The sequence below is a fragment of the Cetorhinus maximus genome, chromosome 8, assembly GCF_964194155.1.
Source record: "Cetorhinus maximus chromosome 8, sCetMax3.hap1.1, whole genome shotgun sequence".
NCBI classification, from domain to species: domain Eukaryota; kingdom Metazoa; phylum Chordata; class Chondrichthyes; order Lamniformes; family Cetorhinidae; genus Cetorhinus; species Cetorhinus maximus.
The window spans coordinates 130,499,939-130,566,985 of NC_135886.1; the positions used below are offsets into that span (position 1 = coordinate 130,499,939).

The 67,047-nt window shown below is 42.2% G+C and overlaps 2 protein-coding genes and 1 long non-coding RNA gene across 5 annotated transcripts; 2 read left to right on the top strand and 1 right to left on the bottom strand.

Annotated features, from left to right (window-relative positions):
• The first annotated feature begins 5,238 nt into the window (after positions 1 to 5,238).
• On the top strand, positions 5,239 to 17,884 carry nkrf (NFKB repressing factor). The gene is made up of 3 exons (XM_078547610.1): positions 5,239 to 5,670; positions 12,510 to 12,631; positions 15,641 to 17,884. The coding sequence occupies exons 1-3, from the start codon at positions 5,462 to 5,464 to the stop codon at positions 17,590 to 17,592; spliced, it is 2,283 nt and encodes a 760-aa protein (XP_078403736.1). The 5' UTR covers positions 5,239 to 5,461; the 3' UTR covers positions 17,593 to 17,884.
• Positions 17,885 to 20,687: 2,803 nt separating this feature from the next.
• On the top strand, positions 20,688 to 33,752 carry LOC144683971 (uncharacterized). 2 transcript variants are annotated; one of them, XR_013577375.1, is made up of 4 exons: positions 20,688 to 20,776; positions 27,471 to 27,610; positions 32,215 to 32,393; positions 32,782 to 33,752. It is a non-coding gene; the product is annotated as an uncharacterized LOC144683971 (long non-coding RNA). The 2 variants fall into 2 exon arrangements; XR_013577374.1 differs by lacking the exon at positions 20,688 to 20,776 and having other exon boundaries at positions 26,145 to 27,610.
• Positions 33,753 to 47,583: 13,831 nt separating this feature from the next.
• ube2a (ubiquitin-conjugating enzyme E2A (RAD6 homolog)) lies at positions 47,584 to 63,746 on the bottom strand. Of its 2 annotated transcripts, none has more exons than XM_078547637.1 (6): positions 63,405 to 63,746; positions 63,119 to 63,199; positions 62,713 to 62,738; positions 58,081 to 58,170; positions 55,726 to 55,814; positions 47,584 to 48,695 (listed from the first exon to the last, which is right to left on the bottom strand). In XM_078547637.1, the coding sequence occupies exons 1-6, from the start codon at positions 63,446 to 63,448 to the stop codon at positions 48,567 to 48,569; spliced, it is 459 nt and encodes a 152-aa protein (XP_078403763.1). In that variant the 5' UTR covers positions 63,449 to 63,746; the 3' UTR covers positions 47,584 to 48,566. The 2 variants fall into 2 exon arrangements, with proteins under 2 accessions (XP_078403763.1, XP_078403764.1); XM_078547638.1 differs by lacking the exon at positions 47,584 to 48,695 and adding an exon at positions 50,378 to 50,465 and having other exon boundaries at positions 63,405 to 63,588.
• Positions 63,747 to 67,047: the final 3,301 nt, after the last annotated feature.

Below are 67,047 nucleotides of genomic sequence, written 5' to 3' on the forward strand. Positions count from 1 at the left end.
AGGCTTGGAGGGCCGAAGGGCCTGTTCCTGTGCTGTACTTTTCTTTGTTCTTTGTTCATGTATTCAATTTTCCCTTAAGGATTATAATTGTTTCTGTCTCTAACTCATTGTGGAATGGTTCTCCATGATCCATCAATCCTCTGGATAAACAAATTGCTCCTATCCTTTCTCCTTACTTTCTTACAACAACAGCTTGCATTTATATAACGCCTTTAAGGTGGTAAAATATCCCAAGGCACTTCACAGGTGCATTATCAAACAAAATTTGACATGAGTTACAGGAAGGGCCGTAGCAATCACTAGACAAACTAGGCAGTCGCCTAGAGTGGAAAAATTTAGGGGGTGGCAAAAAACTGAATGAAGTATTCATGAAACAACATAAATAAACAGGCAGTGGGATTGAAAGGTCCAGATCTGCTGATCTACAGTCACATATACTGACATATTTACATTGCAGTCTTTTCCAAAACTTCATATAATATTCCTTAATCTATTTCTGCAACAGTTTTACAAATTTGTACATCTACATGACTATTCCAAAACTACAAATCAGTAAATAATATCAAAGAATGTAATTTAATCTAGCCACTCTATCGTAACGATTATTGATTGTGTACATAGCACATAAAAACATCTAGTAACTGTTGCGGGAACATATGATATTACATCATGTGAGCCATATTACCAATTATAATGTGCATTTCTTCTAGCATATATCCTGTGAAAAGTGTAGAACAATGAGAATATACAATCAGTGTCATAATATTTTCCTTTCTCATGTAAAATAAATCTGTAATTATAAATGCAAAATTTTTATTCATACTAATGCACAATATTCATTTACAAAAGTTAGTTGTTTGTGGGGGGCGGGCGGAGGGGGTGGTGTTGGTGGCGCAAGGCTAAAGGCTCACCTAAGGCGCCAAATATTCTTGCAACGGCCCTGGTCACATAAGAAAATATTAAGGTAGGCGACCAAAAACTTTGCCAAAGAGATAGGTTTAAAGGAATGTCTAAAAGGAGAAGAGAGATGTAGAGGCATTTAGGGAGGAAATTTCAGAGGTTATGGCCTAGACAGCTGAAGGCATGGCCACCAATGGTGGAGCGATTAAAGTTGAGGATATGCAAGAGGTCAGATTGGGAGGAGTGCAGAGATATCAGAGAATTGTAGGATTGGAGGAGATTATTTAAGTAGGGAGTGGCAAGATAATTGAGGGATTTGAACACAAGGATAAGAATTTTTAAATCAAGGTGCTAGCAATGTGGTCAGCGAGCACAGGGGTGATGCGTGAACAGATCTTGGTGTGAGTTAGGATATAAGCAGCTAAGTTTTGGATGAATTCAAGTTTGTAGACAATTTTAAATTGAGGACCCTCCTTTATCCTACTGTCTCCATTCAGAAACAATTATCTTTCCTCTATCAAAACCCTTCATAATTTAAAAAAAACCATTCAAAGCCTTCTTAGTTCCAGTGGAAATAGTCACGCTATTTCAAGTCTCTCCTCTTAACCATAGTTTCCCATCCTTGGCATAATCCTAGTAAATCGATGTTGTAGTCCTTTCTATGGTTTTAGTGCCACTTCTATAATGGGGATTCTAAAAGTTCACACAATACACTTAATTGTAGCCTGACAATTTTATTAGTCTGGGGCCCTTTTCATAGAACTAAAACATGCTGCAGACCTTTTTATGACTTTATCTATCACTTGCGCTTTCAGAGAATTGGGTATTTTAACCCCTAGCTTTCTGTATTGATCCAAAACATTCAGCATCTTTTCTATTGAGTATATCCTCCTATTTCTTGTTTTTCCCATCAAAATGTATTACTGCATACTAAATTGCATCTTCCAAATGTTTGCCTATTCTGTTAACCGGTCTATGTCTTCCTGAAGTATTTTACAGCCCTCTTGAGGGCTGTTGGTTAAATTACCTACTTGTGGGTTATCAACACATTTTCAGATTGTATTCCATACATCTAAGTGCAAATTGTCCATATTTACCATGAACGGTGGACCCACTACTTACCACTTCCAGTCTGAGGAACACTCATTTCAGAACTCCCTAAAGGTCTCCCCCTGAAACATTACCTCTGATACTCTCTCCACAGATGCTTCCTGACCTACTGAATATTTCCAGCATGTTCTGTTACTTGTTACCGTAACAATTTTTTTCCTGTTTACTGACCAACTTTCTAACCATGCTGCTACATTTTCTCTTTGAAAGGATATATGATTTTTCAAACAGGCCTCTTGTGGGATGCTATATCAAACACCTTCTGATAAAATATACATAACAATAAAGCATTTATATAGCATTTTAAAATACAACAACAAAACCCCAAGGCACTTTACGGAGATATAGTTAGAAAGAAACAGATGCCAAAAAAAAAAACATTAGGAGCGATGACCAAAAGCCTGGTAAAAGAAATGGGTTTTAAGGAGGGATATAAAGGAAAAGAGGAAGGTGAACGTGAAAGGAGTTAGGGAAGGAATTCTAGAATGTGGGGCCTCATGACTGAAGGGACAACTGCCAATTGTGGGGAAGAGCACAAAAGGCCAGAATCAGAAGAATGGAAAATTCAGGGCAGCTGCAGTTTTGTAGTAAATAACAACAGAACATGCTGGATCTACTCAGCAGGTCAGGCAGCATCCATGGACACAGAAACAGTGTTCACGATTCAGGTGGCAGACCTGTCAGCAGAACCTGGTTTTGACAGTAAGGGAAGATTACAAAGGTAGGGAGTGCTGAGGCCATGAAGGGATTTAAGCATAAGTATGAGAATTTTAAATTGGAGGTGTTGGGGGACTGGAGTAGGTTAGCAAGGATGAATGTGAAATATGAGTGGAATTGGGTGCAGGATAAGATATGGGCAGCAGAGTTTTGCACCAGTTGAGGTTTTCAGAGTGTTTAACCTGAACCATAGGCTAGGCAGGGAGATTAAATCATTGACAAGTGTATGAAGTTTGTGACAGGGATTAAAGGGGTTATCTTCAGTCTTCCCATTATTTAACAGGAGGAAATTGCAGCTCGTCCATAACATTTTACAGTGAGCAAGCAGTCTGACAATAGAAACATCAGAGAGAGGTGGGTAAGAGGTAGAGCTGAGTGTTTTCGGCATATTCTGACCTCAGTTCTCAGAAAAATGACACCAAAGGGCTGCATGGGGCTGAGGAAGATGAGCAGTCTGGGGAAGTCCAGGGTGACAGTAGGAGATGCCATTTACGGAGATGCTGTGGTGACAATTGGATATGTAAGAATGGTATCAGGTGAGGCCAATTCCACTCAGCTGGTCAAGGGAAGGCATTGGAGGAGATGATTTGATCAACTGTGTCAAAGGCTACAGTCAAGGAAGATGAGGTGGAATAATGCACCAATGCACCACAATCACAGATGAAGCGATTTGACACTTTGCTTTACATAAGGAACATCACAGTCTATCCCATCTCTTCCAAAGGTAGGAATCAGCTTGGAGAGATAGAGGACTGTTTTGGGAAGCCATGAGCATAAATTACATCGGCTGCATTTAATTTGTCTATCCAATCAATTGTTTTGTTAAAATGACACTACAAAATTTGTCAGACATGACTTGCCTTTAAACTATTCAAAGTTGGCTGCCCTTGATTCACCTATGTATCTCTCATTGCTCACTAATTATATCTCAGATTATAGACTATATGAATCTGCCCAAGGCAGGTGTAAGTACTCTCACCCCAGCTGAGGAGCTATGTTACTAAGACCCTTGCCAGCACACATACACGCTGTACCTGGGATGAACTTGACTTGTAATGGTTTTAATCCTAACACAGCCCCCACACCTACCACCAACCCCTAATTTGAAGTGGTAACCATGGCTCAGCTGGTAGCATTGCTACCTCTCAGCCAGAAAGTCCTGGGTTCAAGTCTCACCCTCAGAACCTGGGAGCAAAAATTCAAGGCTATCACTCTAGTGCAGTATTGAGGGAGTTCTACATGGCTGGAAGTGCTGTCATTTAGATGTGACATTAAACTGAGGCCCTGCCTTCCCTCTCAGATCCCATGGTACCATTTTGAAGAGCAGGGGAGTTATCTCCAGTGTCCTGGTTAAGAATTGTCCCTCAATCAACATCATAAAAGCAGATAATCTGGTCATTATCACATGCTGCTCCCAATGCGGTCTCCTCTACCTTGGAGAAACCAAACGCAGACTGGGTGACCGCTTTGCGGAACACCATCAGTCTGTCCACAAGCTTGACCCAGACCTCCCTGTCGCTTGCCATTTCAACACTCCACCCTGCTCTCATGCCCACATGTCCGTCCTTGGCCTGCTGCAATGTTCCAGTGAAGCTCAACGCAAGCTGGAGGAACAGCACCTCACCTTCCGACTAGGCACTTTACAGCCTGCCGGACTTAACAATGAATTCAACAACTTCAGATCATGAACTCTCTCCTCCATCCCCACCCCCTTTCCGATCTCCCTTTTTCCAATAATTTATATTTTTTAAAATATATTTTTCTCTTCCCACCTATTTCCATTATTTTTAAATGTATTTCCATCCATTGTTTCATCTCCACCTTTTAGCCTATTTCGATCCCTTCACCCCACCCCACCCCACCCCCACTAGGGCTATCTGTCCCTTGCTCGTCCTGCTTTCCACCCTTAATGTCCCCATTAGCACATTCCTTTAGATAATATCACCACCGTCAACACACCTTTGTCCTTTTGTCTATGACCTCTTTGGCAATCTTTTCTTTGCCTCCACCTATCACTGGCCCCCTATCCAGCTCTACCTGTCCCCCCCCACCCCCCCCACCCCTTAAACCAGCTTATATTTCACCTCATTTCTATACTTCCTCAGTTCTGTTGAAGAGTCATACGGACTCGAAACGTTAACTGCGTCCCTCTCCGCAGGTGCTGTCAGACCTGCTGAGTTTTTCCAGCTATTTTTATTTTTGGTTCATTATCACATGCTGTTGGTGAGAATTTGCTGTGTGCAAATTGGCTCTCGGGTTTCCCCAATGAGAATAGGAAGGACACTAATGTACAGGTTGAATGGTGTCCCGCAATGAGCTGTGATGTTGGCTGGCTCTCCCAGGTTTTGCTGGGTTGTCTTGATGTTGTCAGGGGAGTGTTTGTGACAGCAGAGCGGCTACATTGTGGCGGCTGGCGGTGGGGGGAGGGGCGGCGGCGGGGGGGAGAGCCGCGCACTGGCGCCTCCAGACCGCCAACGCTAGGGGCGCTGGCGGGCCGGCCTCCGGCAGTCGGAGCAGGCGGGTGGAAGGCGGCAGCAGCGGGAGGAGGAGGAGAGATCTGTGAGGCGCTGCCCTGGTTCAGAGCGGGGCCTGGTCGCTGGGTGGATTGCGGCCGGCTGGCCGGTGCCGCTCGTTTGTCGGTCTGTTTGAACTCGGGAGGCGGGTGATCCTCCCTCCCTCCATCTCCGTCTCTGTCTCTCTCTCTCTCCCTCCCCCCCCGGCCGGGGCCTCTAAGATGGCGGCCGGCGTGGAGTCACAGGCCGGCCCGAAGCGGCAGCTCGCCGAGGTGGTGGAGCAGTACCGCGGCCTTTCCGAGAGCGACAAGCACTGGCGGATCCGCAGGCAGTTCATCGTCCGCCATATCCAGGATTACCCGGACAACAGGACGGAGCAGCTGCTCGCCCTCTCCATGGTCTGGACCAACCATGTTTTCCTGGGTTGTAGGTGAGTGGAGCAGAGCAACAGGCCCCGGCCTCCAGGCCCGGGATGCAGGTTCCAGGCTCCGGCCTCCAGGCCCGGGATACAGGTTCCAGGCTCCGGCCTCCAGGCCCGGGAGGCCCGGGATGCAGGTTCCAGGCCCCCAGCTCCAGAGGCCTTTTGTTAGACAACCAGTTACCTTACCCCTCAATCACCCCCACCCCCCACCCATTACACACACACACACACACACACACAAACAAACAAACACACAAATGCCAGAGTGGGATGTTGTCTTCCCTCAATAATTGTTACCTCCCAACTCCCAGCTACAATCTCAGCATTCTGCATCCACTGGGCTCCCTCTCCATATCCCTGTCAGTTTATCTAAAGCCTGATTCCCAAGCTTACCCAACATTATTCTTCAGGGTAGAGGGACTCATTTATAGTTGCATTTATTCAGAGAGAACTCTTTGAGGGTTGGCTTTCCTTTCTGAAGTTGCTTTGGGTTTGAAGAGATGCTTTTCAGATGCCTCTAATAAGCAGAGAGGAAGAGATTTGCAGTCGGTTTTTTTTTGTTATATATGTATAATGTGCGAGGACGTAATGGCTTTGTCTTGCATCAATGAAATGGAAGTGCTGTTCCATGGTTGAGTCTAGTTGGTGTTGCCTGTAACCTGAGGGTCAGGTGTTGCTTGCTGAGTAAGTCATTTTTGGGTGGCAGTAGAGAATGATTTGTTGCGAGAGCGTGGACCTGACCTAAGACCCAGTCTGCTTTTTAGCTGCAGTTATTAGTTCCCTGATGCAGTTATTGAATGGAAATCATAAAGTTAAAGGAATAAAGAACTCTAATATGAGAAGAATATTTCCAATCGCAAAGCAGTTAAGGTGCCTCATGTAGAAGAAGACTTAATTGATTATAGGCAAAAAATTTTTGTTAGCTGGGTGTGTGACACACATTCGTGACTACATTTGAGTCCCCCAAACCAAACTACTGAGAAATCCATGGAGTTGAAGTTTTGTTGACATGCATTGCATGCACCCTACTTATCTAACCTAGAGAACTTAAGCTCAAGTTGACCACAGTTTAGTTGCCCTCAAGAGTGTGCTGAGGTACTGCTAGACTGAGCTTAACCAACTAAAATCATACAGCCTACCAGTACAGAGCATTGGGAAGTTTGTTTAGCTAAAACTACCATACTTACTACAGCCTCATTGGCTTGCTGGATTATGGGAAGAATTCCAGCACCCAGGAACTGGTCTATTCTGGATGCCATTAATCAGTCAAACTAGCTGGTCATTCATTGGCAGGGTGACCCTTTTACTGAATCTTTGTGGAATTGGATTTTACTCTTCTGGCTTGTGGGCTACATTTCCTAACTCAGTTTGAAATTGGCCCCCTGGTTTATCGTGAACTAGAAAATTAAATTTCATATTTAAACCAGTTTTGGAGGTTATATTCAATTCACTTTTGCATGATAAACGCAAATTGTTGGTCTTGTTCATCAACAGTGTCTTGAAATACTGTGGACCTACCTAAGTCAGCAATTGGATATCAAGCCTGCCACAGAGGGTTAAATTGGATTCTGATTTTCTGTCAACAATCTTGTCATTTTGGAGCCATCTCAACCCCAATGGACTCTGCTGATCTGCTCACAAGTTGTTAGGTCATTATACCAATGTAGAATTGAGCCCTCAGTAGGTGGACATCAGCTAGCAGGAGCTTCTTGGGCATAATCACCCACTGGCTCCAATGTACGTTATCTATAGATCGCATTGCAGCAGCCCGCTTAATATTCTTCAGAAGGAAAATGTCAGCTGGTGCTTTGAAACACCATCACCTCCAAGTTCCCCACCAGGTCACATACCAACCTGATTTGGACATGTACCACCATTCTGTCATTATTTCTGGCTCAAAATCCTGGAACTCCATACTAAATAGCATTGTTGGAAGTATTTTTATCAATGGATTGCAGTAGTTCAATAAGAAGGCCGACCTTTTCCTCCTGTGATCACAGAGTGGCAACTTGACTTACATAGTCCACACAAGGCTGAAATCCAGACTTGTCCTTTTTAATTACTCCAGGGACCTTCAAACCAACCACTCAGTATGTTTGCTCTGCAAACCTGAAGTGCAATTAATAATGGTGAGATTCCTCAGTAGTTTTCAGCTCACCAGGATTCCTCCTCCTGGATAAGAAATCATAACTACAGCTCTGAAGCAGCAGGGGTGCCTGCGCCTCAAACAAACTTATTCACCACCCTATGATGGACAACTTCAACATGAGTTGACAGTTCCTGACACTATTCTCCAAGGCAGTTGTTTTTCTTTCTCTTTGGCTTTTCAAGCAGCTTTTAGGAATACCACAGGCTTCCCATCTACGCCTGCAACCAAACATTAACTAGGTGATGCATTGCGAAGCCCTTTTCCTCCTACTTCACAGGTTTATTAGCTCTTCTAACTGTCCAGCATACAGCACTAGCTTTTCCAATCTCTGTACAGAAGGATCCTTACCACGGTCTTTCAAGTCAGATGCAGATTCCACAGATGATCCTGGGGTTTTTTGAGAGCATTGGAATTGTATGTCATTGGCTCTACCCCAGAGAACACTCAAACATGATTGACAACAAACTTTAGTCAATAAGAAGACACTTCTTTTGTGTAATTATAAGCTAAAAGTAATGTTCAATGCAAATTAAGTAGTATGGTTTTTATGCTTGTCAGTGGAATAAGTTGCCAGAGTAAAATACATGTTGACTTTGACCCTATTTGGAAAGAAACTGTTTAGGTTTTAGGCTTAATGATGAAACACAAGGCTTGGCATGATGTTAGGGGGAAACAAAATAAAATGGGATGGTCAGTGCTTTTGTTTTCCATGGTTTCTTCCTGTAATCTCTGAGCATTTCACAGATTTTCTGATGAAGAGTAGGCAGAACAGCATTGAAGCACAGAGTTGTAGGACCTGACGTAACTCGTGGTTTCCCCACGTGGTGAATTCCCGGTTTCATACCTATCCTGTACGGAATTGCAAAGCAGACTGTGTATCCTTACAGTGATGGGGTGGAAGTTAGAGACTCAGTTGTTATGATCTCCGTAGACACTGTAATTTTTAAAAAGAAATTTAAACTTCCAGTTAATAGCTGAAAGAATGACACTACAAAATTTCATGTTTTAAGACATTTACTGTAACAAGAGTCTAAATGCTCTATTGACTAAACACTCATAGGCAACTTCTACATTAAACCACACAACGGAATACCCCTCCTTATATTAGCGCAATCGAAAAATCCCACTATCAGGTATACCTTACACTGTCCTTTAAGTAGACATTTAGTTCTTCCAGAATCCATCTAAGATGGTTCATAGCTCCCAACGGTTTACTACTTCTTTTCCTTTCTCAGCCTACTAACTTCTAATCCCAGAGTTGTCTTTCAAGGTGTGAGTATCACTGGAGATCCTTCTAGCGCAAGCTAGGCAAACCTTCCAATTTCATTTTAACCCCACGTATTTGGTCTTTTCAATCCGAGCATGGGCTCCCACCTATGTTCTAGCACGGTGAACCATAGGGTCTTTCGGTCTCTGGCTGCACTCTCTCTCCAGGGTCGCAACAGACTAACCTGTCTGTAATGTTCAGTGATATTTTAGGAAAACTTGTAACCCAATATCATAGTGACTTCCTCTGTACCCTTCCCATCTCAAAGCCATAATTATGGCAATGTGAATCACATGGGCCTTGTATTCGGGTAGAGATTCTGATTATCTATCCTTGGTCCCGAACTTCCTTTCATCTTGGAACTATATGGACAGTTTAAAGCAAAGCTGTTTACAACCTTACATTTTCAACATTTTTTTTTGGGAGAATCTCAGCCTATCCACTGTTAGCACACAGGCTGCTGCTATTGTCTCCAAATATGAACACCTTGTACCTTCTTCCCAGTAAAATAATCTGGCTCCCCTTGAATCTCTAACAATCAAACCACCCGACCTTGCTGGCAGGCAGACTTCAGAACAGGCCACATGACCCCTTCATTTTACCTTGAATTAAAGACTGTCCCAAAACGTAACAATCTTCTAAACCTCAATTGTAACACTTGCATTGAGCTTCTCACCCATTTTTGGTATCAGTGAAGCTAATGCAGGTCGCTTGCCAATGAAGAGGGGATATTAGGGAGCATAAAGATTTGTGGGGTGAGTTTTTTTGTCTTTTTTTAAAATCACCTTTAAATCTAATCTTTGTGCATTTGAAAATTGTACCAAGTTCGCAAGATTTGTTTGATGTTGAGGCTACATATTTTTCTTTAAAGTGGAAACTACTTAGCACTGTAGGTCAAATTTTAATCAAATACGGTCTTCTACAGTACGAGACATAAACATTAATGTAACTCGATTCATGGTTTTTAAACTAAATTGCTCAATTTATTTTGATTTTTAATTATCAGCTTGGCTTATTACTATGTAAGATTGTTGGTTCAAACCACAATCTTACTAGGACACAATGCTAATACATGGGATCTAGGTGTTGTACATGAATCACAAAAAGTTAGTATACAGGTACAGCAAGTAATTAAGAAGGCTAATGGAATGCTATCTTTATTACGAGAGGGATTGAACATAAAAGGATGTCATGCTTCAGTTATACAGGGCATTGGTGAGACCATACCTCGAATACTGTGTGCAGTTTTGGCCTCCTTATTTAAGGAAGGATGTAAATGCATTGGAGGCGGTTCAAAGGAGGTTTACTGGATTGATACCTGTCTTATGGGGAAAGGTTGGACAGACTGGGCTTGTTTCCACTGGAGTTGTCAAGAGTGAAGGATGATTCGATTGAAGTATATAACATCCTGAACGGCCTTGACGAGGTAGATGTCGAAAGGATGTTTCCTTTTGTGGGTGAGCCCAGAACTAGGGGGCACTGTTTTAAAATTAGGGGTCGGCCTTTTAGATGAAGAGAAATTTTTTTCTGAGGGTTGTGTGACTTTGCAACTCTCTGCCTCAGAAGGTAGTAGAGGCAGGGTCATTGAATATTTTTAAGGCAGAGGTAGATAGATTCTTGTTAGGCAAGGGAAACAAAGGTTATCAGGATTAGATGGGAATGTGGAAATCGACACCACACGATGATCAGCCATGATCTTATTGAATGGCAGAACAGGCTCGAGGGGCCAAATGGTCTACTGCTCCTAGTCTTATGAACTTATAAGTGCAGCATTGAGGGGGATACAGCATTCAGAAACCACTTTTGGATGAGATGTTAAACCAAGCCCTTGCCAGCTTAAGTGGACATAAAAGATATTGTGGCACTGTTTACTGATGAGTGAGTGTACCTGCTATCCTGGATAGCATTCCTTTCTCTCACAGCCGAAAACAGATTATCTAGTCACTTGTTAATTTGCTTTTTGTGGATTTTTACTGTGCAGCAATTGGCAGCTACATTTGCATATGTAACAACAAAGACTACAACTCAAAAGTGATTTATTAGTTGTAAAGAGCTTTGGTATGTCCTGAGGATGAGAAAGGCATTCTATGAATGCACATTTGACCTTTACTTTCATTTATAAACTACAGATGCAATGCTCCTAAAACCTAAATTTCCAGCTTGACTTCCCCCGAATTATATCACTTTCAGTGGTTAAAAAAATTGAGGAAATTCTTGTATTTATATAATGCCACCTTTCCCTGCCTCATGGATGTCCCAAAGTGCTTTACAGTCAGTTAAGTACTTTTAAAATGCAGTCATAGGTATATGTAGAAAATGCAATAGCCAACTTAAGCACAAGTTTCTACAATATCAGCAATGATATTAGACCAGGTAACTAGTTTTAGCAGTGTTGGCAGTAGAAAAAATATTGGTCAGGGCACCCTTGAGAACACCCTGTTCCTCTTAAAATAGCGTCAAGGGATCTGTTACATCCACTTGAAGGGAAGACTCAGGATAATATCTCTTCTGAAGGAGTTTAAATGATGCCTGTTTAGAATGTCCTTCCTTACATGCAGGAACAAAAACATTTGCAGGCAAGCATTTAAAAGTGTGTGTCATATGAATCAAATACTCAGAAAAACTGGATTTAGTTTTGTTCTGACTATTTTTGTGTTTGTCCAGTAGTCACTTGATGCATTTTTACTTGGGAATTCTACTCCATTTCTTGGTGCCTTTCATTGAGAAGCATAAGCACTTTAGTTAAATAACAAGAGTTGAGCATTTGACTTGGTCTTTGCTCAGATTGATACTTCACTCAAAATTTGCCAACCCTCTCCCATAAAATCCCTATCCCAACATTTTATTCCCATTCATTCCCAGGATATGGGTATCACTGATAAGGCCGATGTTTAATGTTTAATCCGTGAGAAGGTGGTGGTGAGCTGCTACCTTGACAGTCTCTGAAGTGAACATAGCTCTGCAATGCTGTTAGATGGGGAGTTCCCAGACTTTACTGAAGGAACGGTGGTGATATATGCCCAAGTTAGGATGGTGTGTAACTTGAGCCTCAAGTCTGGTAGGGACCCACAATACTGAAACACGACAAGGTTGGACAAACTTTCCTCTCAAATGGAAGAAGGTGCCTTTCTCACAACTTGGTTATGCTTCCTGGTAGATTAAGTGTTAACTTGTATCTATGCTGGGTCTTTTTCCCTGTCAGTCAAAGACAGGGTGATGTGGGGGGTGGTGGTGGATTGGGAAGAGAGATGGGACACAGAGAATTTTGTTTTCAAGAAGAAATGCACAACTAATCATTATGTACCAGTATACCTTGTACGTAGCTTTAAGTTTATTGTATTTGACTATAATTAACAGAAGTATAATTATCAGACAGTAGTGAAAATGGTGATAGTGGAGAAGTTATGCATACAGATATGTTTTTATTAATAGATACAGCCCAGACCTTTTAGAAAAGGTCTTTCGAATGGCAGAAGGTATTGATGTTGGTGACATAGGATCATGTGAGTTAGTTCCCGGCAGCACAACGAACAAAAGATCCAATTCTGACAATGGTAAGTGAAAAATTCTGTCCTATTATGTTGGTATTTACAGCACGGAAGTAGGCAGTTTGGACCAAGCAGTTTGCGTTTATTCTGCATTCAAGCAGTATGGTCCTACCTTTTTCCAATATCTCCTCATTTTTCTTTTGTTCAATCACCCCATCTAACCAATTTGTAAATGTTGATGTGGTCTTTGCATCAGTCCTTAACACTGGTGAAGTCCAAAACCCCTCAACCCTTTGTTTTCAAAGAAAGTTTCATATGCTTTCTGTTCTAAATATCTCTCCTGTTGCTTCTGTTGGAGTTGTCAGTGCTGGGGATGAATATTCAGTGACTGCACGAAGCCTCTCAGGTTGGTTAGAACACGGAACTGCAGAGTAAAGCTCCATCTGCTCTGCATCAACAACCTCGATCTTCGATTGGTAGTACAGAACTTGAATATTGCTGGAAAAAGCAACATTTTTTGTTTAAGTCTTTTCATCTTTCACTCATCAGGACAATCCGCAAGAAAATACTAATGTCAGGGCAAATAACATATTTATATTGTATGAGAAGAGAGTGCTGATTGGTTGGCAAGTGGACTCTGATTGGTAGAGGCATTGCATGGAGAATGCACCAGTTGATGGTGACTGACAGCAGCTGTTTCACGCTGCTGCTATGCAGTAGCAACACGAGTTGTATTTATCACTAACAAGGTGCTGCTGTCAAGCCAAAAAGACATTCTGCCTATCGCACAAATGAGTAATGTGGTGTGTGAATTTCAGTGCCAGTGTGATGCTAGGTATATAGGCCGTACATCCTAAAGACTGGCGGATTGTATCGAACAGCATTGTCCCTTCTGCTGTTCGCAGTAGGCAAGGTATGAACTGTACCCAACAAGCCCATGCTTGCAAAACTCAAAACACAGTGTCCAACATTTGATGTGATTCCGCGGATAGACAATGTTTGTTAAATAATCCTCAGTGTGCTAAGAATTACACTGACATCCAATTTAATATTGCCAGTTGGGCTCGCAGTGTGGCGCATTTGTGTGTACTGGAAGCTACATATATTAATACACAGGGCCCTGTTCTTTGCAGACAGACAGAACGTGTACACACATTGTACTTGTTTCAGCTAAACAAAAGAAGTGACATCTTTTTGCTGGTTCATTTCCCTGGGCAATGTCTTGAGGAAGCCTGATTTAAATTTCAAACAGTGCTTGACAGTTAACTGTCAGTTACCACCAACTGGTGCACTCTCCATGGCAACGCCTCTACCAATAAGAGTCCACTTGCCGACCAATCAGCATTCTCTTCTCTTACAGTTTAAATATGTTGTTTCCCCTGACATTGGTATTTTCTTGCGAATTGTCCTGATGAGTGCAAGACAAAAATATCTTTTTTTTCAGCAACCTCAATCTTGGAAGAGGAAGTCCATTAAATTCCAAATGCTTTTGTTTCAAATAACAGAAATCATTGCAGTCTTTAGTGAGTTTGCAGTTTGTGCCAAATTATGGGCCGTTTTATTTCCTGGGTGCACACCCACTTACAACTACTTTGAAAATTTATTAGTTTTATAGCTGGGAGTGAGAGAGGATATCCTTCTGCTCAGCCGTTGCTGTTTTTACCCAAGCGGTGCAAACAAAACATTTTGGATTTTGCAGTAGACCCCAGTTTCCTTCCTTATCCCATTTATGAAAACTAGTTCTTTTTGCCATAATACATTTGATTTTTTAATAACTAACTGTCTTTTAAAAATATTTTCCAACCTAAATTCTCTTTCCAAAGTGTAATCTTTACAACGTTAATGACCCCATCTATATGAATTTTAAGGGGAAACTAATGCATTTATGGGAAACTTGATAAGCACATGAGGGAGAAAGGAATAGAAGGATATATTTCTGGGATGAGATGAAGTAAGGTGGGAGGAGACTGGTGTGGAACATAAATGCTGGCATCAGGTGGGCTGAATGGACTAGTTTTGTGCTGTAAATACTATGCAAAAATGTTTAGGCAGAAGCATTTATAATTCCTTCCCTTTCCTCAGTGTTCAAACTTATGTTATGGGCTAACTCTTATTCTACAGAATTGTCCCTTTTCACCTTGGTGTATGCTAATTGTAACAATTATTTGTAAAGACTTCAGCAACATATTTTGCCAGTGAAATATTGGGTATGTGTAGGATTTCCAGATAAGTTTCAGATTCTAGAACAAAGTACAATGATCCTACAACTGCTAATCCCTGCACACGATCAAAGCCAAAATAGTGACAACAATGCCTCAGTGTCTAATCTGTGATCATCAGTCAACTTCACTGCACCGACAGGTTATGCTTTTCAGAAGCTCCCAATTCTGGTGATTTTGAAATTGCTTCCAGTCTGAATTTACACTATCTGACTGACATTCATCAATTTCACCAAAAGTAAATTTCAAAGCATCAGAAGGACCCTACAATGTGCTGTAGAAGTTCAGATCTAAACTGTATGTCTGAATATTTGCAATAATGTGCTGAATGGAAGAAATGTATTTTATGCAGCAAATAACTTTGTCAGTGTTTCTTTAGGTTTAACAACTAACACCTTTAGTGAGGGAAAGGTTAACTTGAACTGTAGAATTATGGAGGTAATAGTTTATTGTAGCCATCTGAGTTAGTGCTCTTTATGGATATAGCTCATTACATCTCCATGTGGTCTAGCATATAAAATCAATTGGGAATCTTATTCTAAAGATGTTGAAACAAACACATGCAGTTTGACTGCAGAAAAAGGAATCTACAAAGACAGAGCTCAACAGCACTGACATAATAGATTCTTTCTTCACCCCAGCAATTGTGTGCTATTTAAAGTTATGGAGGTTTTACCAACTATTGTATAAATATTGGCAGACCAGCAAAGGAGCAAGGAATATTTTGGCATATATTGCAAAAGTTTTCAGATTTGATTCTTTAAAAATGAAAGGGATAACTTGTTGATGTGCAAGGTAGGCAATGTTTTTAAAATACTACCTAACACACTCACTCTATCTGTGTCCACCCTCTCAGGTGAAAATCCAACAGCAAAGCGGAAACCTCCTTTATTCCGCCCTAGATTTCGATTTGAGCCAGTTGCATTTGTTAGTAGCAGCACCAAGGAGGAGGATGAAGTGAAGAAAAAGCCAAGTCAATCAGAGAAGCCGCGAAGGTGGGCAGATTTGGATGAAGATAATTCAAGTTGTTTGATTAAAACTGAGGAGAAATCGGTGAAAGCAGAACCTCAGCCCGACTCAAATGTGAACAAATCTAACAAAACTTCAAATGGCCCACTGGTTCCTGCCTCTTCTCAGAATTCTAGCACATTTGATTATGACTCCTTGTACAAAACCATCTTCACAGATGGAGAGCAAGCCAAAAGTGGAAACTGCGTTAATGGGATAAGCTGTTTAAGCACTTACATGTCTAAAATACAGCAGAACTATTCTGCAAAGTATGAGGCTTATCATTCCAACCCGTCAGATCTTTATCCAACAATGAGGGGACCGGATTTTTCTAAGACCCCAGTTGCCAATAAACAGGGCTACAAGGGCCTGGGCTTCACACAGACCAAACGGTCGAAGAGTAGAAAATCTTCCAAGAAAAATGCCAGTAAGTCAGTACTCCCGGAACCTTTGTCAAGCAAGGCATCTCCATCTGGTGGGTTTTCTCCATCTGCAATAAAGAGCCGGCAGACTTTCTTTAATATGCTCCAGATATCTGTGTCAAGAAAGCTTAGTTCTATTGGAGGCTTCAGTAACCAGCTGAACCATAGTGATGTACTAAGTAGCTGTATTCAGACATGTAAAACAAACCCTCAGTATTTCTACGTATCGCTAAAGGAGATCCCTCCAGCTGATGTACCAAAGAACAAGAAAGTCTTGACAGATGGCTATGCCTGTGAGTTGAGGTGTCAGGGGGTTTACTTGGCTACAGGTTATGCTGGCAGCAAAATTGGAGCTCGCGATAGGGCCTCTGAGCAAGCCTTAAAGTTGTTCCTTAAAGATGTGGTGGTTGAGGTTGTGAAGCGCAAGTGTAAAAGCAATTGTATTGATGACTTAATACTGTGTGAAAAAAACACCCCTCGAAATGACATTCCACCTGCTCTCAAAAAACCAGATGAGAAAATCCCAAGCAAAGATACTAAAGATAAAGATACAGCCAATAAAGGAAATGAAACGAGACAGAGCAGTCGACATTCAAAGGAACTCAAAAAGAAGCACTGGATGGATTTTGTCATTTTGGAGACTGCAAAAAATGCTGTCTGCATTCTGAACAATTCTGCTCAATTCAACAGAATGACCGTGGATTACAAGTTTCAACTGACACCCAGTCAGGTCTGGCATTGCCGTGTTTTTGTCGAAGACCATTTTATTGCTGAGGCTTATGGAACCAAGAAGTTGGTGAAGCACACAGCAGCAGAAAAAGCTTTGAATATACTGAGGGAAACGCAGCCAGTTGTAAAATCAAGCAAGCCCGGAAATACTGATGCAGCCATCTCTCGAAGTGCAATTCTCGGACGATCGGCAGAGGAAGCTCTTAAACAAAAGATCACAGAGGACAACATTGGCAATCAGCTTTTACGGAAAATGGGTTGGAAGGGGGGTGGTTTAGGGAAAGAAGGTGAGGGTATTGCAGAGCCAATCATGGTAAAAGAACAGTTCAAGAGGGAGGGCCTGGGTTTGGAGATGAGCAAGAGTGGTTCTAAATTAAACAAGCGAGATATAGAAGATCTTATCAAAAACTATGCCCGCTCAGACAAGCAGGAAGAGCTGACCTTTTCCAAAGAGCTGACAAACGACGAGCGAATGCAAATTCATCAGATGGCTGCAAAATATGGCCTCAAGAGTAAATCGTATGGAAAAGGGAAGGAGCGCTATTTGGTTGTGAGCAGAAAAGTCCGTGTAGATGATATTATGAACCAGCTTGCACAGGAAGGACAGGTTGGCCGATTTGAATTGGTCGTGCCAGGTTCTTCGAATTGATGCAGAACTCCGCCCAATTTTCCCTTTTTATTTATGTGCAGTTTTCTTCAGAAGCGAGACTTTTTCCCCAGTAACCTGAATTCAGTTATTGTAAATGGTTTCTCAATTGCAATAGAAGTTTATTTACATCTATTATTTACAGTTTTCAAATTGTCATCAGTGAGGTAGATGTTCAAAGCAAGGCATCCAAAATGAACTGTCTCAGTATTTCTGCATCACCTTTTTCCTTGTATAAAGATAACTGTCTGTGTTATTTACAAAAAATGGTAATAAACTGCCACTGTTGAAATTACTAGTGAACTAACAAATGTTTTGATCTGATTCATCTCAATTAGGGGGCAAGGGGTAAATCCATTAAAATTATGACGGTTGATCTTGAAAGGTAGTGTATATTTTTTTAATCCTGTTATTTGTTTTAGAAAGGGATCCCTTGTTGATGTACATCTTGCACTAGATTTTTGATTCTCATCATCACCTCCCCCAATGTGTGGAAGAAAATGTAGTCGAGACCCAAGCTTGCTTAGTCCTTCATAGTCCCTAATCTCTAGAATCAATTAGGCTAATGGAACATTGTTGGCAAATGAATGACGTTTGGAACAGATTTGTATTCTTTCCATTTTGATAGTTCCAGAGTGCAATATTTAAACTCTAAATAACTTAACTGTCCTTTTACAGCAACTGTCACTTAAAAGCCTGTATATATTCTGTTCGATGTTCAGACAGCATTCTTTCTTCCCTACCCATTCCCTCGCTATAATTTAAGTGTTGGGCACTCTTGATACCTTGCTGAGCTGCTCATTCTTCATGTGAGGCCACATGCTCTTTGAATGTAGTGGGTATTGGAGCCTGCCCAATATGTCCTCAGCTGATGTACACACAAATGCACTTTGCAGCAGGATTTGGATTCTCTTTCCTCTCCTTAACCCAGGATGCTGAGGCCAATTTTAGTGCCTTATTGCAGCCCTGAATGAGGTCAACCAACATAGACCATATTTGGAACCTTAGTGGTTTGTGGTCATAATGATGTAGATAACATCCCAAGGTAGAATTATCACTTTTATTTTGAGGACTACACTGTGTTGGGATTAGTTAATGTTGAAGGATTAGGTCCTGACCTGTTAGTCATAATGAGCTTCATTTAGTTCTAGGACACTCTGCTGAGATTACCACTATGTAAGTAACATTGGTATGACCAAAAATCTCTTTCCTTTAATGTCCCATCAGCTGAGTCAAAGCAGCATTGTGCTATAAGGTGTGCAGAATGTTGGTCTGCTCGCCGGGTGACTTTGCCTTTGAGGAACAACAAGGTAGGGATTCAGGTTCTAGTTGTTGTATTTTTGGTGTATTAAAATGACAGTCCAGAATATCCTAATTTTTTTTTGAATGGAATAAAATATTTTTTAATGAAGCCTATTACTCTGAAATGGTGGATTAACTTTGCATTGCTGCTTATGTAACTGATAGTAACTGTTAGCTAATGTTCATGAGCTGTTTTCAAACTGAATTAATTCAAAGGATAAAAGATTGTGACTGGAAGGATTAATTTGTTTCTCGTTAGCTGAGCAAAATGAACACAATGTGTGTTTTGGAAATTTAAGAATATCTAGCGTTTCAACTACTTTGAAAAATAAACAGGTATCAGCAAAATGATGGAAAGTGTCAGTGACAGTGCTATCAAGCAGCCCTTGTTCACCAATAGCATGCTCACCAATGCTCAGTTTGGGTTCTGCCAGGGTCTCCTGGCTCCTGACTTCATTGCAGCCTTGGTCCAAACATGGACAAAAGACCTGAATTCCAGAGTCAAGAGGGACTGCCTTAACACCAAGGCAGCATTTGACCCAGTATGGGATAAGGAGCTGCAGCAAAATTTAAGTTATTGAAAGTCTTGAAAACACTCCATTGGCTGGAGTCTTGCCTTAAACACTAAAAAAAGGTGGTGTGGTTGTTGGAGGCCAATCATCTCATCCCCAGGATATCACTGTAGGAGTTTTGCAGAGCACTGTCCTGGGCCTAACCAACTTCTGCTTCATTGGCCTTCCTGCCATCATAATGTCAGAAGAGATGATGTTCGCTGATGATTGCAGTAATCAGTTCCATTTGCAACTCCTTGGGTACTGAAGCAGTCCATGCTCACATGCAGCAAGACCAGGGCAACATTTTGATAAGGGCAAGTAACATTTGCGCCACACAAATTCCATGCAATGATCACCTCCAACAAGGGAAAGTCTAACCAACCTCCCCATGAGATTCAATAGTATTGTCGTCATTGAATTCCCACACGATCAACATCCTGGGGGTTACCATCTACTAGAAACTTAACTGGACTGGTCATGTACACCTTTAGCTACAAGAGCAGGTCAGAGGTTGGGTGTTCTGCAGATTGTGACTCATCCCTGACTCCCCAAAGCCTGTCCACAATCTACAAGGCAGAAGTGAAGAGTGTAATGGAATACTCTCCACTAGCCTGGATGAACATAGCTCTTAACAATTTTCTAAGATCGACACCATCCAGGACAAAGCTGCTCACTTGATCAGCACGCCATCCGTCATCTTAAACATTCACCCACTCCACCGACGACCGTGTCTGCTGTGTGTATTGTACAAGATGCGCTGCAGCAATTTGCCATGGCTTCTTTAACAACACCTAAACCCACGACCTCTACCACTTAAAAGGGCAGCAGGCACATGGGAACACCAACACCTCCAAGTCTGCCTCAAATCGTACACCATCCTGATTTGGAAGTATATTGCTGCTTTTCATCAAGTCAAAATCCTGGAACTCCTTACCTAACAGTATTGTGGGAGCATCTTCATAGATACAGCAGTGATTAAAGAAGGTGGCTCACCACTACCTTCTTGAGTGCAAAAAGGGAGGGGCACTAAATGCTAGCCTTGCCAGTGATGCCTGCATCACATGAATGAATAAAAGACATTTTATAAATTATATTTCCTCTGCGATAGACCTTGGCAATGTCCTGTAAAGATGTTCTAAATTTTAGTTTCTTTTTAAAACAAATCAAACTGAATTGATGCTGTTTGAGATACTCGTGCTGAGTATGTGCTATTTTCTCTCCCCTGTTCTCCCCCTTCTTTCCAGATGGTGCTTAAGGTGTTTACTCTTGGGTTTTGGATCTATAGGTACCAGCAGCCTTTTGACACCATCTCCAGCTATTCCGTGTGACCAGTGAGTATCAGTAGCCTATTTGAAGGGCAGGACAGACAAGCCCAATCCTGTTCTTGTCCGAGGTCAGCACTCATGAGGTTTCCAGCGAGTAATATGATGGTCATCAAGTGACTTTCCCACCCCTTCTGTCCCCCATCCTCTCTTGAACCTTCTGGGTGGGCTGAGATCATTTGTAATGATCCAGCTGCTGCTTTGCTAATTTAGCACCATCAGTAATTGAAGCTTAGATTTTTTAGCTTGAAGCATGACCCACTAAACTGTTCATCTGCTAGTCCTTCAGCTTATATTTGGTTAAGCTATGACTGAGAGAGTGGTTCCAAAGATGTCAGCAGCCCTCCCTTAACAGTCTTCCTGTACAAGACTGCACCATGTGTGCGAGCAGACTCTTTGATATTGAAGGACATTTCAAATATGGGAGTTGGCAATGAGAACCATGACTCATTCCCCACCACCACACCATGCCTAGAAGTGCTGAGGTTAATTGTTGCACGATTACTGATGCTCCATTTGTGCTCAGTTACCCCTATTTATTTCAAGTGAACATATTTTTTTTTTGGTCTAGAAAGAGGAATAAAGATTATTTTTCAGACTTTGTACCTACCTAGCCCAGATAAATGAGGTGAAATATTTCTGCTGGGTATAAGTGTCTAATGAAAAATCCATTTGGGTTGGCTAAATCCAGGAATATGCATCTGGGGCCCGAATTTATCCATCATTCATCAGATTTGGTACCAAAGTACTATGCCTTTCCCTATCTCAGTAACCTTCACTCCTGGAACCCTCCAAGAACTCTGGACTGGTTTATAGTGATTCAGTTGGTCAAATTTTGATCGAGTGGATCTAAGTTTTTGCCAGCATTACAAATTCTGAAACACCATTATCCTAGTTAACTTTTTGAAAAATGTTAAACTGTATCTCTCACTCCTTGCTCAGTGGTAGGCTTGATGAAATCCCCGATTGATCCAGAGCCTCCTGTATGCATGTTTACAGTTACAGCTTTGTTTTTCACAATTCCAGTAGGACAAACGGACATTGCAAGCTCACCTGGTCAACTGCTGTGTAGAACAAAGGAAAACTTTGTTCACCATGTAATTTACAATGGAAGCACACTCCACAAATGCTTCTCACTGAACTTGTTGACCATTCTCTCGATAGAAAATATTCTCTGGATGGTTGGACTGAAACTGCACCTGATTTTGGAATTTGATCTCCTCTTGATTATTTATACATGGCCGCTGTGTTCTCAATCACAGAATTGTTTCACAGAAGGAGGCCATTCGACTCATCATGTCTGCACCAGCCCTCCAAATGAGCATCATGACTTAGTGCCATTCGTCTGCTTTTTCCCCATACCCTTGCACATTGTTTCTATTCAAATAAGCATCTATTGCCTTCTTGAATGCCTCGATTGAACCTGCCTGCACCACACTTCCAGGCAATGCATTCCAGATCGAACCACTGGCTGTGTGAAAAAGTTTTTTCTCACCTCCGATTTGCTTCTTTTGCAAATCACTTTAAATCTCTGCCATCTCGTTCTCGATCCTTTGACAAGCAGGAACGGTTTCTCCCTGTCTACTCTATCCAGCCCCCTCATGATTTTGAACACCTCTATCAAATCTCCCCTTAGCCTTCTCCTCTCCTGGAGAACAGCCCCAACCTCTCAACTGAAGTTTCTCATCCCTGGAATCATTCTTGTAAACCTCTTCTGCACTCTCTCCAATGTGATCACATCCTACCTATAGTGTGGCAACCAGAACTGTACACAATACCCCAGCTGAGGTCTAACTAGTGTCTTATATAAGCTCAGCATAACCTCCCTGCTCTTGTACTCAATGCCCCTATTAATAAAGCCCAGGCTACTGTATGCATTAACAACTGCATTCTCCACCTGTCCTGCCACCTTCAATGATCTATGGCACTTATACACACGGGTCTTTCTGTTCCTGTACATCCTTAAGAATTGTGCCCCTTATTTTATAATGCCTCTCCATGTCCTTCCTACCAAAGTGAATCACCTCACACTTCTCCGTATTGAACTTCATCTGCCACCCATCTGCCCACTCCACCAACATGTCTATGTCCTTTTGAAGTTCTATACTGCCCTTGTCACAGTTTGGATTTCTTTTCAGTTTTGTATCATCTGCAAACTTTAAAATTGTCCCCCTGCACACCAAAATCTCAATCATTAATATATATCAGGAAAAGCAACACTGACCCGTTTCCCTCCAGCCTGAAAAATATCCATTGACCATTATTACCCCGTTTCCTATTACTCAGCCAATTTTGTATCCACGTTGCTACAGTCCCTTTTATTCCACGAGCTGTAACTTTTTTCAAGTCTGTTGTGTGGCACTGTATCGAATGGTTTTTGAAAGCCCATGTATACCACATCAACAGCATTACCCTCATCAGTTCTCTCTGTTACCTCTTCAAAAAACTCCAGCGAGTTAGTTAAACATAATTTCCTCTTTATAAATCCATGCTGGCTCTTCCTAATCAACCCACGTTACTACTAATTCTATCCCGAATAATTGTCTCTAGAAGCTTCCCCACCACTGAAGTCAAACTGACTGGTCCGTAATTGCTGGGCTTATCCTTACAACCTTTTTTGAACAGGGGTGAAATGTTTGCAATTCTCCAGTCCTCTGGCACCTTTCCCTGAGTCTAGGGAAGACTTAAAGATTATGGCCAATTCTCCTGCAGTTTCCACCCTTACTTCCTTCAATATCCTTGGATGGATCTCATCCAGCCCCTGTGCCTTGTCAACCTTAAATACTGACAGTTTATCCAACACTTACTCCTTATCAATTTTGAACCCTTCTAGTGACAGAGTTTCATCTCTGTCACCATGGCCTTGGTAAGATCTGCTTCCTTGGGAAGGCCAGACGCAAAGAATTCATTTGACACCTCAGCCATGCCCGCTGCCTCTAAATGTAAATCCTTTTTTTGGACCCTAATTGGCCCTACTCCTTTTATCACCCTCTTACTATTTACGTGCCAATAAAAGACGTTGGGATTTGCCTTTATATTGGCTGCCAGTCTTTTCTCATGATCCTTCACTGCTTCTCTTATTTGCTTTTTCACCACCCCTCTGAACCTGTGAACTTGGTTCTCAGCTGTATTTTCTACCTGACACCTGCCATAAGCACACTTTTCCTTCTTTATTTTAATTTGTATCTCCTTTTTCATTCAGGGAGCTCTGGATTTGTTTGCCCTACCTTTCCCTTTTGATGGAATATACCTGGATAGTTTCCGAACCATTTCTTCTTTGAAGGTAGCCCATTGTTCAGCTACAGTTTTCCCTGCCAACTTTGGTTTCAGTCTATCCGGCCCAGCTCCATTTTTGTCCCATTGAAGTTGGCTCATTCCCAGTTAATTATTCTTACTCTGCACATTGTCCTTTTCTGCCATCATCCTAAACCTTACGATGTAATGATCACTGTCTCCTAGATGTTCCCCCACTGATACTTGGTCTATTTGGCCCACCTCATTTCGAAGAACCAGTTCCAACAGTGCATCCTTTCTTGGGTCTGACAGCATCTGTGGAGAGAAAGACAGAGTTAATGTTTCGAGTCCATATGACTCTTCTTCAGAGCTGTCTTTCTCTCCACAGATGCTGTCAGACCTGCTGAGTTTTTCCAGCATTATTTGGTTTTAGTTTCAGATTTCCAGCATCCGCAGTATTTTGCCTTTACCTTAGTGCAACCTTTCTTGTTGGATCAGACACATACTGCTGCAGAAAATTCTCCTGAACACAATCTAGGAACTCTTACCCCTCTCTGCTCTCTACACTACCATGTCCCAGTCTACATTCGGATAATTAACATCCCCTATTATAACTACTCTATATTGTTTGCACCTCTCTGTAATTTCCCTGCAGATTTGTTCCTTTACATCCTTTCCACTAGTTGGCGGTCTATAGACTACACCAAGCAATGTAATTGAACCCTCTGGGGCATCCTCTTTCTCCAGCACTTCAATGCTCTCCTTAACCAATGCCACCACCCCTCCTCCTTTTCTTCCTTTTCTATCTTTCCTGAACAACTTGTACCCAGGAATATTTAACGCCCTGCCTTTCCTTGAGCCACGGCTCTGTTATTGCCACAACATCTTACAATCTGCGCCTGTAACTCCCCAATCTTATTTACTATACTCCATGCATTCACATACATGCACAGTAACCCTGATTTTGATTTTGTTACTTTCTCCCTCACTCCAACTCCACCTATTAGCTTGCTATTCTCTATGCTAGTGCTATTTGTCTCTCCCAGTATTTTGTGCACTTTGGTATTCCCCTCTCATACTCTCTCCTGGTTCCCACACCTCTTCCAAGTTAGTTTAAAGCCCCCCCAACAGCACTAGCAAAACGCCCGGCAAGAAACTCAGTCCTGGCTCTGTTCAGGTGCAGCACCTCTGGCTTGTACAGGTGTCATCTTCCCCAGAGCCAGTCCCAGTGTCCCAGGAATCTAAAGCCTTCCTTCCTGCACCACCTTTCCAGCCACGCATTTATCTGCCTTATCCTCCTATTCCTGTACTCGCATGTGGTACTGGGAGTAATCTGGAGATTACTACATTTGAGGTCCTGCTTGCTAATTTTCAGCCTAGCTCCCTAAATTCTGACCGCAGGACCACACCACCCCCTTCCTACCTAAGTCATTGGTACCAATGTGGACCATGACCTCTGGCTGATCTCACACTCTCAGAATAATGTCCTGCTGTTGCTTGGTGACATCCTTGAAGCTGGCACAAGGAGGCAACATGCCATCCTAGAATCATGTCTATGGCAGCAGAAATGCCTGTCTGTTCCCCTAACTAATGAATCCCCCATCACTATTGCTCTTCCACTCTGCTTCCTCCCCTCCTGTACAGCTGAGTCGCTCGTGGTGCCACAAACTTGGCTATGACTGCACCCCTCTGAGGAATCAACAGCCTCACCAGTATCCAAAATGGAAAACCTATTTGCGAGCGGGACCCCAGGCGACTCCTGCTCTACCTGTCTGGCTCTCTTGGGCAGCCTGGTGGCCACCCATTCCCTTTCTGCCTGCATGCTCCTAGCCTGCGGTGCGACCACCTCTCTGAATATGCTATCCACGTAGTGCCACAGTGATTCCAGCCGCCGCTTGAGCTCCGAAACCTGGAGCTCAAGTTTCTGCAGCTGGCAGCACTTCCTGCACATGGTTGTCTAGGATGCCAGAAGTGTCCATGACTTCCCATATTACAGGATACGCATTCCACATGGCACAGCTGCCTACATTCAATGCCTTTGTCTGACCCTTTGGTGAATTTACCTTTTGTATTTCTTTGAAAATGAAAGTTAAGAGTGGACAATGCACTGGGTTAGGTATTGGCCTTTCAATAGCGGGGGAAATAGAGGTAGTAGTGTAGCCCTTATATCTAAATCACAACTTGATTTGCTCCCCTAGTCTTCTGGCAACTTAGAGCATCTTGCCTTTGTTCGCCCTTTGCATCTCTCGTTTAAAATTCCCCTTTGGGGCCACACATCTAGATATCACTCCAAATTTCTTTGTGATATCTTTTCTGCTTTCCTCCCTCTGTCTCTGCGCTGAGTGACTTCTCATCCTGTGATTCCAACCTCCATCTCAGCTCATTACTTTCTCTCTTCTGAATTTACTGCCCTCCTTCCAAAACTCTTCCTCCATATAAATTTCAAGCACACCTACCAAACCCGTGACCTCTATCACCTAGAAGGACAAGCGTAGCAGACACGTGGGCACACCGCCAACTGCAAGTTTCTGTCCAAGCTGCGTACCGTTCTGACTTGGAACTATATTGCTTTTTGTTTATTGTTGTTGGGGCAAAATTCTGGAACTCGCACCCTAACGGCACTCTGGATTGCAGTGCTTTAAGGAGATAGCTCACTACTATCTTCTGAAGGGCAGTGAGGGATGAGCAACAATTCTTGCCTTGCCAGTGATGCTTACATCCCATGGACTAACTTAAAATAACTGTCCTACCTCTGTACCTGACCACACCCATGATCTTGTCATCTCACACGGCCTTGCTACTCCTTTTGTTACTATCACTGATGAGGCAATCTCTGAACATTTAAGTCAAAGGGATTCAGACTGATCACCTTTGGTGAGCAACTGGTTTAACCATTCATGGTCAGACCTGGCTAGATCATGTAAAGCTTTTTTGGGCTATGGTCTCAATGACTAAAACTGCCCACTATTCAAAGAACATCAAGGAAGACAAAGCTAACACCCAGCTTCTAGTCACACCAAGTCTTGCTCCCATCTGTGCTCGCTAATCTACACTGTTTTCCAGTAAGCCAACTCAATTTAAAATTCTTGTCCTTGTTTTCAAATCTGTCAGTGGCCTCTCCCTCCTTCAGCCTTATTAACCCTGCTAGAACTCTTGCAACCTGCAAATTCTGGCTTTTTGAGCTTTCTCAATTTTATCACTGCACCATTGATGACCCTTCAGTTGTCTAGTTGCTAAGGTCTGGAATTGTCCCCTAAAAGTCTCTGTGCCCCTACCTCTTTCCTCCTTTAAGATGCTCCTTAAAATCTACCTCTTTGACCAAGCTTTGATCATATGACCTAATATCGCTTTATGTAGCATGGTGCCTAACTTTGTTCCATAACATTCCTGTGAATTGCCTTGGAATGTTTTATTAAGTTAAAGGTGTTATATAAATGCAGCTTGTTGTTGAAATAGTTTCCTCATACAGGTGTAATGACAATGCATGAAATGAGTTTGGGCAGTCCCACGCTGTCTTATCAGGAGGGATTCACAACATAAAACTTCCCACACTCCGTGAGGCTGCAGATGGCTGGAATAGTAAATGGAAATTCCACTGATTCAGTCGAGGTAAGTTGCAATAGTGGAGCAGAATAAAAAGAACTTTACAAATGGCTGCCTGTGATATACATGTTTGATGCTGGTGTATGGTGCTAAAAATGGGAAAATGTCCCTGAATGTCAAAGACCAACTGGCATGTCGATTTAAATTGGGATGTGCCCCCCTAATGTGAATCCTGGGGCTGTGGAAGGTCACCCATATTAGCAACTCATATTGGCAATGCAGCTGGCAAATGATTATAGCTAGACCCAAGAAGGGACAGGAAAGCCATGATAGATAGACATGATAGAGGGCCAAGGGAAATCAGAAGAAATGCAGAAAAGAAAGCACGTTGGAAATGATGGGGGAAAGTGAGGAGATTAGTTCAGAGATGCTAGTGAAACTTGGGCTTATATGAAAGACAATATCTGATGTAGGAAAATAAGATGGGTGAGATAAACTCGGGAATTCTCAGTGAAGCATGTGAAAATCCTAAAACAGGAACTTCAATTTGAGGAATGTTCAGAACTAGTTCCCTTGGGGCTATTGATAACCCTGTGAAGGCCGTGGGTGTGAATCTCATTGTGAGATTGCAAAACCTGTTGCCAAAAACACATATTTTGAAGGTTGTGTTAATGTACTCTCATTAGTAACAAGGGAAATACAAAGAAACATTGAATTAGTGGCAATTTCTCTGCTTGTCTCAAGCTCACTGTTCTACCCAGTTAGTATTTTCTTAAATATAAGGTACTGCCAAGAACAGGAGTAAGCCATTCACCCCCTTGAGCCTTTACCTCCATACAGTTTGATTGTGGCTGATCTATATATCAAATTTCATTTATGTGGCTTTGTTTCATAACCCTTAATGTCCATATCCAATGAAAAATCTATTATTCTCAGTCTTGATAATTTAAATTCACCCAGTAGCCCACAGCCAATTGGAGTTGTGGATTCCAGCCACTATCCTTTATCTGAAACATTGTTTCTTGATATCTCTTCTAAATGGCATAGATCTAATTAAGATTATTCTGATTTTCCTCGCTTGTAAGCATTAAATTTGAAAAGGATCCATTTCTGCTTCCCAAATGATTCTTAGTTCTATAAACACTCCCATTTTTTCCTGCTATTGTGTATAGCTTGCAAATCATTTTCACATTAATGTACCCACTGAGTGATGGAAACTACCTCAATCAGATAATTCCTCAACCTTCTAAATGTGGCAGAATGCAAGTCAAGTTTATGCAATCTGTCCTTATAATTCCACCCACCCCCTCCCCAACTGGTGAATTGTTACATCCCTTCCAATAGTTTCTCTATCTCTACCCTACCAAATCCTTACCTCATTGATTCCCTCAATCAGGTTTCAACGTCTGCCACACCCCTACCGAAAAGATTCTTGGCAAAATCACAAATGACATCCTATGAGACTGTGACAAAGGTAAATTACCCCTCCTTGTCCTTCTCGACCTGTAGCCTTTGACATGATTGACCACACCATCCTTCTCCAACGCCTCGCCCTGTGTCCAGCTGGGTGGGACTGCACTCACCTGGCTCTATTCTTATCTATCTAATTATAGCCAGAGTATCACTTGCAATGGCTTTTCTTCCTGCTCTCTCACCATTGCCTTTGGTGTCCCCCAAAGATCTATCCTTGGCACCCTCCTATTTCTTCTATGCATGTTGCCCCTCGGTGGTGTTATCTGAAAACAGTCTCAGATTTCACATGTACGCTGGCAACACCCAGCTCTATTTTACCATCTCTCTTCACCCTTTCACTGTCCCTGAATACTCAGATGGCTAGTCTAGCATTCAGTATTGGATGAGCAGAAATTTCCTTCCACTTAAAATATTTGGGAAATGGAAGCCATTGTCTTTGGTCCCCGCCACAAGCTTCACTCCCCAGCCATAGATTCTATCCTTTCTCTATGGCGATTGTCTGAAGCTGAACCAGACTTTTCACAATAGTTATATTGGTGTCAAATTTGACCCCAAGATGAGCTTTTGATCCCATATCCAGGCCGTCATTTGCATTGCCTATTCCCACTTCCTTAACCTGACTTTTTATTCGTTCGCAGTACATGGGTGTTTCTGGCTACGCCAACATTTATTGCCTATCTGTAATTGCCCTTTAGAAAGTGGTGATGAATCGCCGCATTGATGCGCTGCAGTCCATGTGGTGTAAGTACACCCACAGTGCTGTTAGGAAGGGAGTTCCAGGATTTTGACCCAGTGACTATGAAGGAATAGTCAAGGTGGTATGTGATTTGGAGGGGGAAATGTAGGTGGTGGTGTTCCCATGAATCTGCTGCCCTTGCCCTTCTAGGCAGTGGACATTGCTGGTTTGGAAGATGCTGTCGAATGAACGTTGGTGAGTTTTTGCAGTGCATCTTGTAAATGGTACACACCGCTGCCACTCAGTGTTGGTGGTAGGAGGAGTGAATGTTGAAGGTGGTGGATGAGGTGCCAGTCAAGCATGCTGTTTTATCCTGTATTGTGTTGAGCTCCTTGAGTGTTGTTGGAGCTGCACTCATTCAGGCAAGTGGAGAGTATTCTATCACATTCCTGATTTGAGCCTTGCAGATGGTGGACAGACTTTGAGGAGTCAGTAGGTGAGTTACTGTATCCACAATTCCCAATCTCTGACATGCTATTGTAGCTACAGTATTTATTTGGCTGGTCCAGTTCAGTTTAAGGTCAATGGTAACCCATAGTTCATAGTGGGGGATTCAGTAATGGTAATGCCACTGAATGTCAAGGGGAGATGTTTGGATACTCTCTTGTTGGAATAGTCATTGCCTGGTACTTGTGTGGCTCAAATGTTACTTGCCACTTTTCAGCCCTAGCCTGAATGTTGTCCAGGTCTTGCTGCATATGGGCACAGACTGCTTTTAGTATCTGAGTAGCTGCGAATGGTGCTGAACATTGTGCAATCATCAGCGAACACCCCCACCTCTGACCTTGTAATGGAGGGAAGGTCATTGATGAAGTGGCTGAAGATAGTTGGGCCTGGCACACTATCCTGACGAACTTCTGCAGTGATGTTCTGGGACTGAGATGATTGACCTTTAGCAACCACAACCATCTTTCTTTATGCTAGGTACAACTGCAACTCTACCAGTGGAGAATTTTCCTCCTTATTTCCATTGACTCCAGTTTTGCTAATGATCCTTGATGCAAGTCAAATGTTATCTTGATGTCAAGGGCAGTCACTCTTACTTCACCTCTGGAGTTCAGTTCTTTTGTCCATATTTGGACCAAGGCTGTAATGAGGTCAGCAGCTGAGTGGCCCTGGCAGAACTAAAACTGAGCGTCGATGACACCTTTGATTACTTTGCTGATGCTGATGCTTACAGCCACGGGATCCAATGGTTGACCCTCAAGACTTACATTTTCCTGGGTCTATGTGCTCTCTGTTCTCTGCAATTTGTTTGATTATTCACTTGCACTTGTATATAGAGCAAGGCAGTGTGCATTCCCTGGGTTTACAGTCCTTTGTCAAAGATACCAACTCCGTGGTTCAGAGTATTAGTATACAAACTTACTGTACCACTGCAAAGCTTATAAATGATGTCTGCACCTGAAATTATTATTTTTTAATACTGTTATACCAACCATTGCATATAGCTTGCAAACTGTATTCACATGAATTGATTAGATTACCCCTCGACCATCCAAATTTAAGGGGATACAAGTCAAGTTTATGCATCCTGTTCTCAGTTTAACCTTTTAAGCCCTGGCGAATCTGCTACACCATTTTTGAAGCCAGCGTATCTTTCCTGCAGTTTGGTGCCCAAAACTGAACACAGTAATCCAACTGCAGCCTGACCAAGGCTCTGTATAACTGAGGCATTACTTCACTTTTGAACTCCAACCTTCCCTTCAGACGAAGGCCAATGCTTCACTAACCTTTTTGATCACTTTTGTACCTTTTTATACATTTGTGTGTCTATATAGTCCTAAATCCTTTTGCTGCTGTACAGTTTTCTAATCTCTTACCATTGAAAAAACATTCACTTTGGATTTGAGAAATATAAATTGGAATGATCTCAGAGTTCACCACATTGAATTCCAGATGCCTTTGGTTTTTTTCCCACTCAACCTGCCTATCTCGCTTTATAATTTCCAGTTCTTGTCCACACAATTTACTGTTTTCAAACTCAGTTTTGCAACCATGCATATATTTCTGTTTTGTCATCCAAGTTATTAAAAATGTACATTGAAGAGCTGATCAGGTGGATACAAATCATCTAGCAAAGAAACTGAATTTGGCGAACTGAAGGAAATTGGGTAATATGAAAGATATACTCCAGAGCCAATTGGATCAGACAAGAAAGAAAGAAGTTGCACTAATGTAATTTATTTTCCATCCCAAAGAGCTTTACAACCATTGAACTGTTCTTGAAGTGTCATTGTTAAAATGGAATCAAACATGGAATCAAACAATTTCACCGACTGCAGCCAATTTTATGAATTAGATGGCGGGATTACTCCATATCTCCCTCTTGTGGAAGGAATGCCTGTGCTGCAAGGCCTCAACAGCAATTTATATGCAAATGAGAAAACAAACTTGCATTTAACCATCTCTAGTACATCCTAAAATGCTTTACGATCATTGGATTTCTTTTAAAACACAGTCACGGGTACATGGATAAAAGTGGCAACCATATTCTGCACACCCAAGTCCCAAAACAACAATTGAGTGGAAGTCAGATGATTTGTTTTTGGCTGAGTGAGTGGCTGGTTGAGGAAGGGATCTTGGGTGGGGCACTCAAACAAGCTCCATTCTCTTCTACGAATTTTACACCCTCTTCAGGTAATGGGAATAATTTTAATGTCTTGTCTGAATTTAATTAATTTATTTAGTAATCATTTAAGAAAGTGATTTTAAAATATATCAATGGGAAATAAGATGAATTAACCTGTGTAATTACTAGTCACTAAGTGGTAAGTTGAGGCATTTTTCCTGCAGTACCTATGCTTTTAAGTATAAGTCTAGTAATATGAAGAATAGAAGATACTGTCTAGCTGATAGATTGTTTATTTGATTTTTAAATTAAAGCACATTTACTTTTATTAACAGTGAATTCAGTAATAAAGTGTCACACTTGTAATTCAGCTATTGTCAACTGAGCATTCAGTGTTTGAGGTCCATAACTTTCTCATCAATTGTTTTTCTCTTTTGAGGGTTTGGTTTTAAGTAGACGCCAGAAAAGAATGGACATTCCTTGTCGACTCCTGATCAGGTTTTCCTTAGGATCAGTAATGGCCTGTTTCTTGGAACTCTACATTATTGGAAGTTGCAGAAGATCTTATATAACTGTTTAAGCATGCACACAAGCTGTTGATGTATATCATCTTATTTTGGTGACTGGCTTATCTTAGGCACAGGAATTGATCAGTATGTTTACATGTTTTGGGGATATAGATTAATGGTGTGAATGGTTACACAGTGGTTGGATAGATAGAGGGTGCTTGATGGTTTCTTTTGCTTCTTTTCATATTTTGGGATGTGCATTCATATGTGTTGAAACACCAGAGAGTCTTTGCAACATGAAATGCCAAAGGTATATCGGTAAACAGGACAAACTAGTGGAAATTTGCAGCCAAACCTGTTGAAATGAACGGTTGAAATAAACAAAATGAACTTTTCCACTTTCAGTTCTGTTGAGGCCCCTATGGTATTTTTTGTCTAAATTAAGTTGTTTTGTTCAGAATTTTAGGGTCGGTTATGTAATGAGTGAAGATAAAGAACTACCAATCTTTGAGAAGTATGACTTGTTCCAATCTGGTAGCTTATAAATTGCTGCAGAGATTGAGCTATATAACTGGGAACCTAAAGGAGGTAAGAAAGTCTGTAAGCTAATTGATAAACTCTGATATTTTGTACAATATTAACTATTCTGTGTAATCTGAATACATAGAAGTGATGTTTTCAGTGAATTTGTAATTATTATGTAACCAGTCATTTAAAAAGTGACTATATTGAGTTGGGTTTAACTGATAATGTTACCTATGTGTTCTATTTCGAGGATGGAATAAGAGATGGGGATGGACTTTCCATCATGCCTTAATTTTTATCCAAAACATTGTTGTGACTACGAAATGAGGTTACTCACTGTCCATGAAGTGCCTTTCTTTTGCTAGATATAGTAAATATAGGAATTGGATTTGTGCTTGTTTGTATTTTTTTTCCTGAAAACATTGAACTAATAAAAATAAAGTGCACCAGCAGTCAATTAGGACCAGAATCATTGCGGGGGGGGAGGGTGTGCGTGGTATGGGGAGGTGGTAATTGACATGTGGTTTTTCCCCTACTCAATCCCATGAAAGTCAGTCAACCTATTCAAGGCAACATGCATAGAATCATCATAAAATGGCACTAGCACAGAAAGAGGCTATATGGCCCAAGTGCCCACGCTGGCTCTCTGATGGGCAATTTAGTTATCTCCACTCACTGCCCTTTCTCCATAACTCTGCCAATATTTTTCGTCCGGTGCTTATCGAATTCCCATAACTGAACCTCCCTCCACCATACTTTCAGCTTCCCAGGTCCCAACTACTTGATGTACGGAAAAGTTTTTCCTCGTGTTACCTTTGGTCCTTTTGCCAATCATCTTAAACCTGTATCCTCTGTTACTTGACCCTTCTGCCAATGGAAACAATTTATTTCTATCTGTCTATACCCCTCATGATTTTGAGCACCTCTAACAAATAATCTCTCAAACTTCTCTAAGGAGAAATAAGCACAACTTCTCCAACCTATCCATGTAACAGAAGTCCTCCATGCCTGGAACTATTCTTGTAATTTTTTTCTGCATCTTCTAGGTTCTTCGTCAAGTACAGTTTCCAGAATTGGATGCAGTACTCCAGTTGAGGCCAAAACTGTGCTTTTTAACTTATAACTTGCTTGATTTTGTCCCACTTCAAAGACTTGAACACAAAAATCTAAGCTGATGAACTAGTGCAGAAATGAAGGAATGCTGCACTGTCAGAGGTGCTGTCTTTTGGATGAGATGTTAAACCAAGGCCCTGTAGTGGATGTCAAAGTTCCTATGAGACTATTTTGAAGAGGAGGAGGGAAGTGATGCTTGGTGTCCTGGACAATACTTATCGCTAAAAAGAGAAATGTTGAAGCCTGTCAACTTGCACTCATCAGGACACTTACAATATAAATTGTTGTTTTTTCCTTATATTGCTATGAGAAGAGAGTTGGTTGGTTGGCTGGTAAGTGAACCCTGGTAGAGGCGTTGCTAAGGAAAATGTGCCAGTGATGATGACTGACAGTTAACTGCCAAGCATTGTTTGAAATTTAAACCCTGGCAGCTTGACCCTGATTGGTCAAGGCATTGCCCTGAGGATTGAGTCAGCGAATGGCTGTCACTTATTTTGTTTAGCTGAAGCAGGCGCAATGTGTGTACATGTTCTTTCCATCTGTAAAGAACAGGGCCCTGTGTATTAATATATGTAGCTTCCAGTACACGCAAATGTGCCCCACTGTGAGCCTGACTGATAATCTTAAATTGGTTGTCAGCATCATTCTTAGCACACTGAGGATTATTTAGCAGAATCACATCTAACGTTGGACACTGTTTTGAGTTTTGCAAGCACAGGCTGGTTGGGTACAGTCTGTATCTTGTCTGTTGTGAACAATGGCTTAGACATGCTGTTTGATACGATCTGCCAGCCTTTGGTATGTTTGGCCTACATATCTAGCATCACACTGGCACTGAAATTCATTTACTGCATTACTCATTTGTGTGATAGGCAGAATGTCTTTTTGGCTTGAGAGCAGCATCCTGTTAATGGTGAATACCACAAGTGTTGCTACTACATAGCAGTGTGAAACAGCTAGCTTCACCTGTTGCTCAAATTTTTGAGATACCTTGCCCTTCCAGGGTAATCTGAGGTAGACTGGGCACTTTTCAGTGCCGAAAGTGACGGTCTTAGGCCCGTTCATGAGTTTGCGCGATATACCAAGCGAAATGATCTGATCAGGGTAGCCATTATACCGCAGGATGCCTTTGATGTTCCTTATTTCAGCATCAAGCTTGCATGGTGAGCAAATGGCTTGGGCTCTATTTACAAGGTTGCCGATAAGACCAATCGTATAGCGTGTAGAACTTAAGAATCCCAAAGCATATATTCACCAGTGAAGGTAGGCATGTGGTAGACTGTGGTAGAGAATCCCCTGTAAGATTTCTCAACTAGTACGTCAAGGAAGGGGAATTCATTTGACTGCTCCATTTCAAAGGTGAACTTGAGCATAGGATGGAGCCCATTAGGATATGTAAGGAAATTATTACATGTAGCTGCGGATTTAAATATAGCGAACATATCATCCACATATTGGCAGGATGCAAGGGGCAGGAAGTTAGGTGTCATTCCATCAAAGACAAGTTTCTTTCAGAACCCAACAAAGATGTTTGCTCAATGCTTGGTAGTTAACTGTTAGTCACCATCACTGGTGCATTCTCCATAGCAGCGCCTCTACCAATTGGAGTCCACTTGGCAACCAATCAGCACTCTCTCCTCATACAGTATAAGTTGTTGTTTTCCCTTTGTATTGGCATTCTTGCAAAGTGTCCTGATGAGTGCAAGGTGAAAAGCTTCAACATGTCTCTTTTTTCAGCAATACTCAAGTCCTGAACTACCAACCGACTATACACAATAGCTATCCCTCAACTAACATAGCTAAACAAGATTATCTGGTCATTCTTAAATTGATTTACATTTTAATTTTCAAATGACTCAATTCCACTTTGAATCTAGCCTATTGCTGTTATCAGAACACAAAGCTCCAGTTTGGCTGGTTCCATTGTGTGCTGTGGCAGGAAAGCATGACAAGGAAGGGAAGAAAAGACCATCAAGTTCATCCCAGTGAGATAATGTTTTATGAAGTTGCACTAGTCCTACACCACTTGCCATCTCCTGGGAGAAGCAAATAACAACTGCAGCCAATGTGAGAAGTTCTTCTCTGATTCTCTAAAGCAATGAAGCAAACTCCAGGAGACTAGTAGTTTCACAAGAGAATAGTACATCCACATAACCATAAATAACTATCACTTACCCCATACCCCTATCATTAGAAATGTCCTTTCTTCTTAAACTTGTCAAATCCCCATTTAAATCCATCCATCACCTCAGGCACTGAACCAGGCTGTTTGTGACCTGTCATATCCGACTCCACTGCAAAGACCACCTAATTCCACCTCCATTATTGCCACCCCACCCTTGCCTCAGCTCTTTTTCACCTTAAGGCTCCAAAGGTGGTGGCATAGTGGCGTTGTCAATGGACTTGTATTCCAGAGACCCAGGGTAATGCTCTGATGGTAAAAATTCAATTAAAAAAGGAAAATTGGAATTAAAAGTCTAATGATCATGAAACCATTGTCGATTGTTGTAAAAACCCATCAGTTTCACTGAGGTCCTTTAGGGAAGCAAGTCGGCTGTCCTTACCCAGCCTGGCCTACATGTGGTTGACTCTTAAATGCCCTCTGAACAGAGGAAATTAGGGGTGGGCAATAAATGCTGGTCTAGCCAGCAATGCCCACATCCCATGAATGAATAATTTAAAAATAATTCCAAAGTTCTCCTGGTCAGGTTCCCAACTTGCATGCACCATAAACCTCAGCTCATCCATAACTCTGATGCCAGTATATTTACATGTCTCACTGTTCCTGCTGATGTCTCTGTTAATTCAATGGTCGCTGGAATCACCTTTCCTCTAGTGACCTCCACCTACACACATTGAAAATAATGGATAGGAAAGGAACAGCTGATCTGTCTGCCCCATACCCATAACTAGACATTTCCTATTACATGTAATTCTGGGAGAGGCAAAAGAACAGAAAAATAAAAACGACAACAGCTCCTCACACCCCGCTTCCTGTAAGGACTCCATCCCATTCTCTCAGTTCCTTCGCCTCCGTCGCATCTGTTCTGATGATGCTACCTTCAAAAATAGCTCCTCTGACATGTCCTCCTTCTTGCTTAACCGAGGTTTTCCACCCACGGTCGTTGACAGGGCCCTCAACCGTGTCCAGCCCATATCCAGCGCATCCGCCCTCACGCCTTCTCCTCCTTCCCAGAAACATGATAGGGTCCCCCTTGTCCTCACTTATCACCCCACCAGCCTCCGCATTCAAAGGATCATCCTCCGCCATTTCCCCCAACTCCAGCATGATGCCACCACCAAACACATCTTCCCTTCACCCCCCTGGCGGCATTCTGTAGGGATCGTTCCCTCTGGGACACCCTGGTCCACTCCTCCATCACCCCCTACTCCTCAACCCCCACCTATGGCACCTCCCCATGCCCACGCAGAAGATGCAACACCTGCCCCTTCACTTCCTCTCTGCTCACCGTCCAAGGGCCCAAACACTCCTTTCAAGTGAAGCAGCATTTCACTTGCATTTCCCCTAACTTAGTCTACTGCATTCGTTGCTCCCAATGCGGTCTCCTCTACATTGGAGAGACCAAACGCAAAGTGGGCGACTGCTTTGCAGAACACCTGCGGTCTGTCCGCAAGAAAGACCCAAACCTCCCTGTCACTTGCCATTTTAACACTCCACCCTGTTCTCTTGCCCACATGTCTGTCCTTGGCTTGCTGCATTGTTCCAGTGAAGCCCAACACAAACTGGAGGAACAGCACCTCATATTCCGACTAGGCACTTTACAGCCTTCCGGGCTGAATATTGAATTCAACAACTTTAGATCTTAAACTCCCCCTCCCCCCATCCCCACCCCGTTTCTTCCCCCGCCCCCTTTTTTTTCAATAATTTATATAGATTCTTCTTTTCCCACCTATTTCCATTATTTTTAAATCTAAAACTAAAACTTTGTTAGTCTTTCCACCCCACCCCCACTAGAGCTGTACCTTGAGTATCCTGCCATCCATTCTTAATTAGCACTTTTCTTAGATAATATCACCACCTTCAACACCTCTTTGATCCTTTTGTCTGTGACATCTTTTGATTATCTTCTCCTATCACTGCTTGCTTATCCCCACAACCACCCCACCCTCAACTTCTCTCTCCCCCCGCCCCCCACCTTAGACCAGCTTATATTTCACCTCTCTCCTAACTATACTTCAGTTCTGCCGAAGGGTCGTGAGGACTCGAAACGTCAACTGATTTCTTCTCCACCGATGCTGCCAGACCTGCTGAGTTTTTCCAGGTAATTCTGTTTTTGTTTTGGATTTCCAGCATCCGCAGTAGCTTTTAGCTTTTTGTTTTTATTAGAAAAATAAATGGGCCAACCAAGGAGTAAAATAATTTGGAAAATTCCTCTCTGAGCCCCTCTGACAATCTAAACCTGCCTAAGAGATCACACTGATAATGTGTGCTTTAACTGCTTACCTTTTATATGATGCGATTGATCTCTGCTCCAGATATTAATTTATTCAACTCCCTTTTGAAAACATGCAAAGGCCCAGAACACACTGCACAAGCCAGCAATGGATTTAAGGGACTCACTACTCTGGGGAAAGAAGAACCATCCTACATTGAACCTATTCCTACTCTGGTGTGGTTTAAATGCATGACCTCAGTCCCTCCCCAGTCTGCCTCTTCCGCCAATGGATAATCACTCTATATGCTCCAAGCACCTGAAAAGCTAGTTAAAGCAATGTATAATTTGCTTCTCTGTACTTCAGATCTCTGCACAGCTGATCAGTGAGCTGTGTGAAAAATACTCCTCCCCATGGCCCCTGAAAAACTGCTCAGCATACTGCACAAGATGCTGCTCTATTATTCGATCTGTAAAGAGTTAAATCTGTATTTTTGAGAGTTGCTGTACAGTTCTGGGTATCTTGGATAGCTGTCTTATATAAGTTGTTTTTCAAACTCATACACAGTTGATCAGTATGCTGCAAACAAAACTGAAAGGATTAGATAAGGTTTTGAAAGCACAATTTAGTGCTGTGGATCTTCTCCATGGGAAGGATACCCTGGTGTGCTGGACAGCTCTTGCACACTATCTAGGGGCTCTCAGTGGAGTAGATTTATTAGCGACCTGAGCCCGATCAGCAGCCTACTGTCTGGTTTCAGACTATTGCATGATATAATCAGATCTGGAAGCTGATAAAAGTAATGTAATTTAAAGAAAAAAATTGAAGGAGGTTTATTATTGCTAGGTTATGGCCCTACACCTGAGGTTTTAAAAAAAAATTCATGGATAAAGCTCTGACTGACACCCAGTCAGGATCAACCATGATCTTATTGAATGGCCTAGTCCTGCTCCCAATTCTTCTGTTCTTGTGTACGGTGGGATTCCTATGGAACATCTGCAAACATTGCAAGCTCTCTTTCAGCTGCTGTCTCACTTTGTAAGGACGATGGTGTGTTTTATCATTCCACGTGCTGTGTTTCCATCTTAAGAGGGTATCTTATCGTTAGATTCTCTTCTGCATCTTGAAAGCATTATTTTCTTGCATGCCTGTCAGCTGTGGCGTTATATCTTGCCCACCATTTGGAAACTCCTGCAAAAACTAATCAGTTTGCAAGGTGGGTATTTTGGTACCATTTGCACTTCAGGATATTTATTCACTTTTGAAATGGTTGCCATAAATGACTGTTGCTTTTGCTGAACAATTAGATATTTGTGCCAAATCAATATATCAGCAGATGGTGAAGCTCCACCGGGACAAGAGACTTGCTGGTGATAGAAACAGAACGCCCAATTTACTGCACTATTCCACACCGCATTTTGTAATGGCCAATTTCAGGGGTCTAACTGAGACTACCCTATAGATAAAAACGATTATTAATAATATTGTATATTTGTATGAATGTATATGAAAGATGCTCCTAAAATATAGGGTGGCCACTGCGGGAGGCCAAGAATACTGGACACCAGACCAGCAGCACTATGGCATGGGGGCGCTGACCCCACCAAAGGCCTCCCATCCACAAGCCTGTGAATGGCCAGCAACTAAATAAAATGCCCATGCAAATAACAACAAGGAAAGAAACGAGCACAGACCCCTATCATTGCTTCACTGTAACAAAGCAGTAACTGTAAGGCATAGGGATGATCCTGCAGTGACCATTTGCATTGTTAGTGACCCCAAAATAAAAATTCCAGAAATAAAGGTATCCAGTACCAGATAGTAGACAGACCTGTGCTCGTTCTTTTCCTCGTTTCTCCTCCAAGTCACACACCATCCTGACTTGGAATTATATCACCGCTCCTTCACCATTGCTGGGTCAAAACCCTGGAACTCCCTAACAGTACTATGGGTAGACCTACACCACATGGTCTGCAACACCACCACCTCAAGCGGGTGACATAAATTGTCAGTAATGCTCACATGAATGGATAAAATAAATTCTACAATGCACAAAGGCACAAAGTCATTGGAGGTGAATAATTGTAGTCCCAGGATATCGCTGCAGGAGTTCCTTAACACAATTGCCTTTAGCTGCTTCGTTAATAACCTCCTTGCTATCAATGCTTCAAGTGCTTGGCTGCACACAATGTTTTAGCTATGTGGAATCTGTGTAACTCCATTGACTAAGTTGGAGACTTCATTCTATTCAGCTATGCTTTTACTGGATGGTTGCCTTTGACACCACAAACATCCATCATCCTCTGGTGCACCTCCTATAACAGGACCTCAACTAATCAGCATTAAAGGAACAATGTGATCCATATGTCTCTGCTGTGCCATCGTGAGCAATTTGGTCACTTTCCTGCCATTGCCACAGCTTCCCTCTCAAGTAGTGGGCTGGTGCCTCTTTGGATTGAGGCATGAACCAAAGCTGGACACCAAAGGAGAGGTAGAAGTAACAGCCCTAAATATCAAGGCAGCACTTGACCCAAGAATGGCAGCAAGGAACCCTAGCAAAACTGAGGTCAATAATGGTCGAGGGGAAAATCCTCCAGTAGTTGGAATCCATCAATATTCTGGGGGTTACCATTGACCAGAAACTTAATTGGCCCAGCCATATAAATACTGTGGCTATAATAGCAGGTCAGAGGCTGGGAATTCTGTGGTGAGTGACTCCCCAAAGCCTGCCCATTATCTACAAGTATGGAATACTCTCCACGTACTTGGATGAGTACTGCCCTAACAATACTCAAGACGCTCAATACCATTCAGGGTGAAACAGTCCGCTTGAGTGATAGCCCAGGCACCACCTTAAATATTCCCTCCACCACTGGCATAAGGGGCAGCAGTGTGTACCATCTATAAAATGCACTGCAGCAACTCACTAAGCCTCCTTTGACAGTACCTTCCAAACCCATGACCACTACCACCAAGGAAGAAAAGAGCAACAGACCCACAGCAACATCACCACCTGCAAGTTCCCCTGCGACCCACACACCATCCTGACTTGGAAATATGTCACCATTCCTTCATGGTCGCTGGGTCAAAATCCTGGAGCCTCCTACCTAACAATACTCTGGGTGTACCTACACTAGATGGACTACAGCAGTTCAAGAAGGTGACTCACCACTACCTTCTCGAGGATAATTAGTAATGGACAAATTGCCAGCAATGCTCAGGTCCCATGAACAGATAAAAACAAATACAAAAAATGACACAAAGGAAGTTAGCTATTCGAGGTGAATCATTTTAGCCCCAGGATATCACTGCAGGAGGTGGTGGATGGGGTGTCAATCAAGCAGACTGCTTTGTTTTGGATATTGTCAGGCTTCTTGGGTGTTGTTGGAGCTGCACTCATTCAGGCAAGTGGCAACTATTCCATCACACTCCTGACTTGTGCCTTATAGATGGTGGACAGGCTTTGGGGAGTCAGGACGTGAATTACTCACTGCAGAATTCCCAGCCTCTGAACTGCTCTTGTAGCCACAGTATTTATATGGCTGGTCCAGTTCCGTTTCTGGTCAATAGTAACCCCCAATATGTTGATAGTGGGAGAATCAGTTATGGTAATGCCATTGAATGGCATGGGGAGATGGTTCGATTCTCTCTTGTTGGAAATGTTCATTGCCTGGCACTTGTGTGGCATGAATGTTAATTTCCACTTATCAGCCTAAGCCTGAATATTGTCCAGGTCTTGCTGCATATGAACATGGATATGGATCTAATGCTGCCTCAACAAGATTTAAGGAAATTGATTTCACATAAAGATCAACTTTATTGGCATCCCTGCCATTTAACTTATTATCTCCCATTTGTTGAGGTATGGCAGCAGTGTACACTGCAGTAACTCTGCAAGTTTACTTCACTAGCATCCCCTGTCTGCTGTACAGGGCCTTAGTGAGACAACATCTACTGTTTTTGTCTCCTTATTTGAAAAGCAATATAATTGCATTAGAAGCTGTTTATAGAAGGTTAATTCTGGGATGAAGGCATCATCTTATGAGGAAAGGTTGAGCAGTTAGGTCTATACCCATTTTGTTTTTATTCACTCATGGATGTGGGTGTCACTGGCTAGGCCAGCATTTATTGCCCATCCCTAATTAGCATTTGTGGGTCTGGTAAGGACAGATTTCCTTTCCTAAAGGGCATTAGCAAACCAGATGGGTTTTTCCCCAACAATCGTTTCATGGTTGTCATCAGACTTTTAATTGCAGATTTTTATTGAGTTCAAATGGTGGGATTTGAACTCAGGTCCCCAGGGCATTATACTAGACTACTGATATGTGACAATACCATTATACCACCACTGTCCCCTTATTGTTATTTGAAGAATGAGTGGTGATCTTATTGAAACATATAAGATTCTGAGGGCGCTTGACAAGTTTGGATGCCGAGAGGATGTTTCCCCTTGTGGGTGACTTTAGGACCAGGGGACACAGTTTAAAAATTAAGGCAGAGATGAGGAGACATTTTTTCTCTGAGGGTTGTCAGTCTAGGCTGGATTGTTGAATATATTCCAGTCTGAGTTGGATTTTTGATTGACAAGTGAGTCCAGGGTTATGGGGGGGCAGACAGGAAAGTGGAGGTGAGACTGCAATCAGATCAGCCATGATCTTATTGAATGTTGGAGCAGGCTCAAGTAGCTGAATGGCCTACTCGTGTTCCTAATTCTTGTGTTCTTATGATCCCTGCCACCAAGAAACACAATGTCATGGTGAACACCATCACCTCAAAGTTTCCCTCTCAAGTTGCGCATCCTTCTGAATTTGACATACATTGATATTCCTTCATCGATGGGTCAAAATCCACGAAATCTCTACTTAACACCTTCATGGCAGCATCATAAACACGAGGATTGCAGCAATCTCATTGTAACTGTGGATGGACAATAAAAGCCTGGAGCAATTTTGTTAGTTGATAAATAATGGAAGTTTTAATCCTACTTCAGCATTTTCCAAGAGACCCATTTTCTACATCTCCACACTTGAAAGAGGAAATACAAGCAATTCTCTGATCTATCATTATCCTTAACTCCAATTTATACTTGTCTATTTAAGGTGAGATTTCATAAAATGGACAATGAACTTGAGTTTGGAATTCTCTCCTTAAAACCTCTCCATTCTATCCTCGTTTAAAATGCTCCACTTTTGACTAAACCTTTTGTCATCTGCCCTAATATTTCCTCGTGGATCAATGGTGAATTTTGCTTTATGCTTTTTTGAAACACCTTGGTGCAGTATATTATGTTAATGGTTCTATATAAATCTAAGTTGGTATTGGGTTTCAATAAAGTATATAGAGAAATCTATTTCCATTGATCAGTGCATGCATATAAAATCATCATAAAGATTTTATTTAAGGGGAACGAGAATTCATAATAGCTTATTAAAAGGAAGTGGATAAATGTTTGACAAAATATTTATAAAGGTGGGAGGCAACAGAGAAAGTAGACTATGGTAATGTAATAGATGTAATTTATCTGGAATTTCAAAATTTCAGTAAATATGATAGGCTCCAGGATAGATTAATGAATAAACTCAGAGAATGTGGGGAAGGAAGATGGTGGTATAGTGATAATGTCATTGGGTTAGTAATTCAGAGATTTAGGTTAATGCTCTGAGAGGGGTTCAAATCCCACCATGGCAGCTGGTGGAATTTAAATTCAATTAATATAATGCTAGTCTCAGTAATGGTGACTGGGACAATTATCATTGATTGCTGTTTAAAAACCCATCTGGTTAACTAATGCCCCTTTAGGGAAGGAAATCTGCTGTCCATTTTGATCTGGCTGGCCTACATAGGACTCTAGACAGCAGCTAAGTGGCAGACTCTGAGGGCCTAGCAAGAGCAGAGTTCAAGGGCAATTAGGGAATGGGCAACAAAAGCTGGCATTGCCAGCCACATCTCCTGAAAGAATAAAACGAAAAAAAAATCAGGGGACATGTGGCAGAATGAATTGCTAGCTGGCTTCAAGGCAAAAAGTAGGACTGAAGGGTAGTTATTCAGAGTGGCAGAAGGTGGGAAGTGGTGTCCCACAAGGATCAGTGCTTGGAATAAAAAACAAATCTCTAAATTTGCAGATGACACCAATTTTTTTTTTTGTCAGAGGTGGCAAAGATAGTCGATATTAAGACTGCAACAAATTACAGGAGGACATTAATAAACTTGCAGAATGTTCAAACCATTGGCAAATTAAGTTCCAACACAGATAAATGTGAAGTAGTACACTGGTCAGATAGGGAGGTCACTTTTTACTTGGTAGTTGCAAGTCTAGGCAGGGTAGAGGAACAAAGGGAATTTCTTATTATGTTAGTGATATAATGCACAACATAGTCAGTTGTGATTTTTTTTTTTAAAACCAGCTATTCCAAAATTCCAGTAGAAATATTGAGGATATTATGGAGGTAATTTTACAAATTTTCACTCCTGATGCAAAGTTTCTGTAGCTGGGAAAACACATCCAAAGTTCATACAGAGATTAGCATGCCCCACAGAACTTCATGCCCAGTAATTTAAATAGATGGAAATTACTTATGTAAAGAAACAGGTGAGAATCTCACACCAGTAGTGCAGATTTCTAACATTTACTCTATAACTCATTAATCTGGGTCAGAAACACAGCTAATTTATAACTGACTTATGATCTGTCCAATGAGTGGATGCATTTTGTTGTAGTGTAACAAAATTTGGGTGACATGTTTCAAATACATTCAAACAAAAACACTAAAATGCTGTTAATACTCAGGCAGAGAGAGAGAGAAACAGCTAACATTTCAACTCAATGGCCATTAGGTTAACCTCTTGAAAGGTTAACTCTGCTTCTCTCTCTGCAGATGATGCCAGATGAGAAAGTTTCCAGCATTTTGTTTTTATTTCAGATTTCCAGCATCCACAATAATTTCGTTTGTGATGGGTTTGGCTTACCTTAGCAGCTGTTTTAACATCTCACTAGATTTTGCAGTCTTAGGGGACACAATTGAACCTTTCAGAAATAGTCCGACAACAGATGATTCTAGGCATGGCTATTCCTGCCATACGTTCTTCTACTTGCTGCCACAAAAAGTGGATTTCTTTTGCTGCCTAAACACCAATTCTGCAGGAAACAACTCTACAGAAGAGGGAAATCTCACACAAAAGCACTGCTAACAGTATTCAAGCATTGGGAACTAGGAAGGTGAACGCTTTTAGAACTAGTTGGTCACAGGGCAGGTAAACATTGGCAGACTGGTCAGGTTGATTGGATATTTTGTGTTGAGGGTCCCATGCAGTATACTACTGAAGCTGTCCTGCTGCAGGAATGCTTTATATTCTTTCCACATCTCAAAACTATTCTTCCATTTGTTGAATATGTTTTTAAACTGGTCTGAATGTACACTGGTCTGGATCCCAAACAGTATAAGCCTTGCCTCCATTTGAGAGGTAGACATAAAAAGACTCGAGTCCATGCCCAGGCTCACACAAAGCATAAGGTGCAGGTCACATTTTAGTCGAGTAGCTGTATACAGCCATACACGGAACTTAAATAATAAAGGCAAATAGCATTTTACAATGAGATCAGTGATGCGAACCTAAGGCAGTATTATAGTCCAGGGAAAGAAGTTTGGGGTGGGTGAGTGAGCAGACACCTCCCATTGTAGTTACTTTCGTGGCAATGAGGGAAAACCTTTTACCAAATTATAGCCATGGCACCGCCCTACACTGCCTCAAAGTATATGGTTCCTCTTGTATTTCATTTCTGTGGCTATTCATACACTAGCTCAAAAAAAAAATGGGTATTGCAAGCTATTCAACTGTGTGGATATTAGCTACCTGTTCTCACACAACACCCACATGTGCATTTTTGAGTAAAGACATTGGAGAGAAGCAAGAATTCCAAGGGATTTCCCCTCTCCCTCACTAACAAGTGACCAAAAGCCAATTTTAGTGCTCACCTTTCTGACACAAGCTAACTCAGCAAAATCTGTCAGGATCACAATCAGCATGGTTCAATCCTGTAGTACAGTAAAAAAATGTTTTAATCACAATTTGTGAAATGGTCTCAAGAATTTCCACGTCCCTTAAATCTTGACTATAATGATCATTCTGCAACCTGTTGTTCAAGTGCAAATCACTAGAATACTTCAGTAGCCTATTATTGAGTTTTTATCCCCATTCGATATAGAATTTATTGGCTGAAGGATCTGAAACTTAAGGCTCAATCCTTATATTATTCAGGTTTGTAATTAGATAAGAAAAATAAAACATTGCTCCCATACCCTTTTCTGCAAATTACAAATGTCCAGTCCAAGATTAAAAAGTCTATAGGTGATAGTCATTTCCAAACAGCAATGGCCATACCTAGCATGAGAGGCTTTTAAATGCCTTCACAATGTACTGACATAATTGCCCCAAGAAATAATTGACAGACTTATGAACTAAGCACCAATGTAACCACTCGTAAGTACAACTATAAACTACCCACTAGATCTGAAATAAAACAGGTTAGACTAAGGTACAGCCTGAAATGCAATCTCTTAGAGACATTTACACTTCAAGAGAATAACTCTGATAAGTCTATGCCTTCACCACCCTCAAACCCTTACATTTATATTTTACAATTGTGTGCTTCAATTGTTAAAATGGAAGCTTGCTGAGCAGGTCAGTAAGCCAATGTTTAGTCACACAAGACACAATATTAAGGTTGCAGTTTTATTTACAAGTAGTGAGAAAATGTACAGTTTCTTACATGGGTTACTATAGTGCAAAGTTATACTGTCACTTCAAAAGACTAATGTGCAGAAAAAAAGTACTTTAGAACATCAGACAATACAAGGTACAGGGTCTCATCCCATATCCCACATCACTGCATTAGGTATCTGAATATACAAGTTTGGTCTAACTTAACTAATGGGATTATTAATGGCTGTAATTCTTGACAAAGTGAAAAGCACTTCATTTAATTGAGAGGAAAGTAAAACAAAGCATGCAGCAACAGCTCTCACACACACATACCTACACTCACAACAGAACTACAGAGAACTAGAAACAAAGTCACAAGAGTGACCACCCTGCTAAGCTCCAGTACCCCGGACATTTTATCAAAAAGTTCAAAAATTGTTTTTTTTTAAATATATAGACTAGCACCTTCTAGTAAGAGTTCTTCTGGCCAAGAACTACAGTGCTGGCTTCAGAGAAGAGGCACACATCTGTTGCATAAACAGAAGTGACATTGACCCACTGGTAATTTATAGTTAGACTTCTCACTGTTATGGTGGATTTTGGTTGGGGCAGATCAGTGTTCTTCCAACCTCGAAAAATCCATTCACTGGGCTATACATAGAAGCTGCACAAAATATGCAATGCAAATGACACTGTATGTGTTACAGTGCACCTTTATTTTATGTGCCTGATACTGCCCAGACAGACTATGAAAGACCATCAGGAAAGGTGGATGACCATAGATGAAAGTGAAATTAAAAATTCCTTGGCAAGTGCCCCAGGTACAGTGCATGCACTTCAACATGTGTTTTGACTCAACGTCCAGGGAAAAAGGCTTCAGACGGGTGGCAGCATTGTAGCAATTTAGCTTGCAAAATAATGCGATGATGCTAGAACGAGAAGGACTCAAATGCTTCATGATTTCCATGGCCTGACAGTGTTCGTAGGCACTAGGCTGGGTCAACAATCCCGCCAGCTCTGTTCCACTATTGCAGATACCCGCTTTTCATATTCCCGTTTGTTCTCCTGGTATAGCTGTGCAGCCTGACTGTTGGCTGGGCTATTCGGATTTGGTTCATCCAATAAAGACTATAAAAAAAACAAAAATAAAACAACTTAGCAACAGCAACACATCCTGTGTAGTTATACATAAAAAAACTCATTGCAATTTCCTTTTAAAATGTAAATATTAAGATTACCTAACTTTGGATGCAGTATCCTCCTCCCCCACACCCTAGCCAGACCCCAACCACAGATAGCCATAAACTGCAGGATATCAATGGACTGGTCAGGTGGACAGAGCAGTGGCAAATGGAATTCAACCTGGAAAGACGTGTGAGGTAATGCACTTGGGGAGGGCTAACAAGGCAAGGGATTACACTATGAATGGTAGGACCCTGGAAAGTACTGAAGATCAGCAGGACCTTGGTGTGCATATCCACAGATCCCTGAAGGTAGTGGGACAGGTAGATAAGGTGGTTAAGAAGGCATATGGGATACTTGCCTTTATTAGCCGAGGCATAGAATACAAGAACAGGGAGGTTATTCTGGAACTGTATAAAACACTGGTTAGGCCACAACTGGAGTAGTGCATGCAGTTCTGGTCACTACATTATAGGAAGGATGTGATTGCACTGGAGAGGGTGCAGAGGAGATTTACCAGGATGCAGCCTGGGCTGGAGGGTCTGAGCTATGAGGAAAGATTGGATTGGCTGAGGTTGTTTTCCTTGGAGCAACGAAGGTTGAGAGGGGACCTGATAGGGGTATATAAGATTGAGGGACATAGATAGGATGAATAGGAAGGCACTTTTTCCATTAGTAGAGGGGTCAATAACCAGGGGGCATAGATTTAAGGTAAGAGGTAGAAGGCAAAGAGGGGAGTGGAGGAGAAATGTTTTCACCCAGAGGGTGGTGGGAGTCTGGAAATCACTGCCTGCAAGGGTGGCTGAGTCAGAAACTCTCGTAACATACAAGATGTATTTAGATATTCACTTATGTTGCCATAGCCTCTAGGGCTATGGGCCAAACGCTGGAAAATGGGATTAGCGTATTCAGATTTTTGTTGACCAGCGCAGATATGACAGGCCGAATGGCCTCCTGTGCTGTAAATGTTTATATGAGTCACTCCCATTCAGTTCTCTATTTATACAGCGGCTGCTAATGACCTGGAGCTCACTGCCCACAAGGGTGGTGGAAGCAGAGAATGATTTAAAAAGGGAATTGGATGGGCATTTGAAGGAAATAAACTTGCAGAGCTACAGGGACCAAGTGGGGAGTGGGACTGATTGGATTGCACCATGGGGAACTGGCATGGACTAGATGGGCCGAATGGCCTCCATCTAAGCCATAAATGACTTTGTGAATAAGCAGTCATCCACATTTGGGAAAACAGCACAACAGAATCTAGTATTATAGCAGCCATATTAAATATATAGTAGGCAATATTTCAGCAACACAAATGAAACTCAATAAACATACTTGCACAGTTTGTAGCCTGATGATTTTGAAACAATACAAGGTAGATTCTATCACCAGAACATGAAGCTCATTAACTAAGCTGGCATCTTGCAGCAATAAAATTAAAAGCCACTGGCTCAAACATGAGTATGGAGCAAAAGGGGATGGGAATGAAGTTTGTTTCACCACTTGCATTAGATCATGGCTGACCTGCATCTCAAATCTACCTCGACTCCATAATCTCAATACCTACGCCTAATTGGCAATTTTCAACTGACCTCCGCAGCCTCAACAGCTTTTTGGAGGAAACCACCTTTCATGTGAAGAAGGACTTTCCGACATCACCCCTCAATGATCAGGCTCTAATTTAAGGTTATGATCATGGTTCAAATCCAATAAAGACATTCCTCCCCTTGCAATAGTTTAATTTCCCTGATACCATTCATGACACTGGTCATTCACAAACAGACAAAGCCCAAACCTTTGCAATAATCATTACATCATTACAAGCTGACAGTAAGTTGGGACAGTGTAGTGCTTTTCAGGAGAATGTATGTTATCCACATGAAAGTACAGGCAAACTCTTTCTGCTCAGTGTAAATCTTAGTGATGTTTTCACTGCTGCCCACTAAGCTATAATTAAGAGAAATCCTTACATAATTAAGCTGGTCTTGTGCAGAGCCAAGTTGTCAAATAATGTTTCAGGCTCTACTTCCCAGTGCTGAAATAATTTGGGCCTGAATCAGCTGAGCCAAACATGCCAAATCAATTGTTCATGTCGAGTTTGCTTCAACATTTCGACCATGAGATCAATTAGCCAGCCCTGATGCCCTTGGCTTGGGAGTGGGGCATAGCTAGCCAATCTCTTCCTTCTGTCCACTATCCAGCTGGAAGCGGACATCGAGAGAGGAGGAAAATACAAGGGATAACTAACGTCCAATGTGTCTGTTCAAGTGAAGTGAGCATACCACTAGAGATGGCGAGGATGAAAACAACGCTCCAAATAAATAAATAAATAAATCACATCATCAGATCACCCATTCATCTCAACAAGTTCCAGCTGACTTTGGGCTCAGGACTTTCAGATTTGTAATCAGTTGCCTACCTAAAAGGCTTTCACTGCTCAGAACCACTGACTTAGAAGTGGTTTAATCATCAATGCCAGCTAGAACTGATACAACCCCCAGATGCTCAGTCCTCCTATATGTAAAGCAAAATCTAAATCACTATCAGAATGGAGTCATTACATTGGCCTAGAAATTGTTGGAGCAGCTTATCTCATGGTGAGTACCGTGAATTGGCTTTTTTTCTCAACCTCGCCCTTCCATATTTTGTGCTGCAAACCGATAATGCACAACGCTGTGACATGGGCATCCTGAACGCAGGATTCAATTACCCGCCTACTTAATTATATGGACAGAAAACAAAACAGAGCAAAAGACAAAGAAATAGGGTGTATTAGAGGCAAGAGTCAGGAAGAAAGATCAGATTCGGAGAAATAAAAGACTTCTAGAAAACTTTAATTTTTATTTTTAAAAACCTCTAACAATTTACTACCTGTGGGAGTGAGACTCCACAGATTCACTGTCCCGTATCTGGGCCTCAAAGGAGAGTGGAATGTCAGGACCATAAATCACATCATTAACAGGCTCACTGCAACATTACCAGACCTTAAACTAATTGCACTGCAGTCACTGTATTTACAGCACAAATCCAGTAATTTGTTGATATGCAGAGGAGGGTGATGGTGAGCTGTAGTTTTTGCCAGGTTAACAGTGGAGCCATGCAAAGTGTCCAGCAATTTGTGGGAACAGCTTCGGAAGCAGTCTTTGTAATTTTGGCAAGTAGGGCAGTTAGAACAACTGACAAAAGGTTAGGGTTAGCTGGAAGCTGGGTAACAATGGATTAGCCATTGGCCTTTCACTTCTTGGACCTGAATTAAGCCAAGGCTGATGGGATAAAAAATCTGCTCTACTTACAAAGGATCCACCTGAAACGGTTTGAGCAGTCTAATGTTCCTAGCAGGCATAGCTTGCAACATGATAAACTGTTCTTAATCTAGTGCCAATTGGCCCTCTATCTGGAGGCCAGTCTTACTGATAACGGGCAGTGAAAGTGTCACCTTGTGCAATTGTGTTCTACTTTTAAGGTTGGGGGTTTGAGATACACAGTTGGGCAGAGCAGAAAGCACTTAATCGTGACTGGTTATCCTATACTGATCTGGGATAATGTAGTTGGCTGAAATGGAAAAGAGTTCGATTCCCAGCATAAACATCCCTCAGCTCAGTAAAATCTTGTGTCACAGAAATTGCACATTATGTTATTCAACCTAACATGCTCTCTCTAGTTTTACACTGGAGGGATTCTGCAATTGGACCTAACTGTTCTACACGATGGTCAGCGCAGTTTAAATCATTGGGTGGGAATCAGAATCCAGTTTGATCAGAAAATTCTGATCAAATCTTAAATCAGGCAGGATCGCCCTTTCTCCCAGTCTTGCGCATGTGCTGCATCAAACCTTTTACTGAATCCATCAGAAAGCAGGCAGGCATAAGAGGAATGACAATCCCAGGCAGCGGAGGCACTCAGGTCAAAGCCTCCCTGCACATGGATGATGTTGCTGTCTTCTGCTTGGATCCACTGTCAGCTCGCAGACTGATGAGTATCTGAAACCAGTCTGAACTGGCCTCAGGAGCCAAAGTAAATCACAGCAAGGAGCTGACCATGTTCTTTGTGAACTGGGTCAAACGATCCTTTGTCCTCCGCACCTTCATGTCAGACTACCTGAAGGTGCTAGGGATATGGTTGATGGAAGCCGAGGTGTGGGACAAAAACTGGAAGGAGCATGTAGCCATGGTGAAACAAACTGAGTATGTGGGAACGATGCCCCCTCTCCACTGCAGGAAAGAACCTGGTCATCTGGTGCAAGGCACTCTCGGTGTTGCTCTACGTGGCACAGGTCTGGCCCATACCCTGCTCATGCACTGTGACAGTCACCCATGCCAGTTTCTATTGTCTGGAGATCAAAAATGGACAGCATTGGCAGGGATATGAAGTACAAATCTCTAGGCAAAGGGGGAGAAAACAGCCAACAAAACATATCCAAATATCACATTCATCCTGACGGCTGCCTTCATATGTGGCTGCATCAAGCTGTGCACAGACCCTCAGTACACAAACACCAAGCATCACTCCTTGCTGAGGTTTTATCTACCCTCGGTGTTGTGAAGGATAGGTCTGGTCACATTACTGCAGAACACTGCAGTCTGTTGGAGTGTGTGTCATACCACCTGTGCCTCATGGAAAAGTTTATGCAGAGAAACACCTTTGACCACAAGTCCATCGGCAGTACACCGCACATAACATCCTTGAGGCCCTCAGAGAAATGGAAATGGTGGATCCTGTTGGATGATTCCCTGAGCAGACAATCCAAAGCCATTTGGGGGAATATTTCATCGCCAGCACTTTCAATCAAGTACCAGGACGGTGGTGGTGGGAAGTGCTCTCCCCATCAGGTCCTTCCTGGACACTAGGAGTCTCACCCACTCCATCTGCTGCCCTCAAGGCGGCTATGGTGGGGAAAAGACCATCACCCACTCCTACTGGAATATGCCTTTGCAAAGCAGGTCAGGAAAGAGATGAAGTAGTTTTGAGGTTCATTCCGGACTGCTCTGTAACGCAGGTCTCTATGCTCCATAGGCTGTTCCCAGGGATGCACCCCAAGATAACATCAGCTGCTGCTGGAGGATCATCAACTTGGTGAAAGACGCTCTTTGGCCTACCTGAAACTTGCTACTCTTCAGTGCAAAAAGCTGTCATTGACTAAAGTGTTGCAGACAAACACATTCCAAGGTCCTGAGGGGCACACTAAAATGGGGGGAGCAGTCACCACAAAGGCTCAATGGGGAAAGGCCACTAAGGCCCTCCCACTACAGTATACCCAAGGGGCTGGAAACCATGTAAAATGCCTCGGGTTGTAGGTTCAACATGAAATGAATATTGCGATTATAAGCTGCAACTGTAAGTGTAGTGAGGCACCTCAGAGTGCCACATAGCAAAGTGAAACCGATCTTCATGTAATGTCATGAACATGTCAACAGTTCATATAATGAACTTGATTTTTTTTATTCATTCACAGGATGTGGGCTTCGCTGGCTGGGCCAGCATTTATTGCCCATCCCTAGTTTCTGTTGAGAAGGTGGTGGTGAACTGCCTTCTTGAACCGCTGCAGTTCATGTGGTGTAGGTGCACCCACAATGCTATTAGGAAGGGAGTTCCAGGATTTTGACCCAGTGACAGTGAAGGAATAGCGATATATTTCCAAGTCAGGATGGTGAGTGACTTGGAGAGGAACTTCCAGGTGGTGGTGTTCCCATCTATCTGCTACCCTTGTCCTTCTAGATGGCAGTGGTCATGGGTTTGGAAGGTGCTATCTAAGGAGCCTTGGTGAATTCCTGCAGTGCATCTTGTAGATGGTACACACTGCTGCTACAGTGCGTTGGTGGTGGAGGGAGTGAATGTTTGTGGATGTGGTGCCAATCAAGCAGGCTGCTTTGTCCTGGATGACGTCAAGCATCTTGTGTTGTGGGAGTTGCACTCATCCAGGGAAGTGGGGAGTATTCCATCACACTCCTGACTTGTGCCTTGTAGATGGAGGGCAGACTTTGGGGAGTCAGGAGGCAAGTTAGTCATCACATGATTCCTAGCCTCTGACCTGCTCTTGTAGCCACGGTATTTATATGGCTAGTCCAGTTCAGTTTCTGGTCAATGGTAAACCCAAGGATGTTGATAGTGGGGGATTCAGTGATGTTAATGCCATTGAACGTCAAGGAGCGACTGTTGGATTCTCTTGTTGGAGATGGCCATTGCCTGGCACTTATGTGGTGCGAATGTTACTTGCCACTTGTCAGTCCAAGTCTGAATATTGTCCAGCTCTTGCTGCATTTGGACATGGGCGGCTTCAGTATCTGAGGAGTCACGAATGGTGCTGAACATGGTGCAATCATCAGCGAACATCCCCACTTCTGACCTTATGATGGAAGGAAGGTCATTGATGAAGCAGCTGAAGATTGAAGCTGAAGGTTGGGCCGAGGACTCTACCTTGAGGAATTCCTATAGTGATGTCCTGAAGCTGAGATGACTGACCTCCAACAAACACAACCATCTTCCTTTGTGCTAGGTATGACTCCAACCAGCCAGGGTATCTTTACAAATGTTATGAATAAAGTATATTTGTGAAATATAAAATGGCCACTTGGTTGGGATACCCAAGGGTTGTCAATGCCTGTAGGGCTACATCTTATTGAGTTAACACATTCAGCATGGCAGAAATAAATTATTTTTCTTGTAAAAATTGAACAGCATTGGGTCAGTAATTTTAGGTATGTTGTCCCAAAGTGTTACAACATGCATTTGTTTCTGCAATTTCATCATACAGTAAGTTCCAGTCTCAATCGGGACACTGTGTGCTGGCACATAGAGGCAGATACATCCTAACGTGGCAAAGTGCTGTAGGTGGGGGATGGTATAGAGAATCCCATGCACTTCAAAATGATGAGCTACAGATTAAAAGAGAAAAGTCTTGGGAGCAGGCTTCCTCCACAGTGCTATAAAACTAGGTAGGGTAAAGGGGCAACTTCAAAAATAAACATGGTATAATTACCTGTATAGATGTTAAGATTGAAGACACATCATATGTTGGACTCCAGCGATTCTGCAGTATATCCAGACATATACTGCCATCTGCATAGACTACAGAAAATACAACATGTTAAGATAAAATATTCAATGCTAATTGATTCAAGACTTCACCCTTCTTTAAACTATGGCAACCATTAAATGTTGTTTGAGCGCCTCATAAATTCAAAATCAGAAATTGAAATGAAAATTACATACTTAAAAAACCTGTATTTAATAATGCAATAGCATTGGACTCAGCAACACTTACTGCCAACATGAGATACAATTCAGACTTGAATCTGGACAACAACATCCCTTTTGCTACACATTAAAATGCGAAAATCTATTTTGGCAACAGAACTGAAGACATCAAAACCCATCTGTCTTTCGAAGCAGTTCGTCCACATAGGTTAGAATTTCCTGCATTGAAAAGTTCAGGATTGTTCAAAACACTGCTCTACTTTTATTTTTGAACCTGACCTTGAAGTCAAGCAACATTTCTAGAGTCTGGCACAAGTGAAATAATTATAAATATCAGGTCACAAAAGGGATGAAACGAGATTAGGGGGAGATGATGGTGTAGTGGTAATGTCACTGGACTAGTAAGCCAAAGGCCCAGGCTAATGCTCTGGGGACATGGGTTCAAAACCCACCATGACAGCTAGTGGAATCTAAATTCAATTAATAAAAGCTGGAATTGAGAGCTAGGCTCAGTAATGATGACCATGAAGCTATCAATTGTTGTAAAAACCCATCTGGCTCACTAATGTTCTTTAGGGAAGGAAATCTGCCATCCTTACCCAGTCTGGCCTACATGTGACTCCAGACCCACAGCAATGTGGATGACCCTTAACTGTCCTCTGAAATGGCCTAGCAAGCTATTCAGTTCAAGGGCAATTAGGGATGGGTAATAAATGCTGGCCTTGCCCAGATCCCCTGAAGGAATGAAAAAAAAATTACTGCACTGATCATCACAAATATGCAAAAAGGGTTGCTTTAAAGATACCTTTAAAAGCATATTCTTTAAAATACATCCAAAACATTTTTGGTTGCATTCTTATTTTGTTTGATTGCCTCTAACAAAGAACGTTCAATACTGATGGAACTAATACATAAGAGTTGACCATTAGCTCAATTACAGGGGCTGAGGTCATTGCTGCACATGATTTATTTTGCAGTTAGAACTTTTTCTAGCCTCATCATATAATTTTGAGAGACTAGTTTCTTTCCTCCAGCTCTTCAATTCAGACAGTACTTTGTTTCCCAGATCTCCCAGCTGGTGGCAAATAGCACAGGTGTGCATTACTTCATATTGCCATTTCCTTCCACCTTCCAGGTGTTGCCTGAAGCTGAAGAGATGGGGTGCAAAAAACATGTCTTCTCAAGATCAGGCTTGCTGGTAAAGTGCTCATTTCCATACCTACTGGAGGGACACAGGCTTGAACCAATAACCTTTCATCTCTAGTCTAGGTTTCAAGGACAAACTATCTCCTCTGTCTACTTTTAATGGGACATAGTTAGTCTCAATCTGCCCAGTGGGCACAAGCCCACAGCACAAAACCATCCCTCATTCCACAGGATGGCCAGTGTGGGAAATGGGTAAAATGTCTCACTGGTGCAATGCGGAGGGGTCCACTAACCACACCATGCCTGATAGAAGTTTTATTCTACGTTTAACCTAGAGAGAGAGTCATCACAGACATTCTGTGCTTGAAAGTAGGTATTCCCTTCTCTGGCATGAGCATTCTTTATCCTGACTGAAGTCAAGAGTTCAAATTTTTTTTAAAAGTGGCTATTTTCCCACAAAATATGTTCATTTCCTCCAAATGCAAAGTACTGGAATGTGCTTACAGCATCAGCATTGGGGGTATGATCATCAAAACTCAGCTTCGTTGGGCTGGACATGTTAGAATAAATGATGTATAGTTGTCTAAACAGGTTTTTTTAAAAATGAGAACTGGTGACTGGCAGAAGAAAACAGGAGACAACAGTGGCACTTCAAGGCTAAAGCAAAGATGCACTTTGGAGACCGTGGCTAAACAGGAGGAGAGAGGAGGGCTTTGTGCCACCACGCCAGTGTGAAGACAAAACTCATGATGCAAAGAGGACAGCTACAGAGGAAGCAACAGGAGAATTCCTACCACCACCACCCACCCCAAGGACATGGTCAAATGAGACTTGTAGTAGAAAACAGATATCAGCTTCCTTCATGGTTGGCATCATTTCCAAGTACAAGGTACACACACTAATGCAGTCATTTTCTCTACCATCAGACTATTTATTACGGTGCATCTGAAGTAAATTAATGCCAATAAACACCAGCATTTCATTCACATACCATTTGGGTGAAACATTTTAGAAACAAATCTAACTGTGGGTGGCTTGTTTGGGTATTCTTCTGTGAATTCTATTGTGAGCTTAAAAGTACCTGGAATGAGAAAAAAAGTGCTTTAAAAGACAGACAGGATTCATTTCTGTTACACTAAATAAAAATTGTTCACAACTGTACATAACTTTTTCTACGGACAACTTTAAAAAAAATCATGTCGTTTAGTTGAATTGCATAGATGCAACAAGTTTCCTGATCTCAAGACATGCCAAACATATTCCCACAGGAAGAAAAATGATTCACCAAAAAAGGGCACCTGCACGTTCCAGGAAAGAGCAAGAAGCAAACACACTGCCTCTACTTTTCATCAGAGAATGGTCTATACTCAAGAGGAGGGAGATAAAATGAAACCCCTTCACCATGACTTTGAAATCAGAACAATTCCAGTAGTTGTCAGAGTGCCAGATTTTATAATCAAAATTATCGTTCCTAAATTCAGCCTACAAATTATTTAAACAAAACTAGAACCAGCTCATCAGCCCCTGCCCCCAACCACCCCATGACCCTGCAATGCAAGTCCACCGTCTGGGGGCCAAGTTTTGAGTTCGTTGATTCTGACTTGGAACTATATTGCTGTTCCTTCACTGTTGTGGGATCAAAACCTTGGAACTACCTTCCCAGCAGCACTGTAGATGTACCTGCACTAGATGGACTGCAGTGGTTCAAGGTGACAGGTCTCCACCACCTTCTCATGGGTAATTAAGGATGGGCAACAAATGCTGGCCTTCCCAACGACACCCACACCACAAGAAAGAATATTTTAAAAAATCATTAGGGAAGCACTCAAATGACTTCTGACCTCTTGGCTGGGGACATGAGGGTGGAAGGGGGGGTGCACACAAACAAGAAGCCAAAGTGCCATGCATCCCTTCTTGCCTTATCAGTTTAGTTACCATGTTGAAAAATAACTCTCTGCATATAGGGTACAGTTTGGAATCTGGCTCAATAATAGTACCTCCTGATTCAAGTGGCTAGCCAACATTCATCACTGAGTCATATACAAAAAAAAAAGAATGATTCTGTCAATGTACCAACAATTGCCCCCTAGTAAGAATCTAACTTCAGGGATGGAGGAAAAAATTTCCTGCCTCCTATCTGCTGATACTCAATCTTCCAGCCCAGGATGCAGTCATTTGGTCCAACGTGCCTGTGCCAGCTCTTGGAAAGCAATGCTTACAATTTGCACCATAGACTGATACACAAGTCACTAAAAGTAGCGACGCAGGTTAATAAAGGTATTTAAAAAATGCAAACCAAGCACTGGGGTTCATTTCTAGACTAATGGAATTTAAAAGTAGAGAAATCATGTTAAAATTGTATACAACCTTTGCTAGACCACATGGAGTACTGGGCATAATTCTGGTTTCCATGTTATAAAGACGATATCGAGGTATTGGATAAAGTGAAAAAAGATTCATAGTTGGAGAGGTTATAACTGTCAGGAAAGACTGAGCCGGCTGGTGTTCTCTTCTCTAGAGAGCAAAAAGCTGAGGGATGACCTGATAGAAATCTTTAGGGTAATGAAAGGGTTTGTGGGGTAGATGTGGAATAAGTGTTTCCACAGAAATTAGAGTTACAGCTCAAATTAGAGTTATAAATAAGATAGCCACTAGTAAATTTAAATCTTTGCTCAGAGAATGGTAAGAATGTGGGACTCCCCACCACAATGAGTTTGACAAGGTGCCGCACAGGAGGCTGCTCAGTAAGATAAGAGCCCATGGTGCTAGAGGCAAGGTACTAGCATGGATAGAAGATTGGCTGTCTGGCAGGAGGCAGAGTGTGGGGATAAGGGGGTTCTTCTCAGGATGGCGGCCGGTGATTAGTGGAGTTCCACAGGGGTCAGTGTTGGGACCACAACTTTTCACTTTATACATTAATGATCTAGATGAAGGAACTGAGGGCATCCTGGCTAAGTTTGCAGATGATACAAAGATAGGTGGAGGGACAGGTAGTATTGAGGAGGCGGGGAGGCTGCAGAAGGATTTGGACAGGTTAGGAGAATGGGCAAAGAAGTGGCAGATGGAATACAACGTGGGGAAGTGTGAGGTCATGCACCTTGGTAGGAAGAAGAGGCATAGACTATTTTCTAAATGGGAAGAGAATTCAGAAATCTGGAGTGCAAAGGGACTTGGGAGTCCTAGTCTAGGATTCTCTTAAGGTTAACTTGCAGGTTGAGTCAGTAGTTAGGAAGGCAAATGCAATGTTGGCATTTATTTCGAGAGGACTAGAATATAAAAGCAGGGATGTGCTGCTGAGGCTTTATAAGGCTCTGGGCAGACCACATTTAGAATATTGTGAGCAATTTTGGGCCCCGTATCTCAGGAAGGATGTGCTGGCCCTGGAGAGGGTCCAGAGGAGGTTCACGAGAACGATCCCAGGAATGAAAGGCTTAACATATGAGGAACGTTGGAGGACTCTGGGTCTATACTCGATGGAGTTTAGAAGGATGAGGGGGTATCGCATTGAAACTTACAGATTACTGAAAGGCCTGGATGAGTGGACGTGGGGAAGATGTTTCCATTAGTAGGAGAGACTAGGACCCGAGGGCACAGCCTCAGAGTAAAGGGAAGACCTTTTAGAACAGAGATGAGGAGAAACTTCTTTAGCCAGAGAGTGGTGAATCTATGGAATTCATTGCCACAGAAGGCTGTGGAGGCCAGGTCATTGAGTGTACTTAAGACCGAGATAGATAGGTTCTTGATTGGTAAGGGGATCAAAGGTTATGGGGAGAAGGCGGGAGAATGGGGTTGAGAAACTTATCAGCCATGATTGAATGGCTGAGCAGACTCAATGGGCCGAATGGCCTAATTTCTGCTCCTATGTCTTATGGTCTTAAGGTAAAAAGCATAGATGCAGTGAAGAGGAAGCTAGACAAGCATAACCAAGGAAGGAGCAGAAGGGTATACCAATGAGGTTAGATGAAGACAGATGAGAGGTGGTTGGTGGATAGTATAAGTGTCAGCATGGACAAGTTGGGCTGAATGGCTCATTTCTGTGCTATAGATCCTATTAATAATCCCTCTCCCCAGCTCTTCCATAGCCACACAAATTTTTCCCTTTCACGTGCATATCATAATACAACTTGCTTTTCAACTCTATTACCAAATCTCTGTTGGGCTGGTTCATTGCCTGCCTGGCTGCAGGATGCTGAACGTAATGAGTGCAGCTAACCCTTTTATTTTTTTTGTTCACCAACAAAAGGAGGCATGTGAATTCCAAAATTAAGCATGGCTATTTCAAATACCATAGAGCATGTGAATGAAGCCCAACAGAAGAAAAAAAACACTGCTGCTTCCATTGTTTCTCTCATCTTTCTGGCAGCTTTCTACAGTGGAATAAGCAAAACCTGGAGCTCATCATGTTGTGAACTGCAAGTGTAAACCCAGGTTCCATCAATCTGTGGCTCAGTGTATCACAACAGTTAAGTGACTCTTGACAAAAAATTTCAAAAGAATTAACACTATTTCCGTCAAATGTGGACTCAAACTTTAGAAGTATTCATTTTGATTGATCTATTAGAATGACCAATTAAGATATATTTACATCTGAATCCCAGCCTGAACATGAACATCCATTTATTTTGTCAAATAATGCAGACTCAGATTTCTTTCCAGTTCCTCACTTCCATCAGCTGGCTCCTAATTAGAGCATGAAAGAAACATTTATACTGACAAATTCTTACCTGAATTTAAACTGGTGAATATTCAGTCATATCATATCATTACACACATTGTAGCACGGCAACACACAAACAGTACTGCCAAATGTACTATGTTCTGCATCACAGCACATATCCTGATATCAAATTACAACATTTACAGAATGTTACAGAAAAAAAAACACAGGATTATACTTCACTAACTTAAATGCCCAGATCGCCATGTTAATCTTTTTTTAGCCAACATTAGCTGCACATCTGAATGACAATCATCAAAAAAAGCACTTCTACATTTCTGCTTAAATGCCACACTTCTATATAGTTCTCTGCTCCAGTCGATATAAAAGGATGTAGGAGTAATTAAGTGACACCAGCTACCTCCCAATTTCTATTTCTAAATTGCGAGAAAGTAGAAGCTCACACCTAACAGTGTCACTGTGTGATTCTCCACAGCTATAGGTCAAAATTTACATACTCAGTAATAGAGTTGAAGTAGAGTAGTTTCTAAAAAAAAACACTTGTACTTGCAAGGAAAATTACTTTCTCCCTGTCCTCCAACTAAACCAGGAAGCTGCTCCCCATAAACCCAGTCGCTGTCTTTGTTTCGAAGGAAGGGAGTGATCCGCATTTTAATTGAGGCAAATAACTTAAGACTCATCTTTCCTATAAACAGAAAACGTGGCTGCTTGTGAAAAAAAGAGTATATATTTATTGTCAGTGTCTCAACTTTCTTCCCGTCTTTAATTACCCTACTGCATTGTATTTGGGTCACCGCCATTAGTATCAGATCACAATCAACAGTCTGTCGATCCTTTCAAATAGTCCCGTCACCCCAAACACCTGGACTGAAAAGGAAGGCATTTTTACCAGATTACAAGATAATATTGCATTCGCAAGCATGTTTCTTCTGGATGCTGACTTACCGTCTTCAAAAGGGGTTCCCTCCGGCCTGCACAGGGTGGGGGGGGGAGGAAAAAAAACATCGTTATAAATATATACTGATCCCCGCATCAGTACTTAGAAGGTCGAACCAACGCTCCTGGATGTACTATCTAACAGGTAGAGCACTTCAAACAGAGTCTATTACTGTAGCTTCCCATCAGATCCTGAACCACCTAGTTTTGAAGTGTGCAGGGAACGTATATAATAGTCATTTATAAGGTTATAAAACTCCACTTCAGCAGCTTAACTACAGCACAGGATGAAGTTAGGGAATCTTTACTGGGCCAGGGGACAACACGCATAGGGAAATATTGACTGGTAGAGAAGGAGAGAGAGAGAAACTATCCCCAGGCCTCAAACCCTCCAGAGAGAGAAGTCCTCACTCACCCGAATATCACTGCATTCCACACCATGATGTTGTTTTCCGAGGGCGCTCCACTCACACCGGCTGGAGGATCCTCCTGCAACCTGGAATCGGAGGGGCGGAAGAGGAGAGGAAAGGGGATTAAAAAACAAACACACACAGCCAAAGCGAACACATCTCCCTTGATCAGAGCCAGCGGCCCCGCTTGCGTTTCCGTATTTAAAAGTCAAAGCGGCGCCATGTTAAGTTGTTTGGGGGGGGGGGAGGTAAGAGAGAGAAATGCCTGCCCCAGCCCAGCCTCCCTCCTACCGTTTAAAGTCCCTCATTAGGCGCCTCCGTGCTGGGGTGGACATCTCTGCCGCGATTTGCGGGTTAACAAAGGGACATAAAGATCGGAAGGAACACAGAAGCTTTTGCAACACTCGCCCCGACACGTATCAAAGAATATTGTTACTGAACGTTCGATCCGGCTGGCCGAGCGTTCCATGGACAGTCCCACTTCAAGCGGGGAAGGCGAGGGTGAAGGCTCCCCTGACATTCACTTCAACCCGTTTCAAACTCAATCCTGACAAAACAAGATAAATATCTACACCCATCTCTACTGCTTTCTGCAAGTCTCTCGGGAAGGTAGGTCGTCGTCGCTTTGATTATTGCCTGACCGTTATCATCAACCACCCCCCCCAGTGCACACTCGCCGGAATGGTACCTTCCATTGGGCTAAGTAATGACGGTCACGTGAGCGACCGATGAAACTTGACAAATAGATTCGTCATCTTACCTGCCCCCGGCCCTTTCACGACGCTGTTCCAGGGCAAGAACGCCACACATACTGAAAACAAATCCCACGGAAAACCTGGTTTAATCTGATTGTAATGTTCATCAAATCTCTTAATTTCCTCCAGTGGCTGGATTTGCAAAAATAGTGAAAGAGAGAGAGAGAGAGAGGCCATTAATACGGTTCATTGCTTTGAAAGCAGCTCTTGCTGTTTCCTGTGTTTGGGCAGAACCCACCCCATGTTTAGCATTGGAAATCTATGAGAAACTTGTTCCTCTTGGAAACTCCAAACAGCCTCTCCTAATAAAATAGTGCATATACCCAAATAGAAATGTGCCGGTGCAGAGACCATTGCTATACATTAACAATAAGACAAGAAAACAGGTCAATCAGCATCCAGAAGAAGACGCTACAGTGTTTACAACTTACCAAAATGCGAATACACAGTTCATTAGCCATATCCTTAAATTAATTTATTAAATGTTCAGCTAAATTCCTCTTAAAATTACTGATAACAGCCTCAGGCTCTCAACCTCCCTGGGCTGACCATTCTAAACTCCAACCATCTGTTGTATGAAAGTGAACAAATCCATTCATCTTTCCTCCCAAAGCTTTATCCACAACCCATTGTTTACAGGCACTTGGTAAACAGTTTCTCAAGATTCATCATGTCTGCAACCTATTCCTACATAAGATCACAGTCTTATTTTCTCTATTGCAAACTTTATGAGGAGTATGGTAGGTAGCATAGTGATTATGTTACTGGGCGAGTAATCTAGCTCCTTGACTAATAATCTGGCATGAGATCAAATCCCGATGGGGAATTTAAATTTAATTAAATAAAAAGGTCAGCAATGATAACCATGAAACTACCAAATTGTTATTAAAGCCCATCTGGTTCACTACTGTCTTTAAGGATGGAAATTTACTACCCTTGCCTGATTTGACTTATAAGTGATACCAGACCCCTGGTTGACTCTTAAGTCCCCTGTAAGATGGCCTAACTAGCCATTCAATGGATTAAAATCTCTATGGAAAACTAGCATTAGACTAAAACCTGGGCCCTGGGAGTTTTCAACAGTAAATACAAACCCAATTAAGTCTTCTGGCATCATTAAAAGACGGGCAAGGAAAATTCCTGATTGTTACTGAAAGCCCTCCTTCAGTTGATAGCTCAGTACTCCTCTATACGAAACATCACTTGGAAGAAGCAAGGTGGGTAACAAGGGCACAAAATGTGCTCTGTGTGGGGGAATTCAATGTACATCACCAAGAATAGTTCAGTGGCACCATTGCTGACTGAACTGGCCGGGTCCTGAAGGACACAGCTGCCAGAATGGACCTGTGGCTGGTGGTGGGAAAAACTTTGTGACCTCGTTCTCACCAATCCACCTGTCGCAAATGCATCTGCCCATTTTATTATTGGTAGGAGTGATCACCACACAGTCCTTGTTGAAACAAAGTCCTGTCTTCATACTGAGGAACTATTGATAGATTAAGAACAGATCTAGCAACTCAAATCTGGCCACCCATGAGACATTGTGGGTTATCGTCAGCAGCAGAAATGTATTCAACCACAATCTGTAACCACATGGCCTGGTATATCCCTCATTCTACCATTACCATCAAGCCAGGGGTCCAAGCATGTCAGGAACATCACCAGGCATACATGAAAATGAGATGCCAACCTGGTGAAGCAACAACACAGGACTACATGCATGCTGAACAGTGAAAGCAGCATGCTTAGGTAGAGCTAAGAAATTCCAGAACCAACAGGTCAGATCAAAATTCTCCAGCCTTGCCATATCCAGTGATGATTGGTGAGGCTCCATGAGCACCTTCATCCTCGATGATGGAGGAACCCAATATGTGAGTGCAAAAGACAAGGCTGAAGCATTTGCAACCATCATCAGCCAGAAGTGCTGAGTGGACAATACATATAATCCTCCTCCTGATGTCCCCACTAACAACAACAACTTGTATTTATATAGTGCCTTTTAATGTGATAAAGCGTCCCAAGGTGCTTGACAGGAGTCTGGAAGGAAAGTTTAACACTGAGGCACATAAGGTGATATTAAGACAGGTGGCCAAAAGCTTGGACAAAAAGGTAGATTTTAAAGAGGATCTTAAAGGAGAAAAGCAAAGTTGAGAGGCAGAGAAGTGCAGGAAGGGAATTCCGGAGCTTGGGGCTTAGGCAACTGAAGGTGGAGCAATTGAAATCAGGGATTCTCAAGAAGCCAGAATTAGACAGGAACAGGTATCTCAGAGGGTTGTGGAAATGGAGGAGATTACAGAGATCGGGAGGGGTGAATTTGAGGGAGGAATTTGAAAACAATTCCAATTTTTTTCAATTCAAAGATTTGTTTGTTTAAGAATCAACTTCTGTTTCTTTCAAGGGCTGAATTGAGACAACCATTACAATCAATCATTCCAAGCAAAATACGAAATACAGAACATTGGTAGAATGAACAGAGTAGAATAACACACTGATCACATATCAGATTAGTGTCTTTACAAAGTTTCAAAGTCTTACAGTCATTAGAGTTTGTTCTTTCTGCGAATGAAATGTGGCACTGGACAATTCTTAAACCTTGTTGTTTTACATATCTTATTTAGAACAGACAGGCCATTAATTAGCATAACCATTTACATTATTAACATGTTCCAATGAAAAGATTTTGAAATCAATTAAACAGGCTCGGGAATCTCACTAAGGAAAAGGAGACCAGATTGTGCAGCACTTCATGGGGTGTTTCAAGATCAGTCCATCTCAATAAAGGCTCAGTGTTTACAGATGCTTTGTCCATTCATTTCCTCTGGCAAACATTTTGCTGAGAGTTCTTGTCAGCATAGCGGCTTTTGAGTAGTTTGGGAGCTTTCAAATGGACAACAGCAGGATGGGAATCATGGATATTTCTGAGAAGACATTGGATGAGAAAGACAATCACAGAGAATCAAAGTGGTGGGATCTACAGGTATGCAAGAGAGGTGTGAAGAGCAGCAGAGAGGAGATCAACAGCGGGGTCGAGCTTGTAGGAAGAACTATCTATCTGGGAGGGGTTATGAATAGACGCTCAACTTCCTTGATCTATCTGAAGAGCAGTGCTTCCACAGGCTCAGATTCACACGGTCACAGGCTTCTGCAGCCTCCTTCAAGATGGACTACTCCCTGCTGGA

Coding starts and splice junctions, on each gene's coding strand:
- nkrf (XM_078547610.1), top strand. CDS start 5,462: ATGGCGGCCGGCGTGGAGTCACAGGCCGGCCCGAAGCGGCAGCTCGCC. Junction 5,671..12,509: donor CATGTTTTCCTGGGTTGTAG/GTGAGTGGAGCA, acceptor TTTTATTAATAG/ATACAGCCCAGACCTTTTAG. Junction 12,632..15,640: donor AAGATCCAATTCTGACAATG/GTAAGTGAAAAA, acceptor CCACCCTCTCAG/GTGAAAATCCAACAGCAAAG.
- ube2a (XM_078547637.1), bottom strand. CDS start 63,448: ATGTCCACCCCAGCACGGAGGCGCCTAATGAGGGACTTTAAACG. Junction 55,815..58,080: donor TAAAATGTTTCACCCAAATG/GTATGTGAATGA, acceptor TATTTTCTGTAG/TCTATGCAGATGGCAGTATA. Junction 48,696..55,725: donor CAATCTTAACATCTATACAG/GTAATTATACCA, acceptor TTTTTTTTATAG/TCTTTATTGGATGAACCAAA.